At 37.5% G+C, this 72,089-nt stretch overlaps 1 protein-coding gene and 2 pseudogenes across 2 annotated transcripts; 1 reads left to right on the top strand and 2 right to left on the bottom strand.

Annotated features, from left to right (window-relative positions):
* Window positions 1–12,984: 12,984 nt before the first annotated feature.
* On the bottom strand, window positions 12,985–48,483 carry LOC145607067 (protein FAR1-RELATED SEQUENCE 6-like; annotated as a pseudogene).
* A 4,303-nt stretch (window positions 48,484–52,786) lies between these two features.
* LOC145608119 (condensin-2 complex subunit CAP-D3-like) lies at window positions 52,787–59,833 on the top strand. The gene is made up of 9 exons (XM_081663718.1): window positions 52,787–54,448; window positions 54,863–55,603; window positions 56,321–56,812; window positions 57,245–57,336; window positions 57,425–57,512; window positions 57,612–57,726; window positions 57,835–57,961; window positions 58,252–58,426; window positions 58,932–59,833. Exons 1-9 carry the CDS (start codon window positions 52,958–52,960, stop codon window positions 59,625–59,627), a joined length of 4,017 nt encoding a protein of 1,338 aa, XP_081519844.1. The 5' UTR covers window positions 52,787–52,957; the 3' UTR covers window positions 59,628–59,833.
* Window positions 59,834–62,482: 2,649 nt separating this feature from the next.
* On the bottom strand, window positions 62,483–67,108 carry LOC145608357 (chaperone protein dnaJ 49 pseudogene; annotated as a pseudogene). The gene is made up of 3 exons (XR_014105789.1): window positions 66,977–67,108; window positions 65,561–66,806; window positions 62,483–63,044 (listed from the first exon to the last, which is right to left on the bottom strand). The product of XR_014105789.1 is annotated as a chaperone protein dnaJ 49 pseudogene (transcript).
* Window positions 67,109–72,089: the final 4,981 nt, after the last annotated feature.

Here is a 72,089-nt window from a genome sequence, read left to right as displayed (position 1 = left end):
TAGACTTCGACCTAGCTTAGGCGCAAATTAGAAATACTTGAACATAACCGTTCCTAGTGGTTCGACCCTTGACTTACCTCTATACTTGTATTTAGGTAGTTGAGTGATTATAAATTTGTTTGACCGTAGGGAGGATTAGTTCAACGACATAGTTTTCCCCACGTCAAAATGGCGCCGTTGCCGGGGAGCGGTGTCTATGTTTGAGTGTTTTTAATTGCTTGAGTCTAGGTCTTTGTGTATACTTTTCTTTTATTTGATTTTTGCTTGTTTTGTATAAAATGGAAATTTTCTCGTTTCCTCAATTAGAGGATGAGCCATTTTGGGTGTACTTTAATAGATTAGAGAACTTCATTAGTTACCATGGTTGGGATATTTGGGAGGCTTGCGAGATTTGTTATCATAATTTGAATGAGCAAACTAGAGACATTGTTGAAAGCATGTTTAATGGTAGATTTCGGGCATTGTTAATCGATGATGCTTGGGAATTTTATGTATGGTTTGCTAGAGATAGTTATGATCGTGGTCATGGTTATTCAAATGTTTCCATTGATGATTGTTATGGTCCATGTTCCATGAATGATGAATCTTGCATGCCTACTTGTGCCCCCATTCCCCAATTTGATGATGCCACTCATACCTCTAATGTTGATCCTTGCATGCTTGAACATAATTCTTTCCCCCATGATGCTCCTCAATGCTCTTCATCTTTCCAATCTTTAGATCCTACCTTTGAGTCTTCTTATAATCAAATTGGTGGTTCTTTGAGAAAATTGGAGATGAATTCTAATTTGGAACCAAACGAGATGAGATATTTGGAGATTGTAAGAAGCCAAATGGAAATGTTGAAAAAGTTGGAAGAGAGTAATGAGGTTGTTTTTATAAAGAATGAGGAGATGGAGAGTCAATTGTCATCAATATTGAATGTAAATGAAGTTTCTACCACATTGGTAGATATGGAAGATGATGACGATGATTGTTTTGAGAGCTCCAAAGTATGCAAGGAGGATGTTAGAGAACCTATGAGTGAGGAAAAGGGTGTAGAGATGGACGTTCCTAAAAAGAGTTTGCATTTTGAACCTCCTTCTAAATTTGAATATTGTTCCATTGAGCCTTTAGAGGGAGTTGAAGAGAAACTAAAATTTTTGGCTTCTCTTAATATTGAGGAAATGGTAATTCAAGTTATGAAGGATGGGACATTGCAATTTTTGAAGCGTGAAGAAGTTGTTAGGAAAGAGAGTAAGGATAAGGAGGATGAAGTAGTCTCTATGGGAGATTGGATGTTTGAGGGTGATGAGGACCAAGAGGTTTTAAGTGTTGACAAACCAATTAGTGAGTCAATTCTCCCACCCACCTCCCTTGATTGTGATTTCATTCTTCCATACCTTAATCTTGGAAACCAACCTTCTTCCACCCCATCTCCTTTGCATGATGACCATGGTTGCTTTGAGGGTGAGGCCTTGAGCTTAGATGATTTTGATGAAGAAGAGGTTCAATATGATAAGTTTGAGGAGGTAGAGCCTACTTTTGATGATTATGAAGATGGGAGTGAAGTGTTTGGTGAAGTTGAGTCTCCAACTCCTATCTCTAATGTTAAACAATTGCTTCCTCTTTCAACTTTGATGAACCTTTCTCTTCTACATTTTCCACCATTGAGAATGGTAAGGCCTTTTTAAAGGGAGATTGTACTTCTCATGTTTATTTTGAGCTACCTCCCAAGTTTGACCCTCAACCCTTTGATGAGCTTCATTTGAACCTTGATGATGATTTGCGGCTTTTGAGAGCTCATTTAGGGTGTGAAGTTAATGAGGAGGATGTGATTGAGAATGAGCTTAATTTAAATGATGATGAGTTGGAGGAGAGCCCTTTGGATGTGAGTTCATTGGATGAGAGAACTTGTATTTCTATGGTTAGTGGTGTAAGTGAGCAACCAATTCCTATTCCTTCACTTACACCTCATTTTCAAGAAAGCTTGATCTTGCTCCCTCCTATCCCATGTCATTACCTTCTTTTCTCATATCCCCTCCTCTTGAAAAGCCTTTAGTCCCCCAAGTGCCTCATTTGATGACTTTTGAGGATGATGGTGGGATTTCCAACCAAAAATATTTTGTTGGGAGGAGTATGCCTTCTTCTTTTTCTTTAATTTCTCTTCCTTTTTCTTATATTCTTGTTTTTCCCTTCTCTCCTTCTTCTTGGCATATATACTTCTTCTCAATTCCATAGGTGTGCACTAAGCTTGTTGCATGCCTTTATTTTGTCATGTGCATACTTACTGTCATATGAAATGTGTAGTAGTGCATTTGACAAGCTCTTGCGTGCGTTGAATTATTATTTTCTAGAGCGGTCAAGCTTGGACCCTAAGCAAGCCTTTCTCGGGAAGTAACCCGTGTTTTATTGCTTTCATTTTCTTTTATTTTTAGAATAGACTTTATCTCATGGAAATGTTTGTGTGCCTTTTGCTAGGTACATGACTTGATATACTTTGGTGCTTCAATACGGATCAAGAATCAAGGAAGGTTGACTCCTATTTTTGCTAGCATAAGGAAGGCAAATTCAATACTAGAGGTTGTTAGCCTTGAAAGGGTAAAATTGGGTAATTTGCGGGTTTTTACACCCACCTAATATCCGGTAATATCCTTCCTTGCTCTCTCTCTAGTGAATGATGACTTGTTGGACATATGTTGGTTTGTTGGATTGATCTCCTTGTTTTCCCTTCCCATGGATTTTTTTGGTTTATGTTTGAGTGTAATGTCTCATTCAAGCTTGGGGGAGGGTATTCTATCATGTTTGGTGGGATGTTGATTCATGTATGCTATGCACCTTTGTATATGCTTTTCCATGTTCTTATATTTTGAAAACTCCAAAAAGATTTTTGTTTCTATCAAGGCAATTTTGCAATGTGTTTTGTTTTGTTCTTGCTTTGGACATAATAACATTTGGACTTGTATAATTGAATGCTTTTCTTCCTAAATGGTAGTGGTGTGCACGGTTTGAGATTACGTTTGGTTGATTCTAGGATAAAGCATGCTAAGGTAGTTGTCTAGAACTAGGGGGATCATGAAGCCGGATTCTACTTGTTTGTGGCATGTTTGGTAGTTGCTCCCTATCTTCGATTTGACAACCTTAGTGAGTTTTTGCTACAACCATGTGAGATTTATATTTGTTCAAGCTTTCATCATATTCTTCCATGAGCGGCATGGATCCTTGACTTTGCAAGCCTAATCTATAAAGCTTGATGTATGATTCTCAAACCCGAGACCGAGCTATCTAGGGAGGACAAAGGCACCTTTTTCGGGGTGGTATTTTTCATTTTTAGGTTAGTTTGTTTTATATTTGTTTTTGAGTTTCCATTTGCCTTCTTGCAACCATTTGAGCCTATTTCCATCTTTTCAAGCCACATCTTTAGTTCTTTGGCCTTTTGTTTCATTTTCTTTCTATTCTTGGTTTTTTGTGAAGCAAATTGATCATGTATGATGGAGTTTGTGGTGGATAAGTTGGAAATTTGGTTTTTATGAGTGCTAGTTTGTGATTAAGTCTTCTTTGTGAATAATGGCAAGTGTTTGAGTAAAAGCCGTCCTTAATCATAAAAGGCATGGACTAATAAATTGCATTATAGAAAAAGCCGTCCGAATTTAGCAAAAGGCGAGGACATTGCAAGTTTAAGTAAAAAAAAAAAAGAAAAAAAAAATTGAAAAAAGTAAAAATTCAAAAATATTTTGATGTATTCTTTTCTCCTTCTAAGCATTGAGGACAATGCTTCATTTAAGCTTGGGGGAGAAGCGTTTACGCTTTTTGTATATATTTCTTGTGAGTATAGCTTCAAATAAGCTTGGGGGTGTTGCTTTTGTTTGGTGATTTCTTGATCGTGTTGTTAAGGATTGATCACCCTTTTGCTTAACTTTTTAGGAAAACCGCCAAATTTTAAAAATTTTAGCCTACCTTCACCCTTTATGCCTTACGTTACAACCTTGAGGAAAGACCTTTCGACCTAGAAAGTTGAGTCACTATTCGGGGGAGGGAATCATGGGTCATTGCCTAAGGAAAGGGGATGCGAAGTCAAGATGTCGAGTAGCCCAAAAATTTGATCTTTTTCCGGTTCCTTCGCGGAATCTATGAGATGCTCACTAAGGGGAGATATGAGATTAGTAGGGGGAACGCGGTAAGACCGTTTGGGATGAAAGTGGAGTGTGATAACTAGTTCCTATGCTTAGCATATTTATGTTTCAATCAACCTTAGGTATCTTATATCGTGCACTCCCTTACTTGTTTAGAAAGATTTGCATTCACTTGTGCTTGTACATTTGCAAAATTCCTTTCATGAACATTTGTTTGCTTTTCTTGTATTTTGTTTTCTTTTTCATGCTTTGCCTTGTTTGTATTATTATGAGAGTTATGGGTAAACTCTTAGGATACCCTTACGAGAGCATCACTCGTCCTCTAGGGCGATCTAGGGGTTTAAATGGCTTGTCTTTAGTTGCTAAAATTGACCGTGATTCCTACGAAAGTGAGTTAGTGTATATTCCCATCTTCTCTAGTTTTCTCGTTTCTTTCTTTGCTTGAATAATGTCATCATTTTTCCCTTGGGTTGGATTTTGTTTTGCTCGAGGACGAGCAAAAGTTTAGCTTGGGGGAATCTGATCCGTGCCATTTATGGCACCTTTAGGCTATGTTTTCTTTATATTTCTATACTCGTTTTTAGTCGTTTGTGTCGTGTTTATAGAGAATAATGCTCGATTTGTGTTATTTTGTGTTGGTTTAGAGAAATGCATGCTTTTAATGGTTTTCTTATCATTTTATTCATTTCTCGACTATTTCTCTCGCTTCTCCGTTTCTTTGTGTTGTTTTGTAGGTACGTCGCGGGCTATATGCATGGAAATTGAAAATAGCACCCACTAGCATCAATATGCACTTTTCGGAATTGAATTTGAGTTTGAAACAAAGGAAAACGAAGGATTGCAAAGTTTCAAATAGGACCTTTGTTCATTGTTTTAGCCATATCTCAAGTTCTACAACTTGGATTGATGTGATTCAAGTTGGGTTGGAAACTAGACTTAAAGAGCTTTCCAATGATAGGTCGCACGCCCTCATACGATTCATAGATTGATATTTACAGCCTTCCGAAGTTAGCCTTGAAATTCTGCCGCGGGCGCGGGCTACAGTACCCGCGGGCGCGGGGTTGCTGCAGCTCCAAAACTGCCGTTTTTGGGCAGTACGCACCCGCGGTTGTCCCGAGGGCTCCCCGAGGGCGCGGGCCTTGGCCCCGGGGGCTTGGGCCGCGGGTGCGGCTATCGGGGTTTCCGTCTTCCTCCGCGGGCGCGGCCGAGTTCTCCGCGGGCGCGGGTTTCCGGGTCTTTTACGATTTTAAAGCTTCTTTTCTCCTTTTGTTTATATAGTTTTTGGTTTCCTTTATTCTTCATTCATGTAATTCTTTAGTTTTAGAATAGTTTTCTCTCTCTTAGGTTGAGAGCTTCTCTCTCTAGTTTAGGCTAGCTTAGGAGTAGTTTTAGAGAGAGAAAGTGAAGAATTTCAATGGTGATTGAGAGATTGAAGATGCAAGTGTGACAATTGTGTTGGAGATCATCTTAATTATCAATGAGCATTTCTAAACTCTATCTCATTCAATTGCTTTGTTTAATTTGATGGTTGTTTGGTTTGATTTTGATATTTGATCTTTGATTAGAGTATTTGTTCTTGATATTTTGTTGATTCTTGTTCTCTATAGTTGATAGTAGATTTAATCATGTTTCTTGAGTAGTTGACTTGCTAGGGTTTGGGTAGACATGTGTGATTGATGGATTGAGATTGATTTGGCAATTTGAGTAGTTCTTGTATTGTGATTAAATTGATTCTTAGAGGTTTGCATGTTGCATAAGTTTGATTGGAATAGCTAACCATGATTGCTAGCATTTATTGCATGATTGAATTGATTGACATGACCACTTGATATCGATTTGATCATAATTAGTTGAGTATTTGATTATGTTTCTTCATATTGTTTAGCACTAGAGAAATCTATGTTAGAGAGTGTAAGGATGATTAGTTGAATGCCCCTAATTGCTCCTACTATTTGTCTTTGCATTGCTTGGATTGCTTGACTCCCTAATTAGCTTGGTTATCATGAATGCATGTTGATCCCCGTTCCCTAGTATTTCATTTGTTTGGTTTTTGATTTAGGAAGTAGAATAGCGTTACCTTTCACCTTAGACTTCGACCTAGCTTAGGCGCAAATTAGAAATACTTGAACATAACCGTTCCTAGCGGTTCGACCCTTGACTTACCTCTATACTTGTATTTAGGTAGTTGAGTGATTATAAATTTGTTTGACCGTAGGGAGGATTAGTTCAACGACATAGTTCTATTCTAGAGTATAAACTATGTATTTATATATTTTTTAATGTTTAATTATGAGATTTATTTGTTTAAGCTTAATTGATTAATTTTAGTCGATTATGTGCTAATATGCTAGTCATGACAAATTTAGAAAAGGAATTTAAAAAACCCCATTTTTATTATTGTTGACAGGTTGTTGCAACTTTGCAAATAAAGAAAAGCCCACTACATAACCTCACGAGCAGTAATTGTTATTACCTACACCCCCCCCCCCTCCCTCCCTTTCCATGTAAGTACTATAAGTCTATAATGTTGAAAAAAAAAATTCACCTCCTCTCTTTCCTCATATAAAGAGGCATGATGGACCCATACCAGGTACGGACCATACTAGGGGCAAATTCGTAAATGCGGCTTAAAATGAGGACAGTAACTACTGCGGTAACTTTGGGTTGTTACTGTTGTTACTGCCACTGTAAAATTCATTTGCTTTCTCTCTCTAGAAGTTACTGCCCTTCATTTTCTCTCTGTAAAGTGATCCTCACTGGAAACCTCATCGAAATTCCAAACCCTAATTGTAAACAAAGCAAATTCTTCATCGGAGAACTCCAAATTAGGCTTGTGGCGTTAAGCAAAAGGTCTGGAAGAGAGGAGACGAGATCTGGGCTAAGTCTGTCGTTGTTTGTTTTTGGATTTGTCGTTTGTCGCCACCTCGAATAGCGGCTTGAGCATGGCAGGTAAAGGGTTGTAGTTATTAATAAAAGGATTATGTTAGTACACGGTTTTATGTTAGTTAATTTATGGGTAATTGAAACAGGCGGCGGCAGAAGGGGCCGTGGAAGGGGTGGCGGAATTGGAGGTCGAGGTCGAGGACGTTCTGGAGGCAGAGTCGAAAAGGTAAGCGGTTTAATGAAATTTTAACAACTTAAGTAGTTAGGTTATAGCGATTGTATTTTGATTTCGATTATTTGAATTGTATTTTTACAATTGTGTTGGAATAATTGGGGATTAAGTAGTTGATTGTGAAAAATCAAAATTGTCTCAAGTCATTACCCATGTTTCATTTTCTCTGAAAGTAGTTAACTATATATAAGTATGTATTGATGAGTTGATGAGTAGTTTATAGTGATTGTATTTTGGTATTTGGTTGTGTATAATTTTGCAAATATGTAATGTAATGGTGCTGCTAGTGTGGGAAGTGTGTAAGAATAGTTGTGGTAGATGATAGTTATATGATTACTAGTTAATTTTTATGTGATGATGAAATGAGTAGTTGATTTATATGTGATGTGCTATTGGGTTTGGGGTCGTAGTTGATTTTTATGTGATGTGGAAATAGAATTGGTAGTTAGTTCACAATTAGTTGTGTTAGTTGCTTTAGCTAACTTTGATAGTTACATATGGTGTGGAATATGTGATAGACCCTTTGTCAGTGGGATATATTTATGTTTTCTAAGTGGTGTGTTTGTGTATATTTAGAATAAGGATGTTGTAGAAGAAATCTTCACTGATGATGAGGGCGAATCCGTTAAGCAAAAGGTAATAATCACACAGTATCACACATTAGGTCAGTGATTAAATATCTTGGATGGTGATTGAAACGGTTTTATGTTGTTTTGATGTTCAAGTTTGCAAGAAAATTGATGATGCTGTGTACCGGGTGAGCTTGTAATTGTATGCATGTCTTGATATTGTTTTTAGGCAAGTAGAGGGGTGCTAATTTATTTGGGGTGTGTTTTATGTAGGACAATAAACTTAGTGAAGGAGGCAAGATGAAGGAAATCGGTAAAGTCATTCAAAGAATGAAGGAGGAGCTGAAAAGGGTAAGTGTGTGGAAACAAGTTGGTCTTGTATATGTTTATATATGTGTGTATTTATAAATCTGGTTTTGTATGCAGCCTCAAAACGTAAATTGTCGGGTGGAGGATTTTGGGGTGATTTTAAATGATTTTTGTGAAAAGAAGAGGAAAATTGTTCATGAGATGGGATTTTCTGGGCTGTTTGGTTTAGTGGACAGACAGCTGCCCAGGGAGCTGTGTTATTGGCTTGCTACGAGGGTTGATGTACCCTCATACAGCTTGGTAACTCCTGATGGTCTAGAGTTTACATTCGACCCCATTCAAGTGCATTGGATTCTAGGGATTCCAAAGGGTCATTTGCCGGTTCCGAGGAAATCTTTTGATGAGGATTCGAAGCATTTTGTTGCCGGTGTAGTTGCGCGTTTCAGTTCAAGTTCTCCAACCAATGTGAAAGGGATATCGAGGAAAAACCTCGTAGAGGTAGTAGAAGCTCCACTTGAAGATGAGTTTGAATTTAGGGTTGCGTTCTTGCTGCTAGCCCTTGTGGATATTTTGTGTCCTACTACCTCGTACCGGCTCTGTCCGAAGTTAGTTCCCGCAGCAATTGCAGCAGTGGACCCTCAGTCTTATGATTGGTGTTCCCTAGTGCTTGAAAAGCTTATGTATTCGATTTCAAGCTTTACAAGGAGGTTCTATCCGTCGGGGTTTTCAAAGGGTTGTGGAGGATGCACAATTTTTCTTGCGGTTAGTTTATTTAATTAGCAGAATTATTTTGGTTATAGTGAAGTGCTTAAACCTTGTATGTAATGTATATGTGTCGGTTTGTGTTGTAGATAATGTATGTCGATCGTTTGAGAAGGCCACCTGTGAAATGGGGGGTCTTTCCCCGGTTGAAGGCGTCGACAGAAGTTGAAATTAACAAGGTAAAGAAGGCTGATCGCATTACTGGTGGTGACTTTGGGAAATTGGGTGTAAGATAATTGATATTTCTGTAAAATTTGGATTTATTTGTTTAATTATGTGGTGTTTATTTATTAATTTTTTATTGTATTGTTGTATTGTATGATTTACTAATTGTATTATGTGTTGTAGTGTGTGAATGCGTCAAATGGAAGGCCACATGAAAGGGCTGCATTGGACCGTATGCCTCTGAAAAGAAGTGCTATGGCTGCGGAGGTGAGCTTAATCTACATGTGTTGTTGGTGTTTGGTTAGTGTACATGCCATAATATAATTTTGAAAATGTATTTAATTTTGAAAACAGATTGCTGAAGTTTTAATGCAAGCTGTTGATGATGTAGAAGAGGAGGATGAAGGAGTAGATCTTTTATCCACTCAAGGTCTGAAAAAGCGTCCAAAGGAAGGACGCAGTTATTTTGGATGGAATAAGGGTTCAGGTATTCATTTTGAAGTTATATGTTATGCATAGTAGTTTCCCCAGCTTATATTCTATATCTATGATTTGCACTGAATTGCACTGATATATATATCATAAAGGAGAGACAAGAGACAGAGGATAGAGAGAGACAGGAGATACAGGAGAAGGAGAGAAAGGAGAGAGGGGAGAAGGAGAGAAAAGAGAGAGAGGAAAAAGAGGAGAAGGAGAGAAAGGAGAGAGAGGAGAAGGAGAGAGAGGAGAAAGAGCAGAAGGAGAGAAAGGAGAAGGATAGAAAGGAGAGAGAAGAGAAGGAGAGGAAAGAGAGAGAGGAGAAGGAGAGAAAAGAGAGAGAGGAAAAAGAGGAGAAGGAGAGGCAAGAAAGAGAGGAGAGAAATCAGAGGTATGACAGGGAGAGGCAGGATAGGGAGGAGAAAGAGAGGCTTGTATTAGAGGAAGTAGAGAGGGTAGCTAGGGAGGAAAGGGAGAGGGTGGAGGAGGAACAGAGGCTGGAAAGGGAGGAAAGGGAGAGGGTGGAAAGGGAGGAAAGGGAGAGGGTGGAAAGGGAGAGGCTGTTAGAGGAGAAAGAGAAAGAGAGGATGGAAATTGAGGAAAGGGAGAGACTGTTGGCAGAGGAGAAAGAGAGAATGGAAAGGGAGGAAAGGGAGAGGCTATTAGCGGAGAAAGAGAAAGAGAGGCTATTAGCGGAGAAAGAGAAAGAGAGGATGGAAAGGGAGGAAAGGGAGAGGGTGGTGGAGGAGGAGAAACAGAGAATGGAAAGGGAGGAAATGGAGAGGCTTCTGTTGGAGAAAGAGAGAGTAGAAAGGGAAAGGGTGGCCTTAGAGAAAGAGCAAGAGGAATTGGATAGGCTGGAGAAAGAGAAAGAAGAATATGATAGACTGAACAAGGAGAAGGAGGAGAAAGGAGTAGTCCGAGGACCACAGAGCCCGGAAAGAATCGATTAAGAGGTTAGTTTCAGTTCAGAGGAAGATTTGAGTGACGACTGTGTTGGGGCAGCATTGGTTGAGCATGGTGGTGAGCGCAGTCGGCAAAAACGCAAAACAACGGCAACACCGAGCCGATTAGTACAAGGGTATGTAATGACTTGGCGGCCTAGGAAGAATCGGCGATACCGGCATGTAATTTTTTATTATGTTAGAGTGCACACCAATTTTTCCCCGAGGAGGCAGCACATAATTGACATGTATGGACATTAGTTATATGAAATATAGTATGATATGATTTGTTTAACAGCTATGAGTCTGTGGTAACACGCATTATTTTGTTTTGCAGTGAAGATGGCCCGGTGATGCTAAGCTGTGATGGGCATATAGCAAGGCTTAGTCTTTGTGCTGGTATAGCTTTGTCTAGGGGGCAGGTTGTTGACCAGGTATGAAAAGCTATTTTTATGTGTTTGATACAAACAGGGAAGTCATTTCAGTGTTTTTTGTGTTTGATACAATTTTATGATGTTTTTATACGTGTAGTACGTAAGGGTTGCTGCAAAAATGTATGAAAAGGTTTGGGCTCATCGATTCGAAGGGCGTAGTCGACGCTTCATGTTGGACCCCGCATTTGCAGTATGTGAAAATGTCCTAATTTTGTGGCTGAAATGTTTATTGTACAGTGTGGATGTGTAAAAGGTTTGCTTTGTTTGTGTTTGCAAGCATCGTGTCTTAAACATGAAGTCCACAGAGGAGTTGGACAGGGCGACTAGGGTCTACACTCAGCAAATGGTAGGCTTATCACCAAACCGCATTATTGTGGTAAGTTATTTGTCACGTATATGTTGATTTAGGGTGTTTGTTAATATATATTGTTGTTAATGTATATGTTAGCTAGATTAAATTGAGAAATATTTGACAAATACTGCAAATTTAAAACCTCATTTCCAGTGTTTTGAAAAAAGTGCAAAATTAAAAGCTTTGAGGAAGTTGTGAAATATTTGAAAGAAGAGGTGTTATTGTTTTTGTATGTAGGTTTTTGTGCATGTAGTCTTGTTGAATCATTGGTGGTGTGTGGCCTTTTCACTAAATCGGGAAGAGATTTTGGTGATGGACTCCATCGAGACGTTTACGTCTGCAGATCTCCAATCCGTTAATGTTCAGAAATTGGTAATCTTTGTGTGACTATCGTGTTTTATATGAATAAAATAGGTGTTACATGAACTGAGTTATCTGACTGTGTGTGTGGTTCTGACTGTGTGTGTGGTGTAGGCATATGCCATGGATTTGGTGTTCCACTTGCTTGACGAAGAATGGCCTCTTGGAACTGTCGGCAATACTAAGACCTCGCTTACAATGGATCAACAAGGAGACTTGTATGTGTTGTCTTCTTATTTAATTTATCTTTTTTCTTTCCAAAACTTGTACAACATTTTCTTGCTTATCCATGTCATGTGAGCAGACACAGCTGTGGAGTGCATATGCTTGCTGCAATAAAGCGGAATGCTGAGAGATTGTTGACCACCTTGACATTGGTTAGTGAATGCATCCATTTCTTCATTTGCTTCATTGTATATGGTTCATTTGCTTAGTTTCGACTTTGTTTTGCCTAACTCGTGTATGGTTGTTGGTTGAAATTAGGATCCAGATATTAACGTTGAGCGATCGTGGCTGCTGTATGAGGACTTAATGTGTGAGTTTAACGATGCTCGGGATGCTGTTGTGGCTGCAGTGCGGAAATGATGTACATGTTGTTGTATGGGGTTGTTTTGGATACATTTGAAGTTGGTTTTATATGGGTGCAGAGGCCTGTTTTGTTTTATTAACTGGGCCTGCACAGTTTGGCATATGTTTAAATTGTTTTGGATTTGGGTGGGCTTATTGGGGTGGCCAACAATGACAACTATATATAATTTCTTACACACGAAAAATTATTAATTCAAACACCAAAAATTATTATTAAAAAATAATGACATACAACCATAGCAGCAGTAGACCCTTGCTCCTGCTGTTTGGCCTTTCTTGGCCGTCCTCTCTTTTTCGTACCCTTCAATACAGGAACAGTTACACTCCCACCACCACAATTTCCCTACAATCATAACACACTCCAATGAAATCAATGAATTGTGAAAATTTAAAATAATTAAACAATCAGAAATTTACCAAGTTGTTTGTACGTGTTGTTTGTGTTAGTACGAGCATAGGCTGTTTTTTTACCACATTTCTCTGCAAATGAAAGGTAACGCTTAGCCTTGGGTCTATGCGCTTTTTTCCGGGATACTGGATCACCAACAGACAAGGGCTTATGCACTGACTTGGACATGTTGTTCTCATTCACAAAACTACCGGAAAAACAACCCTCCATCATGGGAGTTCCAGTGTTTTCCACTGGGTTAATGGATATATCCTCAAGGCCCAAAGCAGAGCTCTCATTCACAAAAGAATCACCAATATCAGAATGCAAGATCAAACCCGGCTCGTCCCCTACAGAATCCTTATTCACTGACGGACAAGATACCATGTCAGTGTTCTCACATTCAGCATTAAGAGTTCCCTTTTGGACAGCGTCGGTATTGCACAGCTTCATCCAAGGATTTCTCAAGCTTGCTTATTGCTTCAAATGCAAGCTGAACATACTCTGGCCGACTAGCTGCCTTCAAACAAACATTTTCAAACTTCACCATTATTCTATCATACCTGAAAAAAAATCTTCTTAGTTAGATCCCAATTCAAATATACTCAAATAGGTCTAGTATATCATAAGTGAAAATAATAAGTGAAAATAAAACTATAAGTGAAAATAATAAGTGAAAATATAACACAAATAGGTCTAGTATATATATCATACCTCTTCATTTCTTCAGTTTTGCTTGGATCATGGTATGCAACCTGAACACGTGTGTGACGCCTGTTCACATCTTTACGCCACCGCCACAATATATATTTTGAAGGCACTTCTTTTACCCCATTATCATCAAACACTTTAAACTGATGCCTACACATGATTCCATGACATTCAAAAAGCTTGCACTCACATAATGCATCCTTTGTTTCACAGTTGAAAGTTACAGTGTACACTATCTTCCTATCCATAGGAATTTCCTTTATCAATTCCTTATCAAAGAACCAGACCCTGTCTTGTACCAAATGTTCAACAACCTTATCAGACACCTCCTTTTTCCAAACAACACTCAAGTACATAAGCCTGGTACATTGTTCCTGAATCTCAACAAACTTCGCATCAGTGTACACTTTCTGGAACGTTTTCTCATATGAAAAACCAGTGATGGCATGCCTCAATCTTATTGCGCTGTTTGCATCGGCTTCTTTCTCGGCGTTCGCCCTGTTTTCCATGGCATCACAGTACCTCTCCGCAAACTCGTACAAACGAGTGTCCCTCTTCACGTACTTGTCAAAGAAGCTATTAATGCTCTCTGACCGCTGAGTGGTCTTCATCCCCGCCCAAAACAGGTGTTTCATGTTATGCTGGGATCCACATATGCCTCTCCTCATAGAGACCTATATATCACAGCAGAGTACATCAAAAATTATAACTCATCAAATCGGTGCCTATTGAAATCAGTGCGTATTGAAAGAGATGAAACAACATCAGTCATGCAAATCATGAACTAAAACAATTTATTCCATATACTTATTCCACACAAAAATTTCATTACAACCTAAAAACTTCAACTTCTAACCATTAACTAGAGGCCCACAAGCTAACAGCCATAACACAATGTATTCCATATACTTCAAGTTCAAACCATCAATGTGATCAGTTAAATAACAAACATAATATAAATACATAGGGGTTTGCATTGCTTCTTTTTATTAAAAGGTTATAATATTTCTTTAAATTATATATCACCATTTCTACTTGCTGTTTTCTACATAGTTTAAAGTAACGCAAAATAAAATAAGAGGGATTTGCAGGGAGTAAAAAATATCACCTGAAAGCCACTCATCCGATCCAAGCCCATAAGCCTCCATTGCTAATGTCCAATTAAGCTCAAACTCATCCTCGGTTAAACTGTCGTAAATTACATTCAGCAAAACATCATGAAATTCCTGGTACTTTGCGTAGCTTCCAAGCTTCGTACCAAACTTATTCACAATCTGCCATAAACACCACCTATGCCTGGATTTCGGCATCACACTACTCAGAGGTTTCCTCATTGCAGCACATTGGTCTGTCAAGAAACCAACAGGTTGTTTCCCACCCATGCAATGAAGCCAATTGCTAAACAACCACTCAAAAGTTTCTGTGTTCTCATGGGATACTAGAGCACAACCTAAAAGAATGGTATGTCCGTGGTGGTTTACACCCACAAAGTATGCAAACGGCAGTGCATATTCATTGGTAACATAGGTCGAGTCAAAGCACACCACATCCCCAAACTCTTCATAGGCTACCCTACTGCGCGCATCCACCCACATCACATCAGTTAGCCGCCCCTCGTCATCTAATCTGTACTTGTGAAAAAAAATTCTGATTATCTGAACACATCTTGTCTAAATAGGCAAGCATGGCATTAGCATCACCAGCCAACATCTTCATCTTCTTCTCCCGAGCCAATACATTCCTCAAGTCCCTCTCCGTAACAGCCATATTCTCAACCCCACCCCTCTCCTTCGCCATACTACGATGCACTTGTGTTACCTGAGTACCAGCACTACAATCATTAAAAAGCCTCCTCCTAACCGCATTTGTAATTTCTTCCTGCCGGTACATTGAAATATATCTAGACTTTCTGGGAGTTGGATTATGATTTTCATGTTCTGTGATTGCCTTCTTCACCTCCCATAAACCATCAGGTTTACACACAGCCCTCATTTCCACAGGACACCCACATTTCTTTGTCTTCCTCCTATTTAAATCCAAGGATAAGCCACCACCATACACCCTTTTCCCATTTACTCTTCTACGCAAGTCAGGCTTACCAGCACATTCACACCGCCAAATGTAGCTCCTCCTCTGACTATAGTCTGTTTTCCCATTCTCTGTCTTGAAATTGCCAACAGCTTTGAATACTCCAAATCCCCGTTGTTTCCCATATTTCCTAAAAAATTTATCAGCATCCTCCCAATTACCAAACACCATACCCACTTGAGGATGTTCCAGCAATTCTTCATAAACCCCTTCATCACTCTCAACAACACAGCGAACCGGTGTTGCTGCATTTGGACCATCCACAAAACCATCTCCAAAAACATCACCCTCCAACACATCATTCAATGGGGTGTCCATCACACCAACCTGTAACAATCATATACCAAACTTATTTACACACCCTAAACCATGGTGTGGTATCAAACTTTGCCCAAAATGTATTATATTCAACATAATTTTCTGAGTACTAACACCATAATACAAGGATAATACATGCATTAAAAACATATATTCACACAAGCAAAATCACTGGTACAAAATTCAAACAGTTAAACCACTGCTTAAAACTCCAAATAAATACAACAACACTTACATGCTTCACCATTAATTCAGTACATCAGTACATAATAACCTTTATTTATTCAACATGCAAGTCCTTTTCTTTCATAAAGTCAAAAAGTCGATTAATGGTGTTTCAATAACAAAAATTCATTTATATACCTCAATTAAGCCAACACCACCTAATTCAGAAATATGTTAGTAGTTTAAGCCACACTAATCACTAATCGATCTAAAACAAGTCAATTAAGCATTTACTACTTAAATCCTAAATTATAGATCCAAAACATTTACTACTTTCTAACTATCATAAACTATAAATCATTACAATCAATACAACATTAACTACTTTCTGTCTAATATTAGTAAAACAAACAACCTCTTAAATGATACCTTCAACAGTTCATTAACTATCTAATACAATTAATTAATACCTCATTAACTTCAAGATCCAACAAATCAACTTCCTCGACACTTCCACCATTACCATCTCCTTCATTCACTTCCATTTACAATTACTTCCTGCACAACAAAAATCCAACATTATCATAAACAAACCCTAACTTTCAACTTTTAACAAAATTTTATTAACTCAAGCTCATAATGTCAAACAAACCTGCTTTTTCTGGATCAATTCTTCCTGCTTCACCCCGACAATTTTGACACTAATTCAACCCTATCTTTCTCGCCAAAACCTATCTTTCTCGCCGCTTCTCGCCGCCGCCGGAGCTTGATTTCGCGCGTAATTGAAGCAAAAACGAGGGAAAGTAACTTCTCTCTCCTCACCTCTATTTTTTTTACCCACCTTCTTTTTCATTTACCCAACCTTTTTAATTCTCCTTTTTCTTTTTTACAAATAATATTAGTTTATTTGGGTATGGGGCATGGGTGTCCAATACCTGGTATGGGTCTATAGTTCCTCCTCATATAAATGCTAAAACAAGAAATATTAGTACTACATTTTTTGTCTCCTTCAAATTTTACCCATTTTCTCACTCTTCACTCCACCCTCTCTCTCTCTCTCTCCTAAACTACCAAATTCTCTCAAATGCCTCTTGAAAAAAAAAATCAAAATTCGCTTAGATCTCAATTAAAATATTAGATTTAAAAGATGAAGTCACAAAATCGAAGGAAATTTAATTAAAAGAAAGGTCGAAAATCAAATTGTAAGTTAATTTTTTTATTTTTTGAAGGAAAAAATTGCAAACCCTAACTTTTTTTTTACTTGTTTTTCAATTATTTTCTCTAGATAATAGTAGTCCACGTTTCTTATAATTTTTTGGAAAAAAATGTTATAAGCCTAACTTTTTATTTGCCTTATTCTTTAATAATATGAAATTTTAGTACTCGTAGTTCATGATTCTAAAAATTTTATTATGATTATGGTAGAATGATGTTTGGTCTTATATATTTTAAGTTGATTGAACTAATGGAGTGTGTCATTACTTATTAGCTTATAAAACTACTAGACATAAAAATACAGTTCAATTGCCCTAATATAATGGACAATTTGATCAATTTTGTAGGATTAAAGAAATGTAAATTCAGTTCGTAGTAGATTTTTTTAAAATGTTCATTTTCATTTTGGTAATTGTTCATTTATTTATAAGTACATGTTCATTCACGTATGAATAGATTATCATTAGAATTCTTCACAGATCTAATAAGAAATTTTCAATTAGAGTTTGTGATTTCTCATAGTTTTAATGGAAGTTATTCTTATAATAATTATTTAATTATTTAATAAGAATTTTCCATAATTATGACATAATTTAATTAAAATTGTTATTCGGTGAATTTTGGCTAGTAATTTTTATCTATCATAAATGTTCATTTTAGATGAGACTTTATGTTCAATTGTAGAAGGATTATTATTCAAATTATAATTGCCAAAAAAAATTTCAAATTATAATAACTAAATTTAAAGAAAAATTATCAATTTGATTTATGATATTGAACAATCAATTATCATTTAATATTGCTTATTTGTCACTTAAAAGTTAAAATTGTTATATGACAAATTTTGGCTAGTAAATTTAAATTTATCATAAATTTCATCATTTTAGATGGAATTTATGTTCATTTATGATCATTTTCATATTAACATATGTTCATTTAAATTTGATACACGTTCATTTTTTATGCATTACATGTTCATTCTCATCTTGAAAAAACGTTCATTTGCAATCTAATACAATATTAATTTTTTTATATCTAAGCATATTCATTTAGTTTATACTTGTTCATTCTCATATAAAAGAGATACTACCTCCGGTCCAAGTTAGTTGCAACTTTGGGGTATTATTTGTGAGATATAAAATATTCCAAAGTTGCAACTAACTTGGACCGGAGGTAGTATATTTGTTGCAATTTTTAATACTTGTTTGTTATTGTATTAAAAATGCTTAATTAAATTTTATAATTGTTCATTCTCGTATTGTAGATGTTCATTGGACTTTTGATATATGTTCATATTTATGTTGAAAGATGTTCATATAGATTATAATACTTGTTCATTCTCATATTGAACTATGTTCATTTCTGGGAATGTGTTCAAATTTCTTTTTGTAAATGTTTATTTTTTTTTTTGAAGGGTTGTAAATGTTTATTTAATTATCCTGTTTTGTTTATAGTGTACTTTGATTGTTACTAACATTTTTCTATACAATATTTTGAAAACTTATTACACGGGATAATGAAATAAAATAAAAAAAAAAAAAAAAAGTTGAAGATGATTATGTATATATTGAGAAAAAATATGTATAAATTAAAGGAACACGCATAAGCATCATAAGAGTGAGAGGGGTGCGACTGTATGACAAGGATGATGATTCGTCTATGTACATTTTATATATATACCAAATGTATAGATTGAAGGACAATAATCTTTTTGTAAGGCGCACATATGTATGATATGTATATTTTTGAAGTTTAAGATTTTCACTTTTTTTTATTGTTTTTATACTTAAGCATGTGGACATTTGAAAAGTTAAAAGAGTTTTAGTTTATGTTTAAGAAACAATGAAAAACTATCTAAAAATAAAAATGAAAAAAATAAGTATATAGACGTCATATTAAAAAGATTGAACATTTAATGTTACAAAATTGAACATTTAATGGTATAAAATTGAACATTTATATATATAAAAATGAACATTTTTATACATAAAAATGAACATTTTATACGTGAATCAGAATCCGAAGATTATAAGATGACGTCATTATGATAGAAGGGGGTGTAGGCAGAGCTACCTACATAGGGGTGTAGCTAAAAATTTGTACACGAGCAGCACACATCTTGAAGTAATAATGGGTTAAAAGTTTGAAACCCATTAACTCCTAAGTTTCAAGTGGTGAAAAAAGGGAGGAAAAACAAAAACCCACTACTGAGTAAATAGTGGAAGTGGCAGCATTAGAGGAAAACCACAAAAGGAAACCCTCAATTGACCTACTGTACTTAAAGGGGAAGTAGAGGCAGCAGCAGATAGACAGACACGGAGACGGAGACGCAGCAACGCAGCAGGGGAGACACGGAATAGCAGAGGAGACGAACAGCAGCAACACGCAGGGGTAGATGAACAACAATACCTCGCGAGCGCTATGACTGTGTAACACCCTAGAAATTCCTTTCCTTTAAATACCCACTTTACTCTTTAAAATACGATTTAGGAATATCTAATACATTACCGCCACCGTGAAAACGGCTAAGGCAACTATCAAAGATACACAGCGGAAGACTTAAAATTAAAAACCGTTTAAGCAAGTCAACTCAAAAGTCAACCAAACGAAAGTAAAGTTTAAAACCAAAACAAACAAAGTCAAATAAAATCAACTACAACTTGGAACCATTAAAGGCCCTTATTCAAAACCGTTCCAAAACCAAACCTTTGCATTAGTCCACACAGAAAATTTCATAAATAAATAAAGCATAAAACACATCGTACACTAATGGAAACTAGCATGATTCACTCTTCACTCATGCCCCGTCATGAATATGCTTCAATACCTGAAAAGTTTATCTCTACTTGTCCCCATTACTCTCCATTAAAAAATGGGTCATCATAGGGCCAAGATAAAGATATGGCCAAACACACAAACACACACACAATCAGCAAAGCTGAGTACATATGCGTAATTAAACACACTAACATGTTTTCACCTATCAACACACACTTACCTCAATGCACCTGTTTACAAGCACACACAACAATCAACAAGACACTTTAACTAGACACTAAATAATTCATTTAGCGTTGATTACGCATCGAACGGGTTTCCAACTATACCTCCCCCAAATAAATTGAGGTTAACTGACACAGGAGCTAACCGTGCCAGCGACAAAACACTTAAAGGTGGCGGAATTCCTGTGCATAATAATAAATAAAAAGGAATGTACAGCGGCCTGTACTCCATTAGAAGTTATAGTTACATGTAAAATCTCATAACTCCCCCCATTGTTCATACTCAAGGTATATACGTTCCAAGAGTTTTGGTGTGTAATCTCTTCCACTTTACGTTATTTACATGTTATTGGACTTGGTGATGACTCTCCAAGCATAATAAATCAATCAACAATAATTATTCAATCAACCAAACATACCAATGTAATTCTTGAATAATTAGTGACCACATATTATTTAATGTTGAACCCTTTTTAATTCTACCTCAGTGTCAAAGACACCTTAAACGCATAAAGCGCTAAAAATCCTATCCCTCGGTGTTAAAAACACCTTAAGTGCACAAAGGCACCAACATACAATTTATTTTTTGTGTACATATACACTTATATAGCTCCTTCCTCATGCTTAAAGCATCAATAAAAATTATTTGAACCATAATAAAAATCCTTTTTAATATTCCAAACATAATTAAACATGTACTTTAATTAATCATGCATCCTATCATACCATAAATAAAAGTGTGGTTCAAACACAACATGCCAAACATTAATTTTCCAACCATTAATCCATCTCAAATAAATCATGCTTTCTAATTTAATCATCAATATCAATAATCCAAAATTTTCAATCATAAATCTTAGCATGATACTATTTAGGATTAATTAAATCAAGCCTAGCATGATACTACATCACCAAAATATGCTAAGTACGTGAACGTACCTTAAGTATGATCTTAAAATCGCCACGACTAGTAGAAATTGCTTACTTCGAAGTCTCCTACACATTAAAATCATAATAGAGTATTAAAATCCACTCTAAACAAATTTTCAGCAATATAAACTATTTTAAAACTCCTCATAATTTAATTAAATTAAGCTGAAATTATATTTAAAACACCATAATTAAGTCCCAATTAAAGGGTAATTAAAATTCCTTCAAGAAACATAATATTAAGTGTTCTACATAAAATTCCAGCACTTTATTTTAATTAAAACTTGCTGTAATTAAGCCTTAAAACACTTAAAACAAAGATCTAAACCAATATACATCATAACCCTTCAATAATTCATAAATCAAGAACCTAGGGTTTCAAAAATTGGGGCTTTTTAATTAAAATCAAATCTGAAAATTAATTGACATAATTATTATAATCAAACATCAAAATCAAATCCCAAAACTCATAATATACACTTAGATTTAAGCATAGATTAAATTAAAATAATAAAATTAAGTTTTTTTTATACACTCGAAAATGGGGGAAAGAGAAGGCAGCCACCTGCTGCCGGTGGCTGGCAACGGTGGTGGGGGGCGGAAAAACAGGGCAGCCAAAAAAATAAAGGGAAAGGGGGAAAAGAAAAAGAAAGAAAAATAAGGAGGAGAGAGAGAAAAGTTTACCTTGGGTTTTTCTCCACTCTGGGCAAAGTTGATTTGCCTCATAAGTGAAATATTTATACCCCTTCTCAACCAAATCCCTCTCTCCCTAAACTTTCCTCTTTTAGTTTTTCCTAATCCCTTCCCTAATAAAACTTGTTAAAATTAAACTTTCTTAAAATAAAACCCCAACTTTTATAAATAAAGAAATTAAATAAATTTCCTTTTATAAAAAATATTAAATAAAATGCCGTAATTAAAATATTAAAATTATTTAAATACTTTATAAAATACATATTTTAAATAAAATACGTATAAAGATACGGGGTATTACAGACTGAGCTTGGAGCAGTGTTCTTTCTTCCCTTAATTTTATGCAATTGATTGAAATTTGGTTGTTTTAATATGTCTAATATTGAATCTTCATCAATTAGTTATGTTCTCTTAATCTCCATGTGTAGCTAATTCTCTTTGTTCTAGGTTAGGGATGTAGTCTTTTACAATTTATCTATGAGTTGAATTATATTGTTTGGGTTTGATTTATATGATGCAATTTGATAATCTTGTTTTAATTCATACTTTTAATCTGGCCAATTGATTGTATGTTTAAGGTGTTGATTTATTAGCGGAAGTGGACTTTCAATACTAGTTCATGGGATTATCAAACGTCAAGTAGTATGATTTTAATTAGGAATAGTTATACACTTGGGGTGGTCTTATTGAATTCCTATTCTTAATGAGTTTATTTCAATTGTTGTGATCACGGAAGTAGACATAATGTTGATTTAAATATACGTTTTCTACCTTGGGAGAGGATATTACATACTATTGGTAATTCGATCATTGCTACATTATATATGTTCAACCCTGCAATTAGTTTAATTTCATTATAGAGAGTAATTGGTGAAACCCGAAACCTAGAACTATTTCTCATATTTGTTTGCAACTCTAGTCATATCGTTTATAGTTTTAGTAGTACTTTTCTCATATTTTCGTCGTCTAAATAATATTTTAGTTTCTTAATTTGGTAATTGAGTAGACCTCCTTGTGGATACGATGCCTTGCTCACCCTATATTTACTATAATTGATCCATACACTTGCGATAGATTTAGATTCGACCAATGACCCGACCCAAAGTTGACCCGTGACCCGAAATGACCCGACCTGAAGTTGACCCGAGACCCGAATTTCACCCGACCCGAAGTTGACCCTACCTTTAACTTGAATTAATTGACCCAAATAGACTCGAAACCCAAAGTGACCCGAACAAAAATTATCTTATACTTGAAATGACCAGAATCTATTTAAGCTAAAGACTTGACCTTAGCAAACCGAAATAGAAAAAAACCGCAATCAGATTGACTTAATTTTTTTATTTATTTATTTGTAATGTGTAACCCAATGCATCACCCAAAGTTGACCCGAAAATTGGACCTGAAAATTGACCCGACTCGAATTAACCTGACCCGACAATTGACCTAACCCGAACTGACCCAACCCAAACTTGACTCGAACCGAACTCGACCCGAAGTGTTGACCCGATACCCGACCCGACCCGATTATTAGTCGACCCGAAATCAACCCGAAACCCGAACCGATAACCTTTTGACCCGACCCGAAGGACCCGTTTGACAGGTCTATCAAGAGCCAGTACGTATGGCACCCCTCCTTACAAAGTGGAATATTTCGCGCTTTTAATGTAATTTTTATTTTTACTACAATAAAATCAGTTATGCTTTCGTTTGTTGTTTGAATAGGTAAAAAAAACTAATATAAGAAAAAATCAAACTAAGGCCCTGTTTGATTCACCTTAATTTTGCTGAATTGAAATTATTTTTACTGAACTGAACTTATTTTTACTGAACTGAACTTAATTTTACTGAACTGAAATTATTTTTACTGAACTGAAATTATTTTTACTGATTTTCAATTATAATTCTTCTTTAAGAAAACTGAATTTTACTGAACTGAACTTATTTTTACTGAACTGAAATTATTTTTACTGAACTAAACTTATTTTTACTGAAGTGAAATTATTTTTACTTAATATTATTTTTTTAAGGTGAACAGAACAGGGCCTAAGTATCAAAAAAAAAAAAGAAAAAAAATGATAGAAAATCAAAAAAAAAGGAAAAAAAAAAAAAGCAAAGGCAAACATGAAATTTAACAACTTTAAAAGTTAGGATAAGATCTTACAAAAAAATCACAATTAATATAAATAAAAATGTAAAAACTATAACCTAAAACAAAAAAAAAACAATTTTAAAAATTAAATTAAATTATCTAAATCCAAAAAAAAAAAAATAGTTTGCGGACCAAATTCAAAATTTAACCAAAACAATACTATGTATTAAAAAAAACTCCTTTAAAAAAAAAAAACAAAGTTATAGTACAAGTTTAAAAAAGAAACCCATAACTTTTATTAAAATAAAAACTTATAAAAATTACAATATTTACCAAGATTTTCGAAAATAAGGAAACAAAAATCATCTAACAAAAAAAAAATATTTTGTAAACAAATTGAGAAAAAATAATATTAAATTTAAACTAAGAACCACGATGTTAATATATTGGAATATATGTAATGGGGATAAAATATTGTACATTGAAAATAAACTTTTTTAAAAAAAAAACTTTAGACAATGAAAAAATAGAATAAAAAATATACAAACTTTTTGTTTCAAAAAAAAAAAAAAAAAACTATACAGACCTATTGTTTCGAAAAACAAACCGTTGGCCTTACATATAAACCTTTCACATGACTGTTTATGAGGACAAGTAATATTTCCAAATTTTGCCAACTTATTCCAGTTCTTCTCCCCCAAAGTTGATACTTCATCCGTCCCATAATACTTGACATAGTTTTCACTTTCGTCCATACCATAATACTTGACACATTACTAAACATGGAATGGGACCACTAATTAAAAAAAAAAAAATTTCCCACATTTTCTCTCTCCTCACCTACCCCCACTCCCACCCTACTTGTTGTTTTCTTTTAATATAAAAACTATTGTGTAGCTCGGGCGATACCCAAATTACTACTTTGTACTTCTTTAATTTAATTATTATGTTCGACTGTTTTTATAGCTAGTGTGCGGTTTGGGCGTTGCCTTGGGTGTTACTGATTTTTTTGTACCTCATTATATATTTATCTTCTAATCTCGTGAAAAATAAATAAGACATATATATGACCATCAATTTACTTAAAATATGAAAGGAGCTGAGTATGATATTAATTATGTGAATTTAAAACATTAATCTAATTTGGTTGAGATGGTATTTGTATGACCTTCATTTGTTGGAGGTTACGGGTTCAAATCTAGTTCAAAGCGTAATTACACCTTTTAACATATAGACTTTTATACAATAAACAAATATTTCAAATAAACTCACTTATAGTTTTCTTAAACTACGTGTCAACGTGTCCACCCCAACGTTCCAAGTATTATAATGGGACGGAGGGGGTAAAATATTTCAAATGTAGGGGCGTGAAATGTAATACCCCCGTATTTTCATACGTATTTTCTAATTAATTAGTTAAGAAGTATTTTATAAAAAGGGTATTTTAGTAAATTTATTATTTGGAGCCAAAATAATATTTGAATTTTGGCGCCAAAAGCATTTTGAAAACTAATCATTATTTTGGATAAGATTTATTATCCACTTATCTTATCTTAAAAACCGGATTATTTACATATTTCGGATATTTTAATTAATGCAAAATTATATTTTATTTATTATATTAAATGGTTGAAAATTCCCATTTATTTAGCTAGGAAATTCGGATTTTCTATGTATAGAAAATCTGATTTTATTAGTTAATTATTGGTGAATAATTGGTACTTAATTAATTAATTAATTTTTTTTTGAAAACAATTAATTAATTATTTAATTATTCTATATTATTTACACAATTATTTTTATTCCTTAAACCGAGCAAAATCTTCCTAAATACTAGTAAGGGAATCTCCTAATTTCCTTAATTCTAATTCTCCATCTTTTTAGTATCCAATCATCATATTCTCTTGCCTTTTGTTCCTCTTGATTATTCCCCAAGTAATTCTAATTTTCTTATTATTTTTCATCACATACATACATTCCATATTCAAGTATACACAATCACCTTAATATCCAAACTTTCCTTAATTCTTTATTCACTTCTCTTCTTCCTACATTTTCCTACCATAATTCAAGCTCATACTAGCCTATAAATACCCCTTCATACCTCTCAAATTCTTCACACCAATTCTCTTCTTTTCTTCTCCTCAATTTTACACAAATCATCCCGTTTATCTTTGAACCCAATTTTTCGGGCACTTCTGGTCAGTTTTGGGGTATTGACGTTTCACAGAAGATTGTTCCTCTCAAAAAATCCTTGAGGTTAGGCTCAAGAATCACCCAATTCGAAGTTATATCGAAGGAGTTATAGCCTCTGCAAGTTCTGCCTATTATTTTCTACGCAAATCCAATTCTTCTCTTTTCCTTGGTTTCTTATCTTTTCTTCTTCTCTTCTCTTATTTAATTATTATTATTATTATGGGGGATTTATAAAAATTATTATGAGTAGTTTTAATTATATAAAATCATATTTAATGATGTTTATGAGAAAATAATTTAAAAGATTCATGTACATATAGTTGGGGGTTTTTAATTATTTGTTAACCTTATATTGATTAAGGTTATATTTATTTGTAGGGTGTGTTTAACCAAGATTCTTGAGGTTCTTTTGGTGTGTATAGCTAAGCAAGGATCAAGGTACGTTAGGTGGCTAGATACCTTTGAAAGTAATTGGTTTGAATAACATGTTTTATATGATTTGATTGGTGATTGAATTAAATTGATTTGAATTATGATTTTGAAATAAATTATGTTTGAAGGTATTGATTTTGATAAAAGTATTTTGAATGATTGATTTTTAAATCATGTTTTGAATTGTTTGAATTTCTTATCGTGTTTAAATAAAGGATTTGATTTTAAAAGGGTTGTTGAATTAAATAAAAGGTTTTTTCAAGGAAGAGTTATTGATTTTTAAATTTATTAATATGAGATTTTATCCTCAAGTATTTATTTAAGAGGTTTTGATTTTGAAAGTATGTTGAATTATTAAAAAGGAGTTTGAATTATATTGGATTTATTAAACCATTGAAATATTATTATTATTAATGCTTTATGAGCATGTTAGTAATCCCACTATGCGGATTTGGTTTATTGATAACACTATGAACTTTGTATGACCTAGTCTTTCCTCAATAATAGCCTTGTAATATAAGGAGACTAGCTTGGGGGTGTGCACACTTGGGTGATGAATTGGATTTAAAGAAATTGGTTCAAAAAGGAATTGGATTTTTAAAGTAATTGGTTTATCAATTATTTTGAATGTTGAATCATTGGAATTGGTTTTGAATTATGAGTTTTGGAATTATTGGATTATTTATTGGAAATTGGTTTTAAAACATGTTTGCGAATAAATTGAGTTTATATTATCTTGCACTTATTGTACTTAGCATATTTTGCTAACTCGTACTTCTTATTTGTTTTGGTTCGCCCTGTTTACCGTAATGGTAAGCAGTGTTGCTTATTTTCAGGTTGGAGTCAATAAATGATGCATTGGAGTCCCGGGATTGGTTTTCACTAAATTAGGAATTTGGTTATGTATCTATTTTGAGTACTCATAACATTGGTTACTATTATGGTTGTTATTAATAAAGAAGAGTATTGAAGTTTCCGCTGCAAAGTATTGTTATTTTTAGTAAGTTGAGTAGCCTTGCGTAATCACGCGGCGGTAATACGCCTAAGTCTATCTATACGATATAATTATACGTATTATACTAGTATTTCCGTAGAGGGAGATTCGGGGGTGTTACATGAAATTCTTGACCAACTTAGAATATAATTACGTGTGCAACAAATTTCATCCTATAGGAGAACCATAATTAACACATTTAGGGAGAATATGTAATTTTCAAATGTAATTTTGATAGATGTCTGATGATTTATTCTCTTCTTCTGTAGATCATAAAGGAAGTTACAAGGGGTTACTAAGGGAAGTAATAATGTAAAGGGGGTTACAAAACTATGCAAAATGGAAATTCATAACTATATTTCATACAAGTTTTATTTATAAAAAATTAAAATTAGAGAGTTTTTGCTAAAGAGTTTAAGACCTCTCTATAACGATGTACGGGTAACCCCTATCCCCTATAACACTGACAAAGTAACTCCCATAATAGCCACCCACACGATATAGGCAGCCATATATAATGATTAGTCACTATATCAAAATAACTTCCTATATATAGTTGAAATATAACTAGTCTTAAACCCTTGCGATGCACGACTCTTTATTGTATTGTAATTTTTTATTTTTGTAAAAAATAAAGAGAAGGTATTGCATGCGGACGGACGCACGAACTGTTTGGTACGGGAGGCTTGACTGATATATTTTACTCGTTGGCTGATATGTTTCATGTGTTGGCTGATAAGTTTCATTTGTTGGCTGATATGGTTTTTGTGTTGACAAAAATATTTCTTTTGTTGGCTGGTATGTTTTTTTCCCCTTTTGTTGGCTGATATCAGACATAAATCGGCTTATATGTTTCTTTAGTTGGCTAATATGTTTATTTTGTTGGCTGATATGTATATTTTAATTGTTGGCTTATTTGTTTTATTTTGTTGGCTAATATGTTTATTTTATTGGCATACCTGTTGCTTTTGTTTGCTGATATGCATCCTTTGTTAGCTGATATTTTCCTTCTGTTGGCTGGTATACTATTTTTTTTGATTTTTTTTGAAGAAGGCTAATATACTCTTCTTGTTGGATGATATACTCCTCTTGTTGGCTGATATGTTTTTATTAATGTCTTTAATGTTGACTGATACAAAATATTAATTGGCTTATATATTACTTGTATTAGCTGATATAGAAAGTATATACAAGTACAAACTATTGTAATCTCATTCTCTCTCCTAGCTCTTTCCCCCTCTTCCTCTTCCACTCTTTCTCTCTCCTCTTAGTAGCGTCTCAATCACTGAAATACGACCCTCACTCCATCTCCATCTCCTTCTCCTTCAACCACCAAACCCAAGCCACCTCACCCACAAACCACCGAACCCAGGCCACCGCACCCATAAACCTCCAGACCACCACACGTCCGCACCCACTAGGAATGGCAACGAATCAGATTCGGGTCGGATGGAGCTTCACCGCATCCACTCACTCCATTCGCTCCACCCGATCCACTCGTCACCAACCCATCACCCGCATTCGATCCATCCGTCATCTGCGGTGAAACGAGTGGATCGGATGCTTTAACGGATGATGATTATAAATAATAATTTATAAATTCATCAAAATTCATTTCAAAAACGATTTGAGAATTCCTCTGAATACTTCAAATACAGAAATTAAGGTGATTCACTATCAAAACAATTCCACATAATTACAAAATTTGTATCACTATTTCGATGATATATACTACTGAAATTAACTAACATTGTAAATTGGGGAGGAAACATCCTTATATTGCTTCATAGTTGGGATCAGCCATCACAAAATGGTAAGCAATATCCAGAAGTCCAGAACAAAGATGAAAACGCCAAGAAAAATTAGACTATGTCGATGATTACATTAGAAGAATAAATTTGACTGAGTGATTACAGTAGAAGAATAAATTAGACGAAATAAACCAGAAAATTACGTTGAACGAAACGAAATTAGAGGGAGGTGTGTGCAGATTGAGGGTAGCGTTGCCGTCGGTGAGAGTATCCGCCAGTGTCGCAGCCGGTGTGCCGGAATGGTGGTGAGGCCGGTGAAAAACTGACAAATAGAGAGACTGAGTCTATGAGAGTTTGAGAGTTAGAGGAGAGAGAGTGCAAGAGGTGGTGCTCAAATTTGGGGGTTAGAGTTTCAAAATTCATGAAGGTTTATACATCTATTTTTTTATAATATATAAAATAATCAAAAATACAATATATATTATAGTATATAAATACAATATGTTTTTGGGTGGATGACTGATCGGGTGATAAACGGGTGACGGATGAATTGGAGCTCCACCCGAATCCGACCCGATCCGTCACCTACGCTTCATGCATTTAATGCGGATTTTCGTCCATTTAATTAAATCGGGTGGATCGAGTTAGTGGAATCCATTTAAAATTGCCATCCCTAGCACCCACATACCGTCGAACCAGGCCACTGCCCCCACAAACCACCCAATCGACCACCAAAACACGCATCCCACAACAACCACCTGCAACTAATCTTCCATTTCACGGTGGCCTAATCTTCCATGTCCATTATCGCCGATCGTCTTAACCCAGAGTTCACGGTGGCCCGATCTTCCATGTCAAAGGGGGAATTCAACTTTGATATGTTTGTAGGTGATGGCAGATGTTTGGGGTATTTTTACCCTTGACAAGTGGACCAATGAGGAGGTGCCACGTGTCAGAGGCTGACAGGTCACCCTTGACCAATCCCCACCTGACACGTGGCCTCTCCAGATATTCCCTTAGAGTTGCGGCCTTCAAGGGCCCAATTCCCCAAAAATCCGCCATTTGGCGGCGCAGCCCATCAGTCCTAGGTTAAAATAACCTAGGAAGGGGCACCTTTCCCAAGGACCCTATAAATAGGGAGATATTCCCCCAAAATGGGGGACATTCAGAAATTTACTATCATTTATTACATCCTACTCTCTCTCATCAGAGAACACCTGAGCTTGGAATCCAAGCAGATCCTCACCTAAATTTCCGCACTTTTTATTCTCCTTCAAGTTACTAACTTGAGCGTTGGAGGCGGAGCACCACCCAACCGGTGTCTCCGTTGTTTTTGCAGGTACAGAGTCAGCAGGACCAGTCTTCGAGTTGTAACTCTCCCAAGGGACAAAAACACCCAAAACATTTGGCGCCGTCTGTGGGGAGAGTACCTCAAGATGGTTCAAAATTCTGTACCAATTCTCAATTCTATCTCTCTACGTCCGGGTACTCAGACGGGTAACCCGGAAGACCTGCAACCGGTAGGGTTTGAAATCCCTCAGCCTCCACCTCAGCCTCAGCCAGAGGTATTCACAGAGGAGGAGGAAGAAGAAGAAGACAATGATGTGGAGACCTATATGACTAAAGATGGTTCTCTCATCTCTAAATCCATCCGTTCCAGAGACCAGCTGGAACGAAATCTGGATCAGGCGGGCCCAAGCCGGCCCCCTGGGAGGTCAGACGGAGAAACCCGAAAGACCAGAGGAGAAGCTCCAGTCACCCGGAACGAGCTCATGAAATTCATGAACTCCTTCAAGGGTGAAATCAAGAAGATGATCAACAACAAGCCAGGCCCTTCCAAGAGTCAGCCGGCTAAAAAGACTCCCAATGATGGGAAGAAGAAGAAGCCGGTCAAGGACAGGCAGCCAACTCCCCATCCAAAGGAGAAGGCAGCCGCAACACTTGACTGGTCTAAGATTCTGATGCCCCGGCGACCCCAGCCGGAGGCTAGAAAAACGTCCACCTTCGATGCTAGAGAAGTCATCAATCGAAGGAGGCAGTAGCAGTCTGAGTCAGCTTCTACCTCAAGCTTTCCAGACAGCTTCAAGGAAAATCCTTCAACACCGAACCTCAGCTGATGATAGGGTCTATGCCATACGCACCCCAGGCGCAGTATGGGCAATATGGCCTCCAATTCATGCAACCACCTCCATTCGGAGGTCAGGCGGCATATACTAATGTCCAGCCACTGGACTGGCAGCTCCGGCTGATGAGGCTAGGCGAACAGCCGTCTGCCTTTGCAGCCAATATAACCGAGGCGGCTCAGCCGGCCAAGGTTAAAAACATTTTGGTTGGTGCTTATGACGACACCACCAACCCTGAAGATCACCTGATGGCATACACCAACCTAATGTGTTTACAAGGTTGGGACGATGCCACCTGGTGCCGTTGTTTTCCGGCTACATTGAAGGGCATTGCCCAGCAATGGTTTGGCAACTTGCCAGCCGGATCTGTTGACTGCTTCAAGAAGCTAGCCTTCTTGTTTGCCACCAACTTCTCAATGAACATCCCTGCTAAGAAAACAAGTTTAGACTTGAGCACCATTAAGCAGGGAGAGAGAGAAGGGCTACGCTCATATGTCAGACGGTTCAACCTGGTCAGAATTCAGATCCAAGGGCTGTCTGACGAGGTAGCATTCACAGACTTCTTCAAAGGTCTGAGAGACGGGTCGACTTTTAAGTTCGACCTTGTCAGAAAAGGGGCATTTACGCTACAGGTGGCCCTGAGGGAGGCGGAAAGCTATATACAAGTGTAGACACCAAATTGTGTCTCCCCAAAACCAAACCCAGTGATGAATGCCTTTCACGTTGTGTTATTATCGAATTAGGTGAAAGTGGTTTGAAAGTCGAGTGTTGCGGTTTAGTTTTAATTAAATTCTTTTCTCTCTGTTTTTGAAAATGACTTTATTTATTTGAAAATAGCCGAACCAGTTTGGTTTGGTCCATAATTAAGGTCCAATAATAGTGTAGATGGATGGGGCTCGAAGAGATCTTTCCAACGATATATTATAAGCCCGATTCCGATGAATATTGAGGAAGTTATGGCCAAAATACTAAACTGGGCCTGGTTAATTATTTTAAATACGGCCCAATGATCTAGAGGAGGGCCCAATGTTAATTATTATTCCTAAAATTATTAGGATTAATTATAGTTTTCTAGAAGTTTCTAGAAGGTTCCTTTTAATTCTAATATTATTAGATTTAATAATTAATTATCTTTAATAGATTTTTATTTGGAATAAAATATCGTTTTATTATCTTAAAATATATATTTTATCTTCTGTACGGATTCCGTAGATCAAGTTGATTAAAGATCGGATTCCGCGTGAAGAAAAACGCGCTAATACAGGTTGTCGCCAAACGACAAGTCTGTCGCCGCGCGACAGACTCTGTCGCCGCGCGACAGACATTGTCGCGTCGCGACAGAGTTAATTCCTGGCGACAGCGCGGAGTTTTATTCCTTATCAAATTCTATGATTTTCCGGATTATTTTCATTATAAATAGCGTCCGACTCCCTGTTTTCAGAATCATCAATTCACATTCAATTATTCTTTAATTCTCTCAATTCACGATCATCAATTCTTCCTTAATTCTTTTCTTTCTCTCCTTTTTACACACGATATTCCGCATTCACAAGACTTAGAATCTCTTAGCCAAGTTCGAAGTTGCCTTCGCCCTAGACGTGAAAGGTTGATATTTTCTGAGGGTTTGGTCCAAAACTAGTCAAAACTTTATTTAATTTGATTTCAATCTAATTCTTTAATTCTTTAATAATTGTTTATTATTTTCATTGAAGTTACTAACTTGTGTATTTTGTTATTAGAAAGAGGTACGAGGCTTCAAAGTATGTAATCTTATTACTCTCTTTCAATGTAGAAAGCATGTTTAGATTTGATTAATTCCTAGTATCATGTTAGGATGTTATTTAATGCTTTCTAGTATCATGTTTAGGGTGCCTTTACCCTTTCTAATATCATGTTAGTACCATGTTAGGTTTAAAGCTTTGATCTTTATTGTTTAGTGACATGCTAGGATTTGTTATTAATCTTGTTAGTATCATGCCTAGGATCTTGCTAAGCTTTATTATGCCTTATCATGTTATTATCATCGTTATTATTATGCATATTGCTTTATTATTATGTTGCTTGATATATTTTATTGTTATTGCTTGATCACACCTTTTATGATTGTTAAAGGGAATTTGTACTTGAAATCACGCTTAATAAGATAATTAATAATTTGGTTTAGGCTAATGTGATTTTAACTCAAGTGATCACCAATAATAGTATTATTTGTGCATTAATATTCAACCAACATAGATAAGTAGGTTAGGTTTAATATAATGTTTGTATGTTATTCGAAAAGCGCACATGAATACGAGCAGAACAAAGTAGAGGCCTATTTTATAGGGCGGGTCCTTTCTTTTGTAGATTGGATTCGTACCCTCATCCCCGGACCCTGTTTGGTTCAAGACCTTATGGAGTAGTTGATGGTCCTTTTGGATTGTCTTTTGGGTTTACAAGTTCCTAAAACTTGTTGGCGACTCTTTTTGCTCTTTGTCTTTCCCTTTGGAACGCCACCGTACTTTAGTGTATGATCACAGTGGGGTTCAAGTTTGGGATCATAATGCTTGAAATATTCCCTACAGTTTTTGGCGACTCCACTAGGGAGGATTTCTATTTATATTCCTGAAATTTATTATTAATTTTGGCAATTATTTAGAATGAGCGGACGAGACTCGAAAAATTCTAAGTATTTCATGTGCGTGATTTGATTAACATTATTGTCATATGCATTAAAAGGTCCTCATGGGAGCACCCCATGAGTCAATCCATAGGAATTTTACACGTAGGAAATTTGAGAAATATCTTTCATGACTAGAATCGAAAAGATGATGCGAAATCTGGAAAATTCGAAGAACACAGAAACTTGCCAAGGCATGTAGGAACTAGCGTCTAGAAAACAGGGCTTGTCGCCCGTAAAAAGTTTCTGTCGCCTGGCGACAGTTCTGTCGCTTGTTTGCGGCGACAGTCCCTGTAGTCTGGCGCCAAGTTCTTCCAATACCGAGCCAGGGGTCTGCCTTCTTGCTTTGACCATTTCTAGTGTTGTTGGCTCGATTTTGCTTATTGATTGAGTCATTTTTTCACTTTTCTGAACCCATATGTGTTCTACATATGGAAATAACCCTCTGGGGGTTCCTGTTTCACCTGCCCAATGGAATATTCCACTATCATGTGCAAAGTTCAGATTTGGGTACGTGTAATGTTTGTGAATCCACCAAACCATGGAGTCGAGTTCGATTTCATCACGAACTCGCGGAATCCTGTCCATTCGCTCCAACCCTCCCGGTAGGCTTGTGTGCAATGCATATGGATTCTTAACCATGGACCTTTTTGACTTAACCCATATCCTCGAACTTTAGAGAACTAGAGCCATGGTTAGGTTGCAAACTCATCTTGTGACTATGTGAACTACTTGTGCACCCTTGCTTGTATTTATTATATATGTGTTAACCGTTTGTTTGACTTGTGTTAAAGACTAAATAAATTGACTAATGACTAAAAGGACTTTGTCTAATTAATTAATTATTTTTGAATTAATTAAAGGCTAATAAATCAATCAATTCGACTTAGTACGACTTTAGGCACGTCCATTTAGAGTAAAATTACTGGAAACAGTCCAGATTAATGTTCCAGCAATGGCACAGGAATTTGGACTGTGGCGCTGCAGTTTAGTGTCTGTCGCCTGGCGACAGGCTCTAAACAGTGGCGACAGTCCTGTTGTTTTAGCGACAGTCCAGTTCTCTTGCTCGAGTCATCACGACGAGTCTAATTCACAGTCTACTAATCAGTTTATCAATTTATTAATGGCTCAAACCATGTTAAGTCTTTAATTGAGTTTAGGCACTTAAAGTCCAATGGTCATACGCTAAGAGTCAAAGACCTTGTTTAATTAATTAATTAATTAATTTGAACTAATAAAAAAGCCTAAAATCGAGTCATAGTTCCTTTAAGTCAACCCGGATTTTTATTCCCGTACACTGCACATGCGTCAACCTGTTTTGGTCATAGCCGGAGTTCTAGGAAGAACCACGAGTCGTATAACCTATGGATCTGTAGCCCCGAGGTTTAAATTTAATTTGGCGTTGGTTTCGTCCCAATCAGAGTCACAGATTAAAAGTTATGACTAAAATACCACAGCCTGTCCAGTTTAATGCACGTACGTGAAGTCTTAATTTAGTCTTTGCTTAAGTCTAGTCACATAGTCTAGCCACATGGTCATGACACAAGTCTTAACATTTCACCTACACTCACTAGTCTTAGCACACACTTTGTACATGTCACTATGACCATGTCTTAGGTTCATGCATGAGTCGATTTTTCCGTCATTTGAGTGGGGGTCCATTCTATTCCTATTTCTTCATACTTTCTTCCATATTCTTCCATCCACATCATCTTTCCACTCTCCATATACTTTCTCCACACATATTATTCCCCTCATTCTTCCATGATCTTTCTCCGTCTATGCATGTTGAATCGAGTTTGAGTCGTGTGATTGACAAGAGAAAAAAAAGTAATGATGAGACAAAACACAAGGCAAGCTTCTCACTAAGATTTCATGCTTTCTTCTTCTTATTTTCAAACCTTTTCCCCATAAGTCTAGCATAGGCACCCTTTGTCTACCTTAGATTTATTACATAGGTTTTTTTTTTTTTTTATTTTGTTCCCCTTTAATAAAATGAGCATTTTATTTCTTGCATATGATCATTGCATTGCAACAAAAAAAAAAAAAAAAAAAAAAAAATTCGCCGAATTAAGCACAAGGTATACCTATGATTTGAGGCACCCCTTGTAGCCATATCATATCTCTCACCCTTTAAATATATAATCCTTTTCTTGATAAACCACTTTGAGCCTCGTCTAACGATAGACCTTTCTTTTTTCAACCCACATCTACTAACCTTGGGATGGGATGGTGTGTAACTTATGCAATTTACAAATATGAAAGCTTGAGTGATCTCAAAAAAAATAAAATAAAAATAAATACAAAAATAATAAAAGTGTACAAAAGGGCAAGTGTTCCAATGTCTATGATATAAAAATGTCTTTGATAAGAACATGTCTCAGATTGCGTTTCTTATCGAGTGCTCGGTACCGTGCCTGAGAAACATGAATGCTAAGTGAGTGATAGACCGCATGATCGGGATTGCCCACACTTATAAAAATAAAAAAAATGCAAAAGCAAAATAAATAGAGAGCAAAAATAAAAAAAAAAAAGAAAAAAGCTCAAAAATGAGAAAACTCAAGCATAAAAAAATACAAAGATTCAAAAGCAAGGTTGCACACCTTGGGGGCTTATCTAGGGTCTTGAGCCTTTATCCCCTTCTTCTCTAACCTTTAGCCTAACCACGTTACAACCCTTAAAAGACCTTTTTGAGGTATACATACACTTGTGCGAGGTTCGGCTAGAGCTACGTTTGGCCTGATTCCTAACGGATACGTAGGCAACCTCACATTGAGGTGCGGCCATAATAAAAATGCATTCATTTTCACATTCACACACTTACACCATGATCATATCAAGGGATTTCCAATGCTCATCCCTATTTACTTAGAGCTAGACTTGGGGGCTTGATCCTTACATCATTAGCCTACCTAGCCTAAGAGTCATCATTATTTGACTCTTATCATATAATACTTTTCCATACACTTAGCCTTTGCAGCCTAACTTTAGTGTCACTTTCACACACATCACAGATACATGGCCAAAGATACTTCCCTTAGGAACCTTTTGTCATGAAGTCTTAGCATAATGTTGAAGCATGCTTTGTCATATCAACATCACTCATCACTCATAATCATCATTGTATCAAAGTATGAAGTGCTTAGCCTCCATGCCTAAGTTACCCAAATACTTTCATAATCGAGTCAACTAAGATAGTTTAGGATGGGTTACTCCTTATACCTTGAGGAATAATATCAAATGCATATACTTGATCAAGCTCATTCAACATGAACCATCAAACACTTCGATTCTTTTTCGCGTCTTTCTTTTTCGGGAGAAAGTCGGTACCCTCCACAAAAATGACGGAAATTTTTTTCTTTTTTGCATTTTCGAGTCACACACCGCACACGAGTCATGTACATTGAGTCATGTCGTGTCAATTCACCTTGGTTCAACCTCAAGTCAGTTAGTCACATTGAGTCAACCTCAAGTCAATCATTCACCTTAGGTCAACCCTGAGAAACACATCAAGCCTTAGGTCAACCCTAAGAAAAACACCAGCAAAGTCTTTTGGCAATTCTTTTGATTTTTACAGGATACAACCATTCAGTAAAGCTCCTGTTCGCAGCCAACCGAACGATCGCAACAAGCATTCAAGTATCAAAGCTCTTTTGTTCAGAAACGCGTGGACATATCATCAAGCTCTTTTGTTCAGAGACGCGTGGACATATCATCAAAGCTCTTTTGTTCAGAGACGCGTGGACATATCATTAAAGCTCTTTTGTTCAGAGACGCGTGGACATATCATCAAAGCTCTATTGTTCAGAGACGCGTGGACATATCATCAAAGCTCTTTTGTTCAGAGACGCGTGGACATATCATCAAAGCTCTATGGTTCAGAGACGCGTGGACATATCATCAAGCTCTTTTGTTCAGAGACGCGTGGACATATCATTAAAGCTCTTTTGTTCAGAGACGCGTGGACATATCATCAAAGCTCTTTTGTTCAGAGACGCGTGGGCATTCTATCAAGCTCTATAGTTCAGAGACGCGTGGACTTCTCTTCTATCAAGCTCTATTGTTCAGAGACGAGTGAACAATCCTCAAAAAAGACTCCATTGTTCAGAGACGAGTGAACATCAGCAACAGCAAGATGGCGTTCTCTAGCTTGTAGAAGGTCGTCAAAATGAAGCAACAGCAAAACGGTTACGCTCAGAGACGTGTGCTCGACGGTGCAAGATACGCGTTTCTTAACTCTTTTATCTGTTTAACTAATGATTAGTTTGCAGGTATCGGCGTTATAAGAATGATTTGGAATCGCAGAACGTTCTAAATTGTACTCCGTCCCTATCGATACTTTGACTTTCGTTTTCGAAACATAAGTTTCTTCAAACTCAGTCAAAGTGGGGGCTTCTGTAGACACCAAATTGTGTCTCCCCAAAACCAAACCCAGTGATGAATGCCTTTCACGTTGTGTTATTATCGAATTAGGTGAAAGTGGTTTGAAAGTCGAGTGTTGCGGTTTAGTTTTAATTAAATTCTTTTCTCTTTGTTTTTGAAAATGACTTTATTTATTTGAAAATAGCCGAACCAGTTTGGTTTGGTCCATAATTAAGGTCCAATAATAGTGTAGATGGATGGGGCTCGAAGAGATCTTTCCAACGATATATTATAAGCCCGATTCCGATGAATATTGAGGAAGTTATGGCCAAAATACTAAACTGGGCCTGGTTAATTATTTTAAATACGGCCCAATGATCTAGAGGAGGGCCCAATGTTAATTATTATTCCTAAAATTATTAGGATTAATTATAGTTTTCTAGAAGTTTCTAGAAGGTTCCTTTTAATTCTAATATTATTAGATTTAATAATTAATTATCTTTAATAGATTTTTATTTGGAATAAAATATCGTTTTATTATCTTAAAATATATATTTTATCTTCTGTACGGATTCCGTAGATCAAGTTGATTAAAGATCGGATTCCGCGTGAAGAAAAACGCGCTAATACAGGTTGTCGCCAAACGACAAGTCTGTCGCCGCGCGACAGACATTGTCGCGTCGCGACAGAGTTAATTCCTGGCGACAGCGCGGAGTTTTATTCCTTATCAAATTCTATGATTTTCCGGATTATTTTCATTATAAATAGCGTCCGACTCCCTGTTTTCAGAATCATCAATTCACATTCAATTATTCTTTAATTCTCTCAATTCACGATCATCAATTCTTCCTTAATTCTTTTCTTTCTCTCCTTTTTACACACGATATTCCGCATTCACAAGACTTAGAATCTCTTAGCCAAGTTCGAAGTTGCCTTCGCCCTAGACGTGAAAGGTTGATATTTTCTGAGGGTTTGGTCCAAAACTAGTCAAAACTTTATTTAATTTGATTTCAATTTAATTCTTTAATTCTTTAATAATTGTTTATTATTTTCATTGAAGTTACTAACTTGTGTATTTTGTTATTAGAAAGAGGTACGAGGCTTCAAAGTATGTAATCTTATTACTCTCTTTCAATGTAGAAAGCATGTTTAGATTTGATTAATTCCTAGTATCATGTTAGGATGTTATTTAATGCTTTCTAGTATCATGTTTAGGGTGCCTTTACCCTTTCTAATATCATGTTAGTACCATGTTAGGTTTAAAGCTTTGATCTTTATTGTTTAGTGACATGCTAGGATTTGTTATTAATCTTGTTAGTATCATGCCTAGGATCTTGCTAGCTTTATTATGCCTTATCATGTTATTATCATCGTTATTATTATGCATATTGCTTTATTATTATGTTGCTTGATATATTTTATTGTTATTGCTTGATCACACCTTTTATGATTGTTAAAGGGAATTTGTACTTGAAATCACGCTTAATAAGATAATTAATAATTTGGTTTAGGCTAATGTGATTTTAACTCAAGTGATCACCAATAATAGTATTATTTGTGCATTAATATTCAACCAACATAGATAAGCAGGTTAGGTTTAATATAATGTTTGTATGTTATTCGAAAAGCGCACATGAATACGAGCAGAACAAAGTAGAGGCCTATTTTATAGGGCGGGTCCTTTCTTTTGTAGATTGGATTCGTACCCTCATCCCCGGACCCTGTTTGGTTCAAGACCTTATGGAGTAGTTGATGGTCCTTTTGGATTGTCTTTTGGGTTTACAAGTTCCTAAAACTTGTTGGCGACTCTTTTTGCTCTTTGTCTTTCCCTTTGGAACGCCACCGTACTTTAGTGTATGATCACAGTGGGGTTCAAGTTTGGGATCATAATGCTTGAAATATTCCCTACAACAAGCAACCGACCTCTGTACGCCTGGTAGCCTGTCAGACTCCAAGAAGTCTGACAAGCAAAACGAGAGTCGGTCTGCTCAGCCGGCGAAGAAAAAATAAGAGAGCAAGAAAAGAAAAGAAGTCTGGGCGGTCAGTGATTCTGAGCAGCCGTCCCTGAAGAAGAAGAAAGAGTTTAAACCGTACGTTCCCCGGTACGAGTTTTGCAAAGATTGTAACTCCATCCTCATGGAGGTGAAGGACCGGCTGTCCATTGAGAAGCCGAATCCACTGAAGAGTTCCGTCCAGTCACGGAACAAAAATAAATATTGCCAATTCCATGAGGAGGTTGGCCATGACACCAACGATTGCTTCAGTTTACAGCGGACGTTGGACCGTCTGGCTGACAAAGGGCATCTGAAGTCATATATTTCCAAGTCCCCAGCCGGGACAAAGAAGAAGAACAAGGGTCAGTCCTCTAAGGCTACCCCCCAGCCTGCTAGTAGTTCGGAAACCGACAGGTATCCGGTCTTCACCATAGCAGGCGGATTTTCTTGTGGTGGCCCTACCATTCGGGGCACCGAAAGCCATCTTCGAAAGATGGATAAGGATGATGAGGAGCAGGCGTCTGCCAGCTCCACTTTTCCGGATGTCCTCATTACAGAGAAGGACAGGGGCAGCGTCCGCCGCCCGCATGACGACCCGGTTGTTATTGAATGCAAGGTCGCCAACCAGCTAGTTGGGCGCATCCTTATTGACACCGGCAGCTCGTCAGACATCATCAGCCTCCGGTGCTTGCAGAAGCTGAAATACAACTCCAGCAGCATGCATCCGGTCACCCACCCTTTAGTTGGTTTTGGGGGTGGGATGGTCTATCCAGCCGGAAGAATTGACCTACCCATCCGGCTGGGTGAGAAGGGCCAGGGACGACATATTGTCGTCAGATTCTTGGTCGTTGAGGAGTTGACTGCCTACAACATTATTCTTGGGAGGCCAACCCTCAACGAAGCCAAGGCTGTAATCATCCCTGCTCTCATGCTTATCAAGTATGAGAGGGATGATGGTTCTGTTGGTTCCTTGAACGGGGATCAGAAGACGGCCAGGGAGTGTTACCTCTCAGCCGTCAAAGATACTGTGGCCGCAGACGGCCAAGGGAAGGAACCAATAGACCTTGACAACGTCAAGGATGCTCCTTCACCTCCACCAGCAGCCGGAAAAAAGAGAAAAGCTGCAGAGCTGGTGGTGGTGAAGAAAGAAAAGAAATAGCAATCACTGACCGGTGAACGGTCAGAGGAGCTCCGTCCCCAACCGGCTGGTGAAAGTATTGATCTTGTTTTGGACGACAGCCGTCCAGAGCGAACTGTTAAGGTTGGGACGGTTGCTAATGCTATTTTGGGTGACAGACTTGCACCTTCTGCTGAAAGAATTCAAAGATGTGTTTGCCTTTGAAGTGGAAAGAATGCCAGGCATCAGCCCGGATCTCGCTGTCCACAAGCTCGCCGTGGATCCAAAAATGAAGCCCATCCGGCAAAAGAAGAGAAACCACGGTGAGGAAAGAAGTCAGGCGGCAGCTGCCGAAGTAAAAAAGCTGTTAGATGCCCGGTTCATTCGGCCTTGTAATTTCCCCGACTGGGTGGCAAACGTTGTACTTGTAAAGAAGCCGAATGGTACTTGGCGAATGTGTGTAGATTACACAGATCTCAACAAGGCATGCCCAAAGGATAGTTATCCACTTCCTAAAATCGACAGCCTGGTTGATTCAACAGCCGGCCATGCCTTGATGAGTTTTATGGATGCCTATTCCGGCTTCCATCAGATACCTCTGTGGAAAAAAGATCAAGAAAAGACGGCCTTCGTCACTGATCAGGGGTTATTCTGTTATACTGTGATGTCGTTTGGCTTGAATAATGCGCCGGCTACGTTCCAACGGATGATTAATACAGTCTTCATTAATCAAATTGGGAGGAATGTAGAGGCGTATATTGATGACATGATAGTCAAATCCAAGCAACAGGCGGATCACCTTGCTGATCTCCGAGAAACCTTCACCACACTCAGGCGGCATAAGGTTATGTTAAATCCTAAGAAATGCGTCTTTGGTGTTGAGTCTGGGAAGTTTCTCGGATTCTTGATTGATCAAAGGGGGATAGAGGCTAACCCTGAGAAGATACAGGCGGTAATTGACATGAAGTCACCCCGCACTGTCAAGGAGGTTCAGAGACTCACCGGTTGCCTGGCCGCCTTGGGGAGGTTCCTCAGCCGGTCAGGTGACAAATGCCTTTATTTCTTCCAAGCAATCAGGAAGAAGACTAGATTTGAATGGGGGGATGATGCTGAGGCGGCATTCCAAAAATTGAAAGAGCACTTGCACTCTTTGCCAAGGCTTGTTAGTCCTTTGCCAAGAGAGAAGTTGTACATGTACCTAGCCGTCTCAGACCATGCTCTCAGTGCCGTTCTCCTTGCTGAATGAGACGGTACGCAGCTCCCGGTATATTTCATAAGCCATGTGTTAAAAAATGCTGAACTCCGGTACCCCATGGTGGAGAAATTTGGTCTTGCTCTATATATGGCCTTCAAAAAATTGAAGCCATACTTTCTGGAACATCCGGTGGCAATCTACACCGGTCAGCCCCTCAAGCGGCCAATGTCCACTCTGGAGTCATCCGGCAGAATGTTGAAATGGGCTATTGAAATGCAAAGTCTTGAAATCTCTTACGAACCAAGGAAAGAAGTGAAAGGTCAGGCGTTTGCCGACTTCATTGTTGAAATGACCCGTCCGGTCCTCCCGGATAATGTTGATCAGGTTTGGAAGGTGTATGTAGATGGGAGCTCTACAAAGAACGGCTGTGGTGCAGGCATTGTTTGTGAATCTCCGGAAGGAGATAGATATGAGTATGCACTACGGTTCAAGTTTCAGGCCTCGAATAACGAGGCGGAGTATGAAGCCCTGCTAGCCGGAATCCCCATGTGTAAGGCAGCAGGGGCAACAAAGATTGACGCCCATTCTTATTCTCAGTTGGTTGTTAGCCAGTATGAGGGCACTTATTAAGCGACCCATCCGGCAATGATCAAATATCTTCAGGCTGTCAAAGATGAGGCCGGGACCCTTGAGGAATTCAGATTGAATCAAGTGCCCCGGTCAGATAACCACCCGGCGGATGCACTGTCAAAACTGGCATCATCCGCCTGCCATGATACGCCTCGGTCAGTCTTTTGGGAAGTTCTTGAAAAAAGAAGTATTTATGAAGAGCCCATTGGAATTCTGGATCGAAGTTCTACTTGGATGGATGGCATCCGGGCGTATCTTGCAGACGGCACGCTCCCTGATTCACCTCAGGAAGCAGCCGTCATGAAAAAGAGAGCAGCAAACTTCGAGTTGAGGAACGGAGAACTCTTCAAGGCTGGATTTCTCAAGCCCTTGTTGAAATGTGTTACCCCAGAAAAGGGGAAGGAGGTACTCGAAGAGCTGCATGCGGGATTTTGCGCCTCCCACATAGGCGGCAAGTCCCTAGCCGTCAGAGCCAGGCGGCATTATTTTTGGCCTACTCTTGAGGCAGACGCCAAGGAATTTGTGAAGAAATGTGATAAATGCCAGAGGTTTGGCAAGCTAATACATCGCCCGGCTACTGCTCTGACGGCAATCCACAGCCCAGTCCCGTTTGCTAAGTGGGGCATGGACATACTGGGTCCTTATACGCCTGCTCCAGGCGGGAAGCGCTATATCTTGGTGGCTGTGGATTACTTCACCAAATGGGTGGAGGATGAGGCAGTCAAGAATATCAAGACAAAGGATGTCATCTCTTTCATATGGAAGAATATTATCACCCGGTTTGGGGTACCTATGTCTATGGTATTTGACAATGGCCCTCAGTTTGAAACGCCTCAGCTCAAGATTTGGTTAGGAGATCAGGGTATCTCAAGTTACTTTGCCTCAGTCGGCCGTCCTCAAGTAAATGGTCAGGTTGAGGCATTCAACAAACTCATCTCAGACGGCATAAAAAAGAAAATTGAAAAAGCCGGTGGTCTTTGGGCTGAAGAGTTAATTCATGTTCTTTGGGCCATCCGGACAACTGCCAAGGGATCAACCGGAGAAACCCCGTTTCTCATGGTATACGGGGCTGAAGCCGTTTTACCCATTGAACACTATGAGCCTACGCTCAGAGTGATGCTCTATGATGAAGAGGCAAATTGGGAGGCCATGCGGCTGACATTGGACTCCCTCCCGGAACGCAGGGGCAATGCTGCCCTACGACATGAGATATACCGTCTGAGAATGACGCGAGCCTACAACAAAAGAGTGCACAAACGTCCTTTGAAAGTGGACGATTTTGTGTTACGGAAAATGGAGGCAACCGGTAGGGCCAATGAGCTTGGAAAGCTAACTCCTAATTGGGAAGGCCCCTACCGGATCTATGAAGAAGTTAGGGATGGCACATACCGCCTGGAAACCCCAGACGGTAGACGCCTGCCTAGAACTTGGAATGTAGACAACTTAAAAAAGTACTACTTCTGAGTAGGTAAAGTTTTTTGTAACAAGTATTAATGAGAGATGCTTTTTGTTTCATTTATTGTCTTTTTATCCGTCTGGGTTTACCCATACTAATGATGAAAGGTTCAGTAACAAATGAATAACCTGAGGCCAATGGCCAGATAACTAAGTTTGATACTTAGTATATGAAATCAAAAGTCCATAAAGACAAGAGGCTAACAGCCGGATTCTTAAGCTAAGCACAAAACCGTTTAGTGGCTATCAGCCGGTCTACAACAAGACCTGAGGCCAAGGGCCAGATGGTTGTCCATTTTCACAAATTCGTCTATCCCAATATGGATATAGGCGTCCGGCGACACCCCTCCGGGTGCAATCGTCGCGGAGAACAGCCACCTTGCTTGTTCTACATACCCATGCAGGCGGCAAAGATTGAGTGGTCAAAACAACCAACTCATAGCTGTCTGACTGTGTTATTTCTACTAAGGAATATTTGGTTGTACATGCTCCGGCTGCCTACCAGTATCAGCCGGAGTACCATCATAAGTTTTTACTTAGTTAAATTTTCTCCAAGTTGCGCACTTTTAGGGCAAACCTTTTTTTTTTGCGTAATGGCTATAAAGAATATCTAGGCGGTTTGATACCGAATGGGGCAGAGGTTGTATGTCTGTCATTTGTCTGGCTGTGTACTTGGTTTGGGGCAATCACTATTATGATTGATTGCCTTACAAACATCCCATACTCTTTGAAGTATGAGAAGTTTCCAAGGCAATCAATCCTTTTTCAGATTAAACCAACCACACAGCCGCCCAGGGGCAAGGACAGCCGGATTTGTACCTGCCGCATGCTTTTCATAAGATAGGCAAATTCACAAGTATATATATTGAGTATATATGCAAAAGTGAAAAAATTGAAAAATTGAAAAATTGTGCAAGTATAAGAAAAACCGACTGAGTCGGTATACTTCATCAAATAAATTGGCCCAAGGCCAGGAATCACTGGATCAACATCCGGTGTACAGAGAATATAGGGAAAGGCTACATAATTACTCGGCACGCAGGCCGGTAAAGCAAAAGGTTGGCATACTGCCGCAGAGAAGTAGGGGAGCTATGCTCCTGGCTGTTCCGGCTGGGCTGGAGTCGTTGAAGGAACATCATCCGAAACCACAGCCTCTTCAGGCTGGCTGTCCTTGTTCACTTCCTTTATAATCTCGTCCAGGTCCGGCTCCTCTGTGTCCGAAACCTCAGCACCGTTCTCCATGGCCCATTCCTTGAAGCGAGCCGGAGTAGGATCCTGGAGAACCTTGGCATCGTACACCTCAGTGGCGTAGTTGTACTTCAAAGTCTACTTCAGGATAGAGAAGCCCCCAAGCGTATCGGAGGCGGATCTCGTTGTCCCGCTCATTCTCTTTGATGAGCCGGGCCTGCTCAGCTTCGAGCTCCTCAGCATGCTTGCCCTTTAGAGTGGCAAGCTCAGCAGTCAGCCGGGACTTTTCTGCCCTTAGGGCAGTGTTCTCCTGATCAGCCCCCTCCAAGGCCTTGAGGTTGGAGCCGGCAGTTTTCAGCTTTAGCTCCAAGTCGCTGATCTTGTTATTGGCTTCATCATTAGCAGCCGTCAAAGTCCTGACCAGCTCCTCCTGTTTCAACTCGAGGGCTTTAATCTCAACATCAAAATTTATATAGGCATATTCAGCAGAGTTGAGATTTGCTTGAGCCCTTCTCTTGGCATCAGTTACCTCTTCTTGCTTCTTCCGGAAAGGCAACCGGAGCCCATCCACCCGGACCATAACCTGAGCAAGGTCATCCGGGAATCTAAACACTCAGCAAAATTGAAAGACAAAATGAAATGAAAAGAAATGAAAAAGATAAGGGGCAAGTTTCACTTACCTCCGCCAGCTGCCCCAGAATCTGGTCGAAGTCGACCTCGTGGCGGTTGGGTATGGAGTTCTTCTCCGACTGGGTGAGAGTTCTCACCATCCGTTTGCCAAACCCCGCCAGGTCCGGGGCAGAAGTAGCATCTGCAACATAAGAAGGACTTGGTGAGAGGCTAGCAGCGTATTTGGCATTCATTCTTTGCCGGCTACTTACAGACCCCCCGGAAGGGTCAGTCATAGTCTTGACGCGCATAAAGTCAAGCGGCCAAGGAATTTCAATCTTACCTTTGGAGTCGACCCTCGCCGGCTCCTCCTCTGCGGCTACAACACCACTGGCAGCCCTGGATGGCTCGCCATCCTTCGATGCTTCATGAGCATCCGGCTTTTTCTTTGATTTCTCTGAGTTTTCACTCAGAGTTGCCATGGCTTCGGGGCCCTTTCCCCCGGTTGTAGGGAAACCTTTGGCGTTAACGCCAGAGGCCGTTGGGGTTGCCTTCCTCCCGGTTTTAGCAGCCGATTTTTGAAGGTTTTCATCCCTAGGTCTTTTTAAGACCTTTGTCATGGAACGGGGGAGGATGCCTGTTGAAGCCTGCAAAAACACAAGGAAACCATAAGTTATCCGGAATCAAAAGAACTTGGAAAATTTCAAGGGAAGTCGGAATTATCTTACCCCTCCTTTTTTGGCCTCCTTGGCCTCAATGTTGGCCTTCTTGGCCAAAATATTCTCTTTGCGGAGCAGAGCCGCAGATTTTTGAGGGGTCTTAGCCGGATCGACCATTTTCCTTGCTTCCTCTGCAGAAAAACATAAAAGAGTTAGAGCAAGAGAAAGTTCAAAGCAATGAAATTTAAATTGCAGACAGAAGACCGCCGGGTGGGTGAGTGTATCTACCCTTTGGAAACATAGGGCTCAACCCGCAGGCGGACAAGAATCTTTCATCCGCAAAGAAATCCGGGTGGGGGATCCAGTTTCTTGGAACAACTATGTGAGTCCCATCCCCCAAGGGCTCAGTTGTTGTCTTGAAGAGCTCCGGCTCTATTATTTGCTCCCGGGCTTTGGTAGTAAGAGCTGGGCGTACACACTTCTGGCCCACCAAAGCCGGCTATTTGTTATAGCGCCGGAGAATCTTGTTTATCCTCACTTGAGGGGAGGAGACCAAGTACCATTTATCTTTCCAACCTCTCCACTTGGACACTTTGTCCAAGGTCATCAAATATTCCGGGAGCGTGGAAATAGTGTACCACGCTCCATATCCGCCTGGGGCACTCTTGAGGTAGTGCATATGGGCAAAGGCGGTGAAGCTGGGCTCAATGTCCTGGAGCTCGCAGGCGGCGATATAGCTAAGGATATTGACCCAAGAGTTAGGCGTTAATTGCCACACTCCCAAGTCATATCCCTTCAGAATCTTCCGGATGCCTCTATGAAGGGGAAAGCGGAGGCCGGCTTCTATTACCGCCTCATAGCAGACAAAGTAATTGTCTGCATTGTCAATGTCATCCCCCCAGGCTAAAACAGCATCAGCCGGAGGGACCATGATGTCCCAGTCTTCCCCAAAGGGGTGTAGTTGTTTGAAAGCCTCAAAGCTACTTTCAAGAAGGGCCCTGTCCCCAGGCTTCATCCGGGTTTTAGTAGGATCCGGGTTTGCTTGTTTCTTTGCTGTTTGGCGATAAGCCTCAGCAAGGTTCTCTCCCTCCGCCCCGGATCCTTCCTGCTCCTCAGCCGCTTCTTCAGCTGAGTTACTTCGGTCTAAAGAGGAGGCGGTTTCCTCACCGTCTCCCCTTGAGTCGTTGTTGCTGGAGGTAGACGGGGTGTCCTCAGCTGAGTTACTTTGCTCAGTCGCCTCGTAGTCTTCCTCCCTCACAACTTCACTTGCGGGCACTTCCCTAGTGCGCCGCCTGCTGGGCTTTGTAGCCGTCTGCTTAGTTCTAGCCATTGTGTCCTGCACAGACACAGAGAGGGAAGAAGCCGGAGATGAGCAAAGCACTCCAGAAACTCCAGACAAGGCACCCCCGGTTCTAGACTCAACCGTCCCTGGTGACCGGCTGAGCGTCCTAGGCAGTGCCGTGTGTGCAAATGGAGAGTTCATTTTATTTTTTGAAAAGTTAATGTATACAGCCGGAAATGAGTGTATACAGGCTAAAGAAAAAGGAAAAAGAAGAAAACTTAAAGAAGGAAACGGATGGTTACCTTACTTTGAGTTCTGAAAAAATCTGAAAACGGCAAAGCAACCGGTGACCGGGTGACTTCGAAAGAGCACACGGAAATCTTGAACTTGCTTAAACGCAACCGGAATCAGAGCACCTCTCTCTAGAAAACTCTTTTTCTCTCTCTAAAAAGTCAAGATTGTGAAAAGTGAAGAGGAGAAGGAGGGGGGGTAAATCCCTATTTATAGGGGGTGAAACGGCACGAATCCCCGTCACCACTGTCAAAAAATAGCCGTTTTCACTGTTCACCCTTCATGGGCTGACACGTGTCACAGGTGCCACGTGGCCTGCCACGTGCCACCTGTGAGGGGCAAATGTTTGAGGTATTTTTACCCTTGACAAGTGGACCAATGAGGAGGTGCCACGTGTCAGAGGCTGACAGGTCACCCTTGACCAATCCCCAGCTGACACGTGGCCTCTCCAGATATTCCCTTAGAGTTGCGGCCTTCAAGGGCCCAATTCCCCAAAAATCCGCTATTTGGCGGCGCAGCCCATCAGTCCTAGGTTAAAATAACCTAGGAAGGGGCACCTTTCCCAAGGACCCTATAAATAGGGAGATATTCCCCCAAAATGGGGGACATTCAGAAATTTACTATCATTTATTACATCCTACTCTCTCTCATCAGAGAACACCTGAGCTTGGAATCCAAGCAGATCCCCACCTAAATTTCCGCACTTTTTATTCTCCTTCAAGTTACTAACTTGAGCGTTGGAGGCGGAGCACCACCCAACCGGTGTCTCTGTTGTTTTTGCAGGTACAGAGTCAGCAGGACCAGTCTTCGAGTTGTAACTCTCCCAAGGGACAAAAACACCCAAAACAGCAGAGGAGAGAGAAAGGTTCACTTTTCTTCTAAAATAGCAAAATAGAGTTTGGCCGCACAAACTATTGGGTGCGGGTGGACGCACCCAATGTTTGTGATAAAACAATATATATATATATATATATATATATATATATATATATATATATATATATATATATATATATATATATATATATATATATATATATATATATATATATATATATATATATTTTTGGGAAATTCTCTCCGGTAACCACAAACTTTTTTTTCTCAATGGTAAAGGATGAATCTTTTGATTATCAATGGTAATCACGAAGTAATATAATTAAGTCAATGGTAACTTAAGTTAAATAATTTTTCAATTCTTTAACCATGGTTTAACAATTAAAGCGCAAAAAAGCACAACTACCCCCATTTAATTAACCCAACCCCACTTTCTTCTTCTTTCTCACCACTGCAACCTCCGTTTTAGCTTGCTGCCAAACACCCCCGCCGCTACCTCACTTCTCTTCCCCCGCCCCTACCCGGCCACCACCCTTCCCCGCATCCCCGCCCAAGCCTACCACCCTTCCCCGCATCCCCTGCCCCCGCCTCGGTACTACTTTCCCCATCGAAACTTAGAAAAAACCCACCACCTCCCTTGAAAACATACAACTTGAATCCATATTCAAAACCAACAAATTTGATCCCTAAAAATCCCCCAAAATGAATAAGACCCTCGTTTCCTCCTTTAAATTTCCTTAACTTGCTGCTCTTCAGCATCAATACCCATCATCACAAACGAGCATCATCATCATCAAGCCGTTCAATTAACATATTTGATTTTGGTCTGTAATTGAAGCTTGCGGCTGCAAACTGAGTGCAACGGAGGCTGTTCTGGGACGAATTGGAGGCGCTGGTGGTTAATTCAGTGGCTGATGGTGGTTGCAATCATGGTGGTGAGGTGATCGCGGCAGTTAGCTACTGTTTTGCTGCTGACTGTGAGGGAGTAGAGGTGCTGCTGAATGGTGATTTGGTGGTACAGATTTGGAGGTGGTTGGCTGCGATGGTCCGACACCACTGTTGTTTGGGTCAAGTGACGAAGATGGTGTTGTGGGTGTGGTGGTAAGTAAGGGAGCTAGCTGTGGGTGTGGTGGTAAGTAAGGGAGCTAGCTGGGCGGTTCTGGGAAGGGGTTGGCGGTTGGCTGGTGGCTGGGAGGGGTTTGGATTTTTTTTTAAAAATAATTTAAAGGGTACCAATGTAAATTTATAATTATTTAATCAAGATTAACCCTAGGTAATCGTTTAATGATGTTTTAATATCATTAATGTTATCATTTGTTTAATAATATTAATTCATTATTACCGTTGATAATAAAAAAATTTCAGACTTTATCATTGAAAAAAATTAAAAGTTTGCGGTTACCAGAGAGAATTTCCTTATAATTTAATCCTATACATGTATTTCGAAAAGACATGATTAAAAAAATTTGAAAATTTAGATGGAAGAGATGGTTTATTGAATTTAATTTAAAAACTTTATTTATTTTTAATGAAAAAAAATATTTTCTTGAATATGCATGATTGGGGGATTAAGATGGAAGAGATTTTTGATTGAATTTCTGTTGTGATGAAAGAATTATTTTGTTGAATAGGCATGATAAAGGGATTGGGATGGAAAAGATGTATGATTGTTTTTTTTTCTTTTAAAATAAGGGGTCATTTGGTTTGCACGGAGTAAACAAAATGGAATGAACAAAGAGATTATTTGATTGAATTTCTGTTGTGATGAAAAAATTATTTTGTTGAATAGGCATGATTAGGGGATTGGGAAGGAAAAGATGTATGATTTTTTTTTTTTAAACAAGGGGTTGTTTGGTTTGCACGGAGTAAACAAAATGGAATGAACAAAGAGAATCAAAGAGAATGGAATGAAATCCTTTCCATATAGTATGTTATTTGTTTTAAAAAATCAAAGGCAATCACTAATTCCACTGCACAACCCCTCTTTCACACTACTCCTGCCACTCCACCGCTTAACCACCACTTCACCAGAACTCGCCGCCTGTGTCGCACCTTGCCCACCTCTTGCTGCCCATTGTCGCACCTTCCCCACCTCTCGCCGCCCCTCCCCTCTCCCCGAAAATATCTCCCTACCCAGGAAAACCTTCCCCCGCTCACTAAAAACCCTAGAAATCCATCCTCTCGTCCCCTTAAAACCGCCGGTCATCCATTCTCTTACCCTCAAAACCCTAGCCGCTAGGATTTCGAGGGTAAGAGAAGGGACAACCGGCGGGTTTTCAAGGGGACAATGATTGCATTCTAGGGTTTTTTCGTGGTCGAGTAAAGGTTTTCCGAGAAGGGAGAGATTTTTGGGGGGAGGGGATTGGGAGGTGCGATGGGTTCTGATAGGAGATGGGGGGTGCGATAGCTTCTGGCGATGAGTCGGCGAACTCTGGCGACGACTGAGCGAGTTCCGGCGAGGCGGCTGTGCGGTGGAGGTAATTAGGTAAGGTAGTGGCTGGTGCGTGTAGTGGTGGCTTAGGAAAGTGAATGGAAAAAGGCTAGGGAGGGTGGGGAATCAATGTAGAAGGATTTTTAGTGAACTCAAAAATAAAAATAGGTAAAGGAAATGAAAAAATTGACAAACAAACAGCAATAAAGGGAATGAGACATGTTCATTCCCTTTCTCTTTGCTTATTAACCCCAACCAAACGACCCCTAATAGTGTTGATATTGATTTTGTTATCAAGAGTTTTTTTTTTTATATCTTTCTCTAAATTATATGTACTTCGTATATCTCATACTTTTTTTTTTTTTTTTTTTTTGGGACACATCGCGTGCATAAATCTATAAATATAACTAAAGTAATTACCGCTGATGTCATTACTTTCCACATGTCAACTTCTTATAAAAAATTTTCCCTCCAAAACTAATAATGACATTATTATTTTTTTTCAATATAAATAAAAATTTAAAAATGCTAAATTAGTTATATATTTTTCTAATAGATTTTATATTTGAATTGACTAATTATGCAAATTCCATTGGAGAAATAAAGGAAGGTCGGGTTCTTATAAACATTATTTTTTTCTCCTACTCCATATATTTTATACAAATTATATGAATTGGGGGTGTCCATCTTTTATTAATTTATCAATTTAGATTTTTCTTAAATTATTTACACACAAATAAGCAAAAAACTATTGTTAAAATCGTAAATTATTGTTAAAATCGTGCATCGCACGAGCTTAATCTAGTAGTTTAATACAGAAACTTACACTAAAAAATCCAGTTCAAATTCGAAAATGGCGCCTCTCTTTAACAACAAGGATTCAAGGAATTTCAATACTTCATAGAAATTACGAGTAAATTACAATCTTCCTTTGCAACACCATCTTATCAAGCAATTTCATCAATGGAGGACACCACCATTTCCAAAATTCTCACAGACCTCGAATCTCTCAACCCACAATCAACTATTTCTCGATCAACCCTCTTAGACCTTCAATCTCTCTTAAATCTCCAAATCCGATCTCACAATTTCGATGACAATGACAGTGATGATACACCTCAAATTAATCCTCTATGGGATCAGTTATCAACCCGCCGCCTTTCGCCTTACTCTCTTATCAACCCAATTTCATCTGCAATGGAGTCTACTACCTCTTCCCTCTCTCTCCTCGCATCGGCTGTGTATCTCTCCCTCTTTCTCTCTCCTAATGCCCCCGTTTTCTCTCTCTTCACTCCTGTGTCTTTCATGTCTCTTCTCCACTCCATTCGCCGGGCTCTCAAGTATCGAAAAGAGGGCTCTTCCCCTTCTGCCGCCTCTGATGAACAGCGGCGAAAGAAAGGTCGAGGTAAGCGAGCTAAAGCTTTGAATTCAAACTTGAATGATGGTGATGATAATGAATTTGATGTTAAGTTGTTGTTGGGTATTCTTGATAAGTTAGGTCTTGTATTGGGTATGGTGCATTTGGGTAGGTTTCCTGATAGTTTGAAATCTTTGGTGCAAACTGTAGTTGAAATTCCAGTGTTAGGGTTAGATTTGTGTGCTAATAGTTCTGGGAATTGCAAGAAATTATTGGATTATTGTTCTGGGATTTTGAGGCGAATATTGAAGCCTGAGCATGGAGAACAGGAAATGACAGCTGCTGAGGTATTGAAAGCTATAACACCCTTGATTTTGTCGACGAAATCGCAAGCTAGAACTTTTGCTCTTTGTTTTGTGAGAATTGAGATGATGGGTATGGCAAAAGATTCGAGTTCGTTGAATAAAGCTATAGGAAATTTGCCAAGGTATTTGGCTCAAAAGGCGCCGGAGAAATCTGATGCTAGGGCCTTAGCTGTAGAATCTATATTGGATATTGTTAAAGCTATGGAATCTTGCGATCAAGTTGGGTTTGTTGATTATGTTATGAAGATGGCTCAAGGAAAATCTCACCTTAGACATTTGGCTGTTGAACTAATCCCAAAACTCATGATGTCGTTACAAGTCCTAGAAGGTTCTGAATCAGACAGTGAAGTGGAGGAGGATTCATGGAAATCGAGGTGCTTGGTGGCATTGGTTCTTCGTTGTTCTGATACAGTTGCAGGAATTCGAGCTAGAGCTTTATCAAGCTTGGCTCAACTTGTGGGTAATACATCAGCCGACAATGAGAGAGACCGTATGGTGTTGAAGAAATCATTAGGTTTCAATGATGGGGTAGAGGGTAAAGCGAATGACTTCCTAAAGAAGAGGTGCACGGATGAAAAAGCAGCTGTTAGGAAGGCTGCACTTTTGCTAATAACTAAATTGATGGCTCTTGTAGGCAGCTCCTTGGATCCTGACATTCTTAAAATGATGGGGATTGCATGTTCCGACCCACTTGTCAGCATAAGGAAAGCCGCAATTTCAGCTCTTTCTGAGGTTAGCTTACATTTTGGCTCAAATGTGGTTTTCTGGCATGATAAACTTATGCTTTTAGTGCCTGCATTACATGCCTATGCAAACACAGTTATATGTTAAAATACGTGTGTCTAAATTGAGCTATTAGTGCGTGAATACTTAGATTTTCTTAAAATTTTGTTCATGGCAGAATTGAAAATGTAGGTTGGTTGAAGTTTCCTGCCTTCAGGGTGAGATCACAATCTCGAAAAGTTATCTAATTTAACATTATATAGAAAAGATCCACGTGTCTCAATATTTTGAAAAATCTTTTCTGCTGTTCATGTGATGCAATCCACCCTTTGCATGATTTATGTTTCTAAGTATTTGGTGGCATCTTAGATTTCTGTAGAGCACAATTCTATTCTTGTATAGAAATTCTTACTGGCTTTGTAGGCTTTCAGGATATTTTCAGATAGAAGTGTGGTCATAGAGTGGCTTCATTCTGTTCCGCGCTTGATTATTGATAGTGAGACTAGTATTCAAGAAGAGTGTGAGAGCTTGTTTATGGAGCTGGTTTTAGATAGAGTTTCTAGAGCTGGATCTGCAACATTTGGTGGTGTACCGACAGTTAATAAATCGACAATCAGTAGTAGGTGTTTTGAGAAAGAGCTTGCTGCAATGTACCCAGAAGGAGTCTTGGATCTGTTGAGCGAGATGTGTAATGGGGAAGTCACACCGTGGGTTAAAAAGATATGTGCAAGCCTTGGTAAGAAGGGAAAACTGAGGCCCAAAATTGCTACTGCCCTTCAGAATATCATAAAAACATCAGAGTCTCTTTGGCTATCACATTCCATGCCAATAGACAACTGGACAGCCCCTCCCGGTGCTTGGCTTCTTCTTTCAGAAGTTTCATCATTTCTTCGTAAATCAGTGGACTGGGAATTTCTTTATCATCACTGGAAGCTATTGGACAGGGATGTAACCTCAGATAGATTAAAGTCACATACTTTGGAGGACAATATGCACAAATTAGCTGACAGCGTGGTAACAAATTCTGCAGTTTGGGCTTGTGATCGTGTTTTATTGTTGCAAACAATCTCAAATGTTTCTGTAGAGTTGTCCCCTGAACCTGCTGCACAATTGGCTCATGATCTGCTAAAACGGATAGAGGAATTCAACATGCATTCAACAGAGGTACATAGCTTGTGTCACATATTTCTGTTTTCTGCCTTCCATCAAATAAAACAAAGGTTACAAAGTAGATTGGTGCTAGTCTTATCCAAGCTTTTTTTTATCACCAATGTCTCTAGCAAATAAACTAGTACATTTTAAGTTACACCTGAAGAACTTTCTTTTTCTTTTTTCCCCCTGAATCAGTAAAAGGTTTGCTGTTTAGTATTGGAAGTTTAGTGTCAGTTAGGTTTTTAAACAGAAAGTTTGTAACCCAATTCATTTTTTGCTAGTTGCGTAAAATACAAATAGGAGCCTGTTAATTCTGTCAGTTAATCCAAGATGACTTCACTTTTGATCCTTGTGCAGTTGTGCTTACCATGAGGATAGGTATATATACTCATGGATCCCAGTCCTAAGCTTCCTAATTTTGTTAGACAGCCAAAAATGAATAACAAGGTTATAGGGAGTCAGGGACATAGGGATCCAGAAAATAATCTAGGGTGAAACATCTAGAAATTCGTTACTTAAGGTGTTGATTAGGTCTTTTCATGGCAAACAGCTAAAATTTGATTAGAAAAGACAGTTGTCATAATGTGATTGGTTACAAGTCATTTTACTTATCTTGCGGAGTGCTTACCAACCTTCGTAGATGTCTGACTCTGCTATTAATTACGCATTCTGGTGTTCTTATTATATTGCCTTGTTTACCTATATAACTGGTTTTGAATATCATGGCAGGTTAATGCTCATGTCAAAGCACTAAAAACATTGTGTAAACGAAAGGCAATGAGTCCTCAGGAGGCAGATGCACTGGTTATAAAATCTGTTGAGCAACTCTTTTGTAAAGCTTCTCATGTTGTAGATATGTATCTATCAGAAGAACAAAAGGCTAGTAAAGAGAACAACCTTTACACACCATCTAAGAGTACTAAAAAGGGAAAAAGAGAAGCTGCCTCTTCGAGGTTGCTATTACAAGCTACAACAGCAGTTTACACCATAGGTTCTTTGGTGATCATTTGTCCACCCTTGGATTTAAAGGCCATTGTTCCTGTTTTACACAGCATGATTACTTCAGGATCTCATGAATCAAGGTCAAATCAGTTACCAGGCTCTACAATATCTATAAAGGAAAAGGCTCCATGTTTGTATATTCAGGCATGGCTTACCATGGGAAAAATATGCCTTGCTGATGGGAAGCTTGCAAAAAGATATATCCCATTGTTCGTACAGGTTTGTTGAGTTATACAGCTTACATTACACAATTTAAAAAAATGAACAGCAACAACGATTTATTGATTTGTTTATTTTGTTGAAGAAGATTATGTTTGGCAGTAAGTGTTTTGGGGATCTGGTGACGTACACAATCGTACAACATATTTACTCCATTGACCTTATGAGGCAACATGGTAGTAAAAACAATTACGATAAGTTACAAAGTAAAATCACAATAAAAACTAATACATATCAGAGTGAGCTCTCAAGAAATTCGCCCTACACAAGTGTATGCCTTGTCTGTTTTATGTTGCCTGGAAGGTTTCATGTAAATTAGCATATTTTGCTAAATAATCCTGAATCAGATATTATTCAATACCATGATGCCTTTTAGTGTCTGAAAATTCCAAGAAATTGATCTTTCTGTCTCATTGTCATCTGTTGTTGTAGGAACTTGAAAAAAGTGATTGTGCTGCACTTAGGAACAACATTGTTGTAATTATGGCAGATTTTTGTGTTCGATACACTGCATTGGTTGACTGGTAAGCATGCATATATTATCTGTACAAAACACTGATTACTTTTCTCATTGTTTCTTGCACTTACTTGACCATATTTCTAAATCAACAGCTACATTGCAAAAATTACGAAGTGTCTTCGCGACAATTGTGAACTTGTCAGAAGGCAAACATTCATACTACTCTCCAGATTACTGCAGGTACATTTTTTGTCTTAACACGGGTATCATTGTATAAAATTCTTTGCGCTCTTGATTGCAACCTAATTAATTGTAAGTTTCTATATTATAAATTTGCAGACTGATTATGTCAAGTGGAGAGGGGTACTTTTCTTGCGGTTTCTGTTGTCTCTTGATGATGAATCAGATAAAATCAGACAGCTTGCTGATTTTCTGTTTGGAAATATTTTAAAAGGTTTTATTTTTGTTAATTTTATATATATTTTTATTATTCTGGCAGTTTCATAACCATTCCAAACTAGCCATTATTTGAGAGATCTGACCCTTCTATTTCATCTTTCAGCTAAGGCTCCCCTTTTAGCCTACAACAGTTTTGTAGAAGCCGTATTTGTTCTAAATGACTGTCAACCTTATGTGACAAATAACAAATCCCAAAATTCAAGAGTTGAGAGAAGACTATTCTCTATCAGGTAATGAAATTATGGTTCAATGTACTCCTATTTGTATTATCAAATTGAGGAATTTATTAATATCTTTGAAGACAATGGACAACGTTTCCGTTGATAATTGATACTGTCATTGTTTATTTCCAATTTTGAAATTTGACAATATGCATGGGCTAGACAAAATGTACGTTTTTTATACAATACAAACAATAGATAAGAGTATAAAATATGTCTATTTTTCTATTCGACATGCTTCATGTATAACTCTGGCTATTTCTCTATCTGACCCACATACTTGTAACATATACCATCAGAGGTAACGATGAGAACACAAGGTCTAGAAGGATGCACATATATGTCTCTTTGTTGAAGCAAATGGCTCCGGAGCATCTATTAGCCACATTTGCAAAAATATGTGCTGAAATCCTTGCTGCTGCATCTGATGGTATCCTCAGCGTAGATGATGTTAATGGACAGTCTGTCTTACAGGTATCAGTTCTCCCTCCTCTCTTTGTGCTGTAGTTTAAACATCTCTTTACTGGTACATGGCCGACATGGGTCTTCCCTTTCTCTGTTCTCTTCCTACTAGCAAAAAATATCATTCCTTTTTGTTTCTCCATTCTGTAGAAAAAAAAAGAAAAAAAAAAAAACGATTGTCAAGATGTAAAATTTTAATTTCCTTCAAAAAAATGATGTAAAATTTTAATAATTTAGCGATTGAGGGAGTAATACAAATCTGAGTATCAAATATGAGAGAGATGCAGCTTGATCTAAAAAAGATTCAATGATTTCAATCACTGGATCAGATTTGTTGAGGGCAGTCATCACTGTATTTTATTTATTCAGATGGATACTGATGAAGTTAGTGTTTTAGCTCTTAGCTCCTTGTCTTCTCACTGAATAAAGTGATAGCCTCAGCCTATATGTGTTAGAATGATTGCTGCAGTGACCTTTTCCATCATATAATTCACGAAGTGATCTTTGTGATAATCAGGATGCCTTCCGTATTCTCACTTGCAAAGAGCTACGACTTCCATCAAACCGTGCTGCAACATCAGAGGCTGAAACGGATGAAGAAGGGGGAGATGGCAATGCAGCATCCACAGCTGCTGCCAGAGGAAGAGCAATAACTCAAGCAGTCAAGAAGGGTCTTATACAAAACACCATTCCCATATTTATAGAGTTAAAGCGCTTATTAGAGAATAAGAACAGCCCTCTCATTGGTTCCCTTATGGAATGCCTACGTGTGCTTCTCAAGGACTACAAGAATGAAATTGAAGACTTATTGGTTGCAGATAAGCAGCTACAAAAAGAGCTTATTTACGACATGCAAAAATATGAAACTGTCAAGGCTAAAACAACGGCTACAGAGGCCATTGCAACTATGCATAGATCACAAGGCTATCATACACCTGGTGCGCCAGATGCAACAAGTGAGAAGAATAAGTTGTCAAAGAAACTGCATCATGATTCAAAGGTGGCTTCAGCAATGGCAGATGTTGCAGCTGCAACTGTTGTCAAATCTGTATTAAAGGAAGTAAACAAAGGAGCTGCAACTCCACCATTGAGTTTGCTTAATGTACCTAGATTAACTTCAGAAAGAGCTGGGCTTTCTAGGGGGCATAAATCTGCAGCTGTAATAGAATCACTCAAGAGGCGGCAAACTTTTGATTTCGATGAAGAAAATTGAGTCTGATCATGTTGTTTCTTGTATATATGTGTGCATTTAGCCAACTTCTGTTGTAAAGTAGAAAAAAAATTCAAATGCAGGATATCTTCTGCTGTATATGTGTGCATTTTTAGCCAACTTTATGTTTTTATGTTCTGTTCTCCTTGTGGTCAAAATCTTAGTGTACGTGTCCATGTTCGTAATTTATGTGGTTAGTCAAACCTCAAAATAAACACTTAGGCTCCGTTCTTTAGAGTTGCTTTGCTCTTATCTGTTGAGCACTGTTCTGCTCTAATCAAATCTGCTATGCTCAAAAGAAATCTGCTTTGCTCTATTTTCAAATAATAATTAATAATAACAATTAATATTTAATATTTAATAATAATAATTAATATTGTATTGATGTTTGATGATAGTAATTTATTATTTTGGGAAAAGTAAAATACAATTCAAGGCACCTCAATTATTCCCATTTTTTAGTATGAATAATTTCATAATCCCGGGTCAAGTTAAGATATTCAAAGCTATCATTGCTACCAAGTCTACTTCAAGCTAAATACCCTTAATTATAGGGGAAACAAAGCATAGGAGCTCTATAAAATTCTACTTATTTGAAGTATTAGTAACACAAAAACTTCTTATTTAGTCATCAGTGTTACCCATCTTCACCTTCTCATTGCTCTTTTACAAGGGTCTATGTTTATGTTTAGAAATGTGTTGAGTAGGGGTAAGTCAAAAATAAAATCAAGCAAAGTGAATTAAATAAAATTAAGAGAGTGAGGGATAGCTCAAGTAGTTAGAGCTTCCCTCTCGGATCCAGAAGATTCTAGGATCGATTCTCACCCCCGTCCTTGTGGCACTCTAAACACCAAAAAAAAAAATTAAATAAAATTAAATAAAGCTCTTGATAAATGAACGTGCTGAAAAAATTGTACAATGGGCTAGTTGTTCACCTGTTCCAAATCACCAAATGAACGTGTTGGAAAAATTAGGCCTTTTACTTTATTGAGTGTTGACCCATAGTACAGATGATGACTTTAAGGTCAATTAAAGAATACAAAGACTTAATTAGTAATTAAATTATGCATGAGTGATGTTTTTTTGTTTTTTTTTGGAAAAAAGTATATATGCAACCTTAAGGGCTACATGTAAGAAGCTAAAAGTGGAAAGAATTGATAATAAATAAATATTTATAACACCGATTTACTCTAGAATTGTCTATAAATTCCCAACTTTTTTTTTTTTGAATAGAAATTCCCAACTTAATACGAAAAAAAGAAGTATATTAAATACTTAAGGGCTGCATATTGCATTACCCTTTTTTTTTTTTAGCTATTTTCTACTGCTAATACTTTCTCTAGTCTTTATCATCATGTAACTGGCTTATTTTCTCTTTTAAATTTCTACTCTTTATCTTTATCATATAAGTGAAGGGGAGGTAATGTTAAAATCTTCTTTTTCACTTTCTCTTTTCTCTCTCCTCTCTATTATAGGGTTTTAGTTTTTTTGGCCGTTTAGGCCGGAAATAGTCTAATTTTTCGAAATTAGACTATTTTCGACCCTTTTTCTTCAATTCAATTTAGTTTTTTTGCTTTGTTTTACGATTTGGTTTGTTTGTTTTGTTTGTTCTCTCCATCCGTGAGAGTCTTTCCCAATGTTCTGGGTTTTTCCCAATTTTCTGGGATTTTGATTCTCATCTATGGATGAGAATTTTATTTTTAGGGTTCTTATAATAATTGGGAAGGTGATTTGGATTCCTATGGGTTTGGAATTTGTCATCAACCGGTCTATCAAAACATCAGCGCAGGTTGCAGAGGTCTCAACTTAGAAAGATGCAAAGATATCGAAAATCATTGCCCGCGTCAACCTTAAAGCGGTGGAGTATGAGCTATGCCAAATATGCAAATTAATTATGATTTTGATCATAAAAGTTATGATATTTTCTCTTAATCTGTAGTTTACAGATATTTATTATTGTAGATGCCGTATGGCTATTATTTATTGATATTATTACTTCTCGTTCAAAAAAAAAACAAAAAAAAAAAAAAACAGTGAAGGGGAGGTAAATAGTTAATATCACCCCCTAAAATGTCTCTCTTTACTTATATATATAGTTTTAAATAATCAACGATATAATATCCTAACATATATGGATTTAAATAAAAGGCTTGTTGAGGTCTAATTGAATAATAGTGGGGGTGGCAAGCTCGTCACGTTGAACGCCAACAACGGCAGCAGAAAGGCTTATGGAGATTTTTATGCAAGAAAGAGCAAATTAAAGGCTGGACAAGAGGAAGGTAATGTGTTAGGAAAGAGTTAAAGAGCAAGGAGGCAAACAAAGATGGTGATGATGTGAAGACCAGTTTAGTTGGCTAGTTTTTCGGACAAGGTAAAGCAATATGGGTGTATAGAATGAGAGAGCATGAGAAAATTTACTTACGGAAAGGAAATGGTAGGTGTGTGTATGAATCGAATGATGTTACCAATGAAATGACGGTTGGAAGAGATTACACTTAATAACTGATGTAAATCAGTTGTTCCACGACAAAGCAGCAGAAGACGCGACGTGATTTGTACATTAGAGGGACATTTTAAAATACTCACATTAATCAGTACTTATACACCACCAAAAATGCCACATTTTGCAAATTTTGTGAATTTTATTCGAGTTTGAATATATTTTCTGATACAACGTTGAGACTGGATACAAATGAGAGTATAAGCATTTGGCTTTTTCAGAATGGCAGTGCAAGATAACTTTAGAAGCTATGATATAAAAAGATCGGTAAATGAACATTAAGCCCAACCTTAAATGGACACCTACATCAGCAGAAAGGAATACAGAACTATTGCTAAAAGTGCTACGCTCATAGATAAGCCGGTTATAAAATCTCACATAACACCTTGATTATTGAACAAGGATAATAATTCTGTCAGAAATAACTTCAAACAATGACCATCATCTCTTTAAGATTGAAGAGCAACCGACATTCTAATAGTTAGTAGACATGCAATGCCTGCACGTGTTAATTTATTGCTCGATCCACCTATAATTATAACGATCCTGTGTATAGACCAGGGATTCAGTATACTAAAATCCTGACGCTGCATGCAAATATCATACCATACCAATTACAAGATATAGCCATATAGGTGTGACATCCCATAAAATTGGGTTAATAAAGAGACGAAAGAAGTAAAAATAGGGTATTTCCTAGCATAAAGTAGGTGCCAAAAACATTCCCTTGCCACCATCAGGAAGCAGTGAAGCACCATCAGATACGAATGCAGGGCAATAAGCAAATTAGGTAAACAATCAACATTGCTACCTCAGTCAACTAAGCCCTTAGGTGCAGTATACAACGCAAAAATCTGATTCCAGCCCTCGTATCATGAAATGCTGTCTATACTACTTTACCATGTTGGTCCAAGGTTGGCCTGCAAAGATAAACACTGCATTATAAAAACAATACCAATAAATGCAGCTACATGAGATTAAATTAAAAATTTGATGTTGTCACATATCTGAAAATCCTATAGAGCAGTTAGAGCTCCAATGGACAAATTCTAACATTTAGAAATGAGAATTTGAATCCCATTGCATTACCCGGTTACTGGATTCACTTTCACCACACAAGTACACAACTAACTTGCATAATTGGAGTAAACCTCCAAAGAGATGCTTCCCTTACTGATTCTTACATATAAATGCTAAGATCTGAATAGCAGCAATCTGAACATTTAAAGCATCATATATTACAATGGGTACGAGCTTAACTGTAATAACAGTTGACAATGTCAGCTATTTGCACTGTCATAAAGCATGTTCTCATGGCATTATTGCTATATGTTCATATCTCCCACAAAAATACACATTAATTCAGAGCTAGGGTTAAAGTTTTAGTTCTTTCATGTCTCTGAGAGGTCAGGGATCAACAAAGTAATTGTACCAACCCACATAAGTCAAACCTGCAAAGTTTTCAACTCTAGTTGAAAGGACTTTTCCAGATCGGGGAGGGGGAGGGGGTGAAGGTGAAGGGATAAGCCGTTCATCACATAAGAAAACACACAAGGCAAAGATATCAATCATTTCATGTAGAAAAAAAAAGTACAGCAACAGACAACTTGTGATATAAAGAGACGATGTTAACACTACACAAGCAAAGAAATATAAAGAGAAGAGTTAGCCTGACAGGCAGTCCAGGTTGTTGCTGATAGATAATCAGCAAAGGATCTCAACTTTGATCAATGCAGCAATCACAAAGGCATCTACTTTTGTTTAAGAAGAAGTTTTAACTATTATTTGTATTGCTGCAAATCAACATAAGAGTAAACTCTCAAACCACCAAATAACAGGCATTGCCTTCTAGAGAGATTTCCTAAACATCTGCAACTAAAAAGACACTAATATTCTATTCAGTCTTTCACATTTCTGCTTTCATTCTTTCATGAGTAAAGAGTATTGAAGGTCAACGGACAAGCAATACTCAAACAGATTTAACAATGATCCACAGATCCACAAATGAGAATCTCGTCATACCGAATTGTTATTCTTAATAGCATACTATTGAAACAAATTCTAACTGTTTTAAAAAAACCACATTACACACGCCAAAAAATAGGTGGACACTTCCACAAATAAAACTTGATGAGTACCCAATTACCCATTCAATAAGTAACAACTTTCTATGGAATTGAAACAACTAATCTGGAAAGCATAGCTGCATAAGGCACCATCAGGAAAATATATAAACAAGAAAAGTAAAACAGAACATGTCTAAAAAATTCCGAGTTTATGACAGTAACATTTGGAAAACCTGTAAGCTGATTGCTACAATTTTAGCAATAAAGTACACTAAGTCTATGTTAATCAAGACCACCTATTCTAAATTACCTCCCACTCATTCATCACTCATGCTACTACACCTGTGCTGCATCAGGGTTACCACACAATAGCAATACTGACCATGGATTCAAGGATGACATAAAATTGACGCATGCAGTCATCATAAAGCTCTCTCAACCACTTAATACAGTACACAAGACTTGAAGCAACAAACGCACTTTTTAGCTATTATGTAAGCACTAACTGCCAATAATAAGCTTTCAACATTGATTACACGCCACAGCAATACAGCATTGCAGTAGCGACTCACCAATTGAGCAATGCTATCAGCAAAAAATAGAAATTCTAATTAATTTTCCAGTGCAGAAACATGCAATCAATAATGAAAAGGCAATCAGCATACACAACACACAATGCAACTATTTAATACACAGCTCTTACAAGCATTTCCATGTGGTGAGATATAGTCTTGATGCTACATCATAGAATCGAGATATAAAAATACATCATAGAAGCAATATAAGAAAAAAAAAGCAAGATACTTTACTAAAATTCATAAGAAATCATTCACAGAAATAAAAGCATTGATGTGACAAGAAGCATAATATACTTCAAAATACACACATCTATCTAACTTCTAGTGTATCTTTCTCATTAATTGTTCTTAAAGTGATAAGTCTTGTAGAGAAACAATAGCATATACTATTACATGTTCTTAAGGAGGTCGGGGAACTAGCTGTAACCATACACATCACTTTCAGGTTACAATTAAATTTACTAGAATTAAGTAACGCCATTATGACACCAAAGACCCAGTAAAATTAACAAAATACTTATTTAATTTTTATACCATACGAAGTATATATACAACTATACAAGTACCCAATTAATTACTTATGAAATAAGCACACAGTATTCAGTACCAAAGAATTAGCAAAGGAAATTTCCCTCTCCTGATAAAAACTTTAAACACAACCTTCACAGTTCACATGGGTGATCGTCATGTGTTATGCATTCTTATTCAAACCCAAAGAGAATTACAAAAACAACCAGCAATTACATGGAAAAAAAAAAGGAAAAAAAAAAGAGTAATAAACCTCATTCTAACCTTATGCCGCTCCAAAACTCTGGAGCTTTTCACAATGTGGAGTTGGCAGATTACGACTCCACTGACGGCGTTGCAGTTCAATGTGGCAATAGCGTCCCAACAAGTTCTTATAGTCCTGTATAACATTTTCTTCAATATTTTCTCTAGCAGCACTTCCTAAAGGATAGCTCCGATCAAAGTCTGGTGACTTCACAAAGAATTCAACTCCATATTTCTCAGTCACTCTAGGGAATTGATAAGAATAGTTTCTTTGCAGAGAGTATTCGGGCTCTGAGAATGGCAGATATGCAAGCAACAAGATCAACAAAAATGGCACCAATTGTAAGAATACCATTAGATTAGGCCCTCCACCATTACCCTCTGCCCTTTGCGGAGTGCCCATTCCCCTAGTCCTATAGACATGAGATGTATGGAACATATTCGTCTGACCAAAAAAAGCCCTAAATATTTCATCAGGGTCAAACTCATCATCAAAAAAGTCATTATTAGTCCGTCGTCTACGCCTTCGAACATTATGCTGCTGATTATACTCAAAATCATCAACCAAACCAGTCTGATCATACTGCCTCCTCGAATCCTCCTCACTCAAGCACTTAAAAGCCTTGCAAACCTTCTTAAACGCCTCCTCCGCACCTGGAGCTTTATTCTTATCAGGGTGAACCTTCAAAGACAATTTCCTATAAGCCTTTCTAATCTCCTCTACAGAACATGTTTTTTCTACCCCAAGTACCGCGTAATAATCCATATTCTTGGTAACCTGCTTAATCAATTTCACATGTTCTTCGGTATAATTCCGCTCCCCATTGGAACCCTCACCGGATTTAGCTCCCGATGAAACCCCGGTTTCACTCTTATCAGCATGACTACCATTCTCAGAAGGGCCGGAAGCCGAGGAATCCATCTTTTCACACGCCGCAATCAAATCATCAAGAGACAAAGCGCTATTAAGCCGCTGCGCAATTCTAATGAATTTAAGAGCACGATCCTTTTTACCAGATGCAATCGCTTCTTTAGCAATACCAATACACTTTAAAGCCTCATCCTTGTTACCATCCATGACTTCCACCACTACTAATACCAACCTAACTCAATCAATCAATCAAACAAAACCCTAGAATTCAAAATTCAGAACCCTGAAAAAACCCAATCAAAATTTCGAAATTGGGTTCAACAGAGAAAATTCAACAGCTGGGATCGAAAGATTATAAAGAAGATCTAACTATGTATCGATTCCGATCAAGTTGACCTAAAATTTGCAAAAAAAATCGAAATGAAATTAGGGGTTTGAAGTTGACAATCAAGTAATCATGAAAAACTGAAATAATTTGGAATAATCAGAAAAGTAGTTATGATTAATCAGAAATTTAAAGCTGCAGATCCAATCAGAAATAGAAATTAGAGAGCAAATTGAGTTACCTTATAGACGAGGCCATGAAATCGAACGCAGATGTGTGTTGGTAAGAGGAGAGAGAGAGTCTGGATTCTGGAAGATGGGAGATGAGGAATAGTATAAATTGCGAGTACCAGATTACAAGTCTCGCAAGGAAGCCAAATCTACTTGTAAGGAATTTAGGCTGTTAAATACTCCCATTTGGCAAAAAGGTAAATAAATTAACAAATTGGTACTTATACTACTACCTTCGTTTCTTTTTAGTTGACACGTTTTGACTTTAGCACTATTAGAGCAACTTCAATGGCAAGCTAATTTGACAATTGTCAAATTAGCTTTTCATGCCACATAAGCTTTTAAGCTAATTTTCATTTTAGTTACTTTTTGCTCCAATGGCTAGCTATTAGCTTAGGTAGTAGTTGTTGGATTTGTTGGATAGAAAATACATATAATGAGCTTAATTGGTGCAATGAGCATTTTCATTTTGGCAAATTTAATTCCCAAGCAAATTAGCTTGGCAAAGCTAATTTGCTTAGCCAAGCTAATTAAGTTTTCTAGCTCCAATGGTCAAGCTAATAGCTAGGGAAATATTGTAATTGCAAGCAAGTCCCTAGCTACAACCATTGGAGTTGCTCTTAATCCACCTCCCTTTGACCGTATTTTGTACTTTATACATAATGAAAAATATAGTCATGTGGGATCTTGTTAGATTCGTAACGTTATATAACTTTCAAAATATCAACTTTTCAAAATTTTTGTTTATCGATAATTAAAGATATTAATGATTGAATAAGTGCATTGACAAACGTGACTAAAGAAACGTGTCAACTAAAAAGAAACGGAGGAAGTAGTTTTATGTGATTTGTATCTAGTAGTCAATCTTAACAACTCAAATCAAAAGCGCTAAAATGTTAGAGGTGTCAAAATTACACTCAACCCGACCTGATTCTAAATTAATCCAAACAAAATCTGATTCAGATTTTGACTCATATAAACACAATAATTTAATATAACTCAACTTTAAAAATTGACCCGATCTAACTTATCGCGTTCCCACAATAATCCGAACATTTGAATTGACACCCCACGTACTGCGCTACATGTCACGTTCTCTTAAATCTAACCCAAAAGGCTATGGATAAGCATTTAATAACTTTCCTTATCTTTTATATAACTAGGGGGCTAGAGCGCGCTACATGCGCTTTTAGTTTGTAAATCGTTTTTGTTTGACGTATTTAGAAATGGGGCAATGTTGGGGGTTTTACAAATTTGATATTTAAGTATGTAATGAGTTTGAATTGAAATGCAAAGTGTGTAAGTCGTGTATCGTAATGTAAGAAATTAATTATTGCTAGAAAAAGAAAGCTAATATAATTATTTGTAATATTATTTTGATGTTACGTGTTTATTTTTCAAAAGTATTGGGTAAGTAACGTAGAGGTGGTGTTGGGAGATCGAAGTACAAATTGGTATATATATATATATATGTATATATATGTATATATGTATATATGTATATATGTATATATATGTATATATGTATATATATGTATATATGTATATATATGTATATATGTATATATATGTATATATGTATATATATGTATATATGTATGTATATATGTATATGTATATATATATATATGTATATATATGTATATATGTATATGTATATGTATATATGTATATGTATATGTATAGATGTATTTTTTTAAATAAGGTTAGAGAAAGATCACGCGTAATGGCCTAATGTTAAATATTATGGAGATTAATATGGAGAATAATGTGATTGTTTCTTAAATATTTTTTTTTCCTAATGAAATCTTCATGGCAATCCTAATTATTAATCTCAAATTTTTTTGGGCATTTCAAATACTACATTGTAGATGAGTTATTATTTTGTATGGTATGATTGAAATTTCTAGTACTCCTTCATGGCAAAAAAAAAGGGAGTTAAAAATTGGTTAAGTAGGAAACATACAATCACATCCTTTTCATATTAAATTTGATTAATTCAATAACAAGTGCTACAAGTCGATTCAAATATGATGGTGTGATTTATATAATTAAGGTTGTTATTTGAGGTAAATTAATTTACAAAATTGAGAAAACAAACACAATTTTTTTTTTTTTTGGTTATGTAACATGATTTTTTTAAAGTATAAAGTAGAAATCGATTACTTAGAAAAAGTATTACGCGACTTTAGTATAGGTAGTTTCATATGTGTCAAAAAATAAAATATTTCTAATTTGGGATTGTTCTTATGCAGGTAGTAACAAAAAACCAAAGTGTTTCCTCGTACAACGTGCATTGTATGAAACAGTACAACTCTTCTTCTTCTTTGCATGTTATGATAGACTTATGAAAAGACATGAAAAAAAGTGATGACTTAATTACACTTAAAGGCAAGAGTTGATGTTCAGTACACATTCCCCCAAAAGTGCTCTAGATTTTCTTGGAAAGTTAAAGAGTTTTTCTCTTTGGTTTTCATCTTCTCTGTAGACGTTCAGATCTAAAAATCTTAGGATCACCATGGTTGGAAGCGATGATGATACTCCATTCACAGAGTGGTACCACAAATTTCTGGAAAAGCGCAAAGACAATCTTCGTGGTCAGTTTCTGGCAGCCGCGGAAGTTCGATTGGAAGCGACAAAGAAGTTGGATGTGTTGATGGAGGAAATGAAAGATGTTGATGCACAGTTAGCAAAGTGCGCTGAGGTTGCTCAGAGGAACAACAACGGTAAAGAACCTAAACCCGGAAGCAACTTTGATACTCCTATTGAAGTTTATAGTGATACTGATGAAGAGTCAGTGAGAATGAGAAGATATGTAGGTTTTCAAGGTGAGTCATCTAAAAGCAGGGGTCAATGTAGTGGTGCTAAGGTGGTTTTTGGTGTTGGGGTTGAAGGAGGGGAGGCTGATATGGAGATCAGCGATGATGAGGGTCAACTGAAACTTGTCATTGGTTCAACGGTGGTTGTCCAAGCTGAAGCAGCACAAGAGCAACCTGCAGTTGGGGTCGAGAATGGTGGTGTAGTGCAGCAGGGGCATCAACAGCCGCAAGTGAATCAGGAGAGTGAGTCTGAGGAGGATTAAGAAGATGAAGAAGATGAGGCTCAGATTCATGGTAGGATAACTCGGAGGAGGATAATGGTTATCCATACCATTATCATTCTCCTGAGATGTCTCAAAGTGATGATGGAGCCTATGGTTTCGGTTCTAACTAAGTAACCAAAGGTTGTTTTTTTTTTTTGGGCAAAGTATATATGAATTTAGGGGCTTGTTAGTTGTTTAAAGATTGCCTTTATCTATTTTGATGTAATATTTTGTAATGAAAGTATGGAACTTCTAGTTATGTATGATTTTATGATCGTGGTATATCTTAAGTTTTTTGTTTGAATATTGATCATGGAAGGAATATAAGTATTTTGGTCATATATAATTGTGAGTTTATTTATTTGTTTGTAGTCTAATTGCTTATTTAATGAGTTTGTGTATATTAAAGCTAGCATTTCTAAGCATATGCATATATGCTTCATTATAAAGGAAAGTCATTGGAAAGCATTATCTTGATCTAAGTTGACATACAGTGAGTTAACATACATTATATTCTTAGAATTGATTGTGTAATGGTTTTTTATATGCTTTAATGTTTTGAGGAGAGGGGGTGATTTTGTAAAAGAGAACAGGAAAGATTTTCAGCGATTTGATTGTGGGTTGTCTTTGAATTAGCCTTAAAAATATTGAACATGGACCCGTTTCTGATGTCCAGATTCAGTTTGATATGCTGCTCTTTGATGATAGAATTAAGGATGGGGTTATTAGGGTTCTTGTTAATGGTACATTGTTTAGTAAATCGAGGTCCTAACATACTATGTTCAGAGGCAGACAAATTAGAAAATAATCATAATACAGATTAGAGAGAAAAGGAGAAGACTTAGAGGAGTCAAGATTACAGATGGTAGAGATGAAGTAATGTGTTTAGTGAAAGTGTGAAACAAAACACATTCCCCTAAACAACTTGTAAATCTTTCTTTTTTCCACTTCTGATTTCATTTTCTATTATTGATAGGGGATTAAGTAGTGTCGTTGGTCTACTAACCCTAATCAAATTAAATATTTATAACCTAAACTACCCTAATACGAGTATAGGGGTAAGTAAAGGATCGAACCCAAAAGGACTAAGTGTATCAATCTATGCTAATTAGACTACTAGGAAAGCTTGTGAGATAGAGAGAGGTTAAACTAAACACAAATAAGAGCAAACACCCTAAACTAGGGAAAGTGGAATCCAATTACATCAATGCATTCAACAACATCATACAATTAGATGAAAATGACCTAGGAACGATTAAAACATTTAACTCACTCTCGCACAATTAAGCATGTTAATTATCCTACTAAACTAATTCACTCTCGTGCAACTAGCCTAGCAAAGGTATGGAAGAATTTAGGGCTTTCAACCAACTCACTCTCGCGCAATTGATTGAAAATACATTAAGAACATAGAATCAATTAGCTAGAAAGATTCTAATCCATAAAAACATCATCCATACACAATAATCAAGAAACAATTCCATACTAATCACAATCAATCATTCAATTTATTAACATAACCTTCATCCATTTCCCTAGAACAAAATCTAAGCTAACATAATGGACAAAAACAAGGAAAACAAGATAAAATAATAATAAAAGCAAGAATCAAATAACTAAACTAATTAATCTATTTAAATTAACAAATAAATAAGCAAAAACAATAATAAATGAAAGCAATAAAGGTGAGAGAAAGTTAGGAAGACTCATTGAATAATGAGAAGAAAAATCCACAAAATGCTTCTTCAAAATCCCAAAAACTCCATGAAATATCCAAGATTTCTCTCTCTAAAGTACTCCTAAACTAGAGAGAGATAATCCTAATCTAACCCTAAGAGAGAGAAAATAAAAGAACTAAAACTACTCTAATCTAATCTAAAATAAAGTTGATTCAAAGGTTGAGAGAAAATAACCCCAAAGGGGGTATTTATAATACAAGGCTAAAAATAAAATAAAATAAAAGAGAAATAAATTAGAAAATAAAATAAAACAAAAGAAAAGGGAAATAGAAAAAGGAAATAAAAAATAAAATTAAAAGAAAA

This window comes from Chenopodium album, chromosome 23 (genome assembly GCF_948465745.1).
Source record: "Chenopodium album chromosome 23, dcCheAlbu1.1, whole genome shotgun sequence".
Taxonomy (NCBI): domain Eukaryota; kingdom Viridiplantae; phylum Streptophyta; class Magnoliopsida; order Caryophyllales; family Amaranthaceae; genus Chenopodium; species Chenopodium album.
Note: the sequence above shows the minus strand (reverse complement) of the source record. Positions and strands in the feature narration are given on the sequence as shown.

Bases quoted from the DNA above. Each gene is read 5' to 3' on its own strand.
- LOC145608119 (XM_081663718.1), top strand. From the start codon at position 52,958: ATGGAGGACACCACCATTTCCAAAATTCTCACAGACCTCGAATCTCTC. The intron at 56,813-57,244 runs GTTTGTTGAGTT...CTGTTGTTGTAG, and splicing joins ATATCCCATTGTTCGTACAG to GAACTTGAAAAAAGTGATTG. The intron at 57,727-57,834 runs GTTTTATTTTTG...TTCATCTTTCAG, and splicing joins GTTTGGAAATATTTTAAAAG to CTAAGGCTCCCCTTTTAGCC.